General features: G+C 36.6%; 2 protein-coding genes across 2 annotated transcripts; both read right to left on the bottom strand.

The window, feature by feature from the left end:
• Nucleotides 1-39,549: 39,549 nt before the first annotated feature.
• On the bottom strand, nt 39,550-43,524 carry LOC122009811 (senescence-induced receptor-like serine/threonine-protein kinase). The gene is made up of 13 exons (XM_042566103.1): nt 43,399-43,524; nt 43,191-43,322; nt 42,105-43,130; nt 41,886-42,024; nt 41,729-41,800; nt 41,573-41,644; nt 41,417-41,497; nt 41,189-41,340; nt 40,885-41,108; nt 40,683-40,809; nt 40,538-40,603; nt 40,275-40,464; nt 39,550-40,191 (listed from the first exon to the last, which is right to left on the bottom strand). Exons 2-13 carry the CDS (start codon nt 43,267-43,269, stop codon nt 39,750-39,752), a joined length of 2,670 nt encoding a protein of 889 aa, XP_042422037.1. The 5' UTR covers nt 43,270-43,322; nt 43,399-43,524; the 3' UTR covers nt 39,550-39,749.
• Nucleotides 43,525-44,275: 751 nt separating this feature from the next.
• On the bottom strand, nt 44,276-55,705 carry LOC122011036 (putative receptor-like protein kinase At3g46340). Its single transcript, XM_042567483.1, has 5 exons — nt 55,460-55,705; nt 55,300-55,384; nt 46,535-46,841; nt 44,416-44,502; nt 44,276-44,360 (listed from the first exon to the last, which is right to left on the bottom strand). The coding sequence occupies exons 1-5, from the start codon at nt 55,703-55,705 to the stop codon at nt 44,276-44,278; spliced, it is 810 nt and encodes a 269-aa protein (XP_042423417.1).
• Between the last annotated feature and the right edge of the window lie 16,384 nt (nt 55,706-72,089).

Raw genomic sequence — 72,089 nt, 5'->3', positions numbered from 1 at the left:
CTCAGAGGAACTGCACGAGTTGGAACAACGAGCAGCGGTCTAGGCTGTTAACGCACTCCAGCAACTCAGACTCATCCACTCACTAAAACGACAAGAATGCAACAGGAGGAGAGGAAAAGACCATTGGTGAAATGACTGGTATTCTGCTATAAAGCAAAACGACGAGCAACTTTCTCAGTCAGCATATCTCCTTCAAGATTGCGTATCACGGATGAGAAACTTTAAGGTCTAACTTTGGGAAAGTTGTGGGCCCAAAACACCACTACCCACTGTGGGCATATGTTTAAAGTAGATTCACGTGTTGTAAAGTAAATATGCGTGTCTAAAGTAGGTTTGCGTGGTTATACGTCACTACTTTAAAAGATTCCTTCCTATCCGATTAGCAATGAACGTGTCGATGGGGCCCAATGAGCACCCGACATTCTGCTATAAGAAGGGAGCAATCTCCTCTTGCAAGGCATTCAAGCATCCACTTGAGCCTTACTTGAGGGATTTCTATAAGATTTCTGCTTTCAAGGAACTTTCAAGAGTGTTGTTTCTAACCTTGTTTCAAACTTCCAAAATCCTCCGCTCCTTCCAAAACCTTCCAAAACCCTCTCCGCTCCACCCTCTCTTTCAATCTGATTTCACCTTCATTGTCTTCCCTTGATTTGGGTTTCGAAGATGTTAGTGGTTGTTCAAGTTCCCCTTAGAGGTGAAAATCAGTGATTGTTTAAGTTTCTAATGTTAGTAACTACATCAGTGTGAAAATCAATGTGAAACTTACAATGATCATGACTTGAATAGTAGCTATTTAATCCATTTTACTTTAAGGTTGCAGCCTTATAAGATAGAGAATAGAGCAATGTAAGTCCACAAATTAAGATGAACGACACTTATCCATGGCCTAACATATTCAATTGCACTCTAGAGTTGAGAATATTATGAGGATTTCAAATACTTCATATGTTATTGTGATTGCTGCATTAATTAGTTGAATATATACTGTTCTTCTAGATTGGACATTGATCAAACTTGTTTCTAGAGAATGTTGTAATTTTTTTTATTTTAATCTAAGTAATGGAAATTTGATTATTAAGTTGCTATTTCATGGCATCATCAAGTTATAGTAACATCGACAATACAAGATTTCGACCTGTAACATGTAGAGACTACAGACAAAGAATAATGGTGTGTGTTTCTAGATCAACCAAGAACCCTGAAAGATAGTATTACAGATGTGGGCAACATGGATGGCAAAAGTAGGTGATGATCGATACTAGTTCATCTGACAATATTGAAAGTGAACAAAATACTTCTCATGGATATAATCCGAGAATAATCCATGTATCGAAATTCATTTAGATATCAGTGATGGTGAACTTGATTCTCTTAGCCGTAATCCTGATTGTGTTGTTAGTTCATCTTGTTAGTTAGTATTAGGTAATACTGGTGTTGTAATGTAACTGGTTAAATGTTTGTAATTATGGACGCAAACTTGATTTGTTAGTTGGTGTTGACAACGTTAAACAATGTTGGTGTTATAATTGTGGTATGATAATAGTGTTCTTCATACTTCTGCTTTCCATCTACATAACAAACTTGTAGATTATAAAGAGTCAAATTTATCTTCTGCTCAAATTTTAAATAATCTCAAGCATAAATACAATTTTTGTTTCAGTCAAAGTTTAATTTCTTTTAAATCTTTTAAATTTGAGTAGAAGATAAATTTGACTCTTTATAATGTTTGCTAATTCTCGGAAAAATTCCCAAAACAAGTTTTCCATCAGTTTCTTTTATGCATGTTTCAAATGAATTGTAAAGATGAAACTTGAGTTGTTCAATTGTGTACTAATTGATAAGTTGAGCTTATTATTTGTATCGATCAATATGACTGAGCTTCACAAATCTATTACAAGAATCTCGTATGAATTCACATTGAGTTTGTAAAATAAAAGGATGCACCATTTGCATATCGAAATAAGTTGAAGAAGACCCTTAGATGTGTACAATTCTTTTGTGTGATGTATTTTAATCAATGTAATGAGAAATAAAGGATGTATTTCTCGAAAGGATGCTGCTTCTTGATCGATCTCGTGATGTTTTGCAGGTATCGTTTGGTCCAATCAGTTACAATAAAGGATGCATTTTAATATAGATGATTGTGTATCAGATTGGCATTATTTTACATGTTTCTGTGTGAAAATATAATCAAACAATACTTATTGCGATTGACTTCAGACAGAAAGTCAATCAGGCAAAGGTTACTCCAGTGACTTCCGAAGTCAACCAGAGTCAACGTCAAAATGTACAGGATGGATTCCATTCGAGCAACATTGATCTTATTTCTAGATAAAAGAGTGAGCTGAAACTAGCCTAAGTTGACTGTACAACTTTATCGGTGTGCCGCCGTCCTACGAAGGAAATGACGACTGGAGCTCAATCCTCCTCTCTGCAGCAAAAATTTAGAAACTCATTTAGTTTTATTAAGGAGAACAAATAAGAGTGAGTTGTATGAGTCATGGACTTGTTTGAGAAGAAATTGACAAACTCACCTCCGGCGGCAACAAGCTACTCAACACGAGCAACGATATGCTTCCCGTAAGTGTATTTTTTAAGTGCATTCAAGTGGACCTTGATTCGCGAGAGGATCAGCTCCCGCTGCTGATCGTCGCACGTCTCTAACACTTTCTGTACGATGTAGTTACCAAATTGATCTTTCATCATGGCCTGCCATTGAACAAGTGGGGAAAACATTCAAACAGGTTTCAGTGGTGCGACTGTATCACTGTCCTAGCAATTCCAGAACGTCGCGGCAATGAATTTAGTTTGACGAAATTGATAAAGTTAAATTCACAACAAGACGATAGTATTTCTTGAAACACCCCTTGGGTTTCCTTACACAACGAGACGATAAACCTTAAATAGATAAACAAAGGCAGAGGGAAACACAATAGACCAAAGGCAATATATCCAATTACAATAGTTTGAAGAAATGCATAGAAACAGAACTGATAACTTCTTAACAACATAATTACCATATTGGTCTTGTGCCAACATGGAAATAGAATGTAAAATCTCACCCATGATAATTTGTTGAGTATTAGGATTGTCACAATGCTCTATCACTCTCCGAGACAATAGAAGAAAAAAATAATAGAAGTAAAATACACATTCACATATACTAGTATGACAGCGAATCAAAAATAAAAAACTGAACCTGTATAACACCACAACCATATGGATGAGTAAAGCAGAAGTATGAGGATGACGGTGGCAACATTGTCAACATGTATGAAGGATGTGCCACCAATGCTATTGGCAATGCTAGAAGAGGAGTTCAATTTTCTCATGCTAGTACCTAAATGAACATCAGGTACTACCCATCGAAATTAGATGACAATATGACATTATTGTAGTATTTTTGAGAGCATGAAACGAAAACAAAATCAATGCGATAACCATTCACAGTGATCTCCCGAAGAAATCCCAAATGAAGACGTTGATCGACGAAGACGTTGTTGCTATCAGAAACACGATCACGGGCAACCGGAAAGCGCTTCAAGGTTCACGAACCAAATCCCAGATGTTCTGCTTTTGACTCTCTGATCACCTCACAAACCCTCTATTGATCACCTTCACTTCACTTTTTTTTTCCTCATTACTTGGACACTCCTTTTATAAGAAGGTTAAGGAAGACGAAGGGGAAACGACACCCCTTCGTCTCCTTGATGTTATGCAGCAAGGAGAGAGATGAAGGGGAAATGACACCCCTTTATTTCCTCAACGTCTAACATCTCCCACTCATCCAAGTCAATCCATATGGTCACATAGATCATATCAGTCACATAGACTTTAAGGTGATCATGTCATGAAGACTAGAGCAAAATTAGTCACAAAGATCAAATAAGTCACGTAGACTTTATAAGTATCAAGTCACAAAGACCAGAGCATAAAATAGTCACAAAGAACATATAAGAACATTTATTCCATACATTAGGGAAAATGGTTCGTGCGACAGCAAGAACAGTGAGCATTCAATTGTTAAGAAGATTGTCACAACTTACTTAGCTGCTCCATTGAACGAATTAGAGACATCATTGACTTGTCTTTAACCCAGATTAAATTATTTACATCATTATGAACATCTCTAATCCCTCATATTGACTATATGTCAAGAGCATGTTCAACATCTTCAATCAAACAAATTATTCACAATTACATTTTATGTACTAAACTAAAATATAACTGGTACCAGTAAATAAATGTCATAGATGTAATTCAATCTTAATCTTCCTTTTTAGCTAAATTCTATTCATTCTAATCAGTCACTTTCCGAGTTAGGCTCCATATATCGAATCATCCATAGCCAATAGGAAACATACTAAAGTAGCAGACACTGATCAGAACTTCAAGTAGACAACTGAATAGTCACTTAGGGTAAGATTGAGATTAACTTGTAATCTCAAGAGTCTCACATAGTAGAGAAGCAGGGATCCATTCTCCTACTACCTTTCTTGTCGCCATAGCACATGTGGTATGAATCACATGCTATGATGTTATTCTCTTTACTAAAAAGAGCGCATGTTTTTTTTCAGATTTTAACATCGTACAGATTTCAATCTAGACATACCTAATGTCCAATCCTAAATTCAATATATGAATTCCAATCCGGCTTTAAGCAGATTCAGTAAATGGTGGGTGCATTTACTCCGATCATTACATAAATGATCTTATCTTGACATAATTATCAAGGCGACCTTAACTTATAGGTATGTCTCTATTCATAACTACATAAGCTATCCCATAAGCAACGGTCTTACCTCTATTCGTACTTAACAAATAGAGATGATTGTCCATGTGAGTGGACCAATTTCAATCTGCCAACATGCTTATCGAGACTTTTATTTAAATGTAACAAAGACATATACACTGAATAGATCATGGCATTATTATTTATCAAAATGTCTTTACAATAAGTTACGTTCTTCGAAATTCCAAAGACTTCACATGTCCATGAAATGACTCTTTAGTCAATGGCTTAGTAAAAGGATCAGCAAGCATATTTCGTGTAGAAATGTGCTCAAGAATTATCTTTTTCTTGTCAGTAATATCCCTTACAAAATTATACTTAATTTCAATATGCTTGCCTTTGCTATGATATTTGGGATCCTTGGAAAAAACTATCGTAGCTTGACTGTCACAGTACACTGTAACAGGACTCCCACTATCCTCAATAATCTTCAGATACTTCAGGAACCTTCTTAGCCAGACAGCCTTTTTCACAGCCGCTGCACAAGCCACATATTCAACTTCCATTGTCGATAAGGCTACACAAGTCTGCTTCTTGCTGTTCCATGAGATGACGCCGTCATTCAGTAAGAAGACATATCTAGATGTGGATTTTTTGTCATCAAGGTCCCCTGCCTAATCTGCATCTGTGTAGCCACTTAGGCTCATTTCTAATCCTTGGAAACAGAGGCAATAATCCATTGTTCCTTTGAGATATATGAATATTCTCTTCATCGCTTTCTAGTGTCTCGATCCTGGGTTTGACTAGAAACGACTAACTAAGCCAACAACATAGCTTATATCAGGATGAATACACAATATAGTGTACATCAAACTACCAATAGCACTGACATATGGTTTTTTCTTCATCTCGGCTATTTCCTCAGGAGTCTTGGGATACATACTTTTGCTCAAGACAATACCTCTCGTTATAGGTGTCTGTTCAATGTTGCAATCTGACATATTGAAGTGTTGTAGCATCTTAGTGATATAAGCTTCTTGAGACAAACCCAAAAGCCTTTTTGATTGATCTTTAACGATCTTCACTCCTAAGATGTACTCTACTTTTCCCATATCTATTATGTCAAATTGCGATGAAAGCCAACTTTTGACTTCTATCACACACTTTATGTCGCTTCCAGCTATTAGCATATCATCAACATATAATGATAAAATGACAAACTTTCTTTTTTTTCCTTTCTTAGGTAAACACAATGATCCTCATTGATCATTTCAAACCCATAAGACAAAATGACTTCATTAAACCTTATGTTCCATTGTCTTGACGCTTGCTTTAGCCCATATATAGACTTCCTAAGTCTATATACTCTTTTCTCTTGGCCTTCAGCAACATAACTTTCTGGTTGTACCATATAGATTTTCGTCAAGATTACCATTAAGGAAAGCTGTTTTTACATCCATCTGATCTAATTCCATGTCATATTGTGCTACTATAGATAGGATGACACGTATTGACACAAACTTCACAACTGGGGAGAATGTCTCTTCAAAGTCAATACCCTCCATTTGGGTATATCCTTTTACAATTAATCGAGCTTTGTATCGATTAATCGATCCATCTGTTTTCCTTTTTTTACTTTGAGAATCCACTTATTCCCAATAGCCCTTTGGCCCGGAGGAAGATCGACTAAATCCCAAACTTGATTCTTTCTCATTGAATTCATTTCTTCATCCATTACAATTTTTCATTCTTTTCTAACTGAGCTTCTCAAAGCTTCCTCGACTGTTCGAGGTTCCTCATCATCAACCGGGAGAATCATCAATGCCTCATTCTCAATATCAAATCTTCTCCGAGGAATAATCTGACGACTACTTCTTCGAAGGTTAGATTGTTGAGAAACTGACTCATTCAGTGGCAAATTACTCCCACTAGGTTGACTAGATTCAGGCATCTCCTGATTTGTTGATAAAGGAACATTATCCTCCTCCTCTATCTCATATAGAGGAATTGTCTTATCAACTTCACCTTGTGTTGGGAACTCAATTTCAAGAAAAGTAGCATCTATTGACTCTATTTCAGAGATGGTTCCATATTGTCGCTCACCAATAAAAACATAACCCTTAGAAGTCTCAGAATAGCTTATAAAGATACACTTCTTACCTCTGGGTCCTAATTTTTCATATTCGTGAGTCTTATCATGAACGTAGGTAGCTGACCCCCAAGGTCTTAGATTACTCAAATCCAGCTTTCTGCCTGTCCAATGTTCATGTGGGGTAGATGGAATTGACTTTGAAGACACTTTGTTAAGTATATAGGCCGCAACTGATAATGCATCTCCCCAATAAGAGATTGGCAAATTAGCCTGCGCCATCATAGACCTAACCATTTCAAGAAGAGTCCTATTTCTTCTTTCAGCAACCCCATTTTGCTGTGCAGTTCTAGGGATAGTTAGCTGTCTAGTAATCCCTTTCTCATTACATATTGTCTTAAACTGATCAGACAAATATTCACCTCTACAGTCAGTGCGCAAGGTTTTAACCTTACGTTCCAATTGATTCTCAACTTTGTTCAAGTAACGAATAAAGCAATCTAATGCTTCAAATTTGTGAGAAATCAAATACACATGACCAAAACGTGTGAAGCCATCAATAAATGTAATGAAATAAGAACTCTCATTTCTAGCCTTCATATTCATTGGACCATAAATATCCGAATGAATTAATTGCAATGGTGACTCAACCCTAATAGGCTTACCAAATGGTTTTCTAGTCGTCTTTCCAGCAAGACAATGCTCACATATAGACAAGTTAATCTTAGCATGAGTGTCCAAAAGGCCCTCCTTAGCTAATCTATTCATTCATTTTTGTCCTATATGTCCTAGCCTAGCAAGCCAAATTTCATCATTAATATCAACATTACTAGCAAGAGTAATGTTTGAAAAACAACCATCATTATTATTTGGTTCTACATCGAGAACTATAAAACCATTTGTTACATAACCATACCCAATTAACACAGAGTGAATTCGAAGTTCCACACTACGGCTATAAAAATTTACATTATAACCTAAATCAAGAAGACAAATGACGGAAACCAGATTCCGTCGAATCTCAGGAGCATACAAGACATCATGCAGAAACAAGGTACGCCCACCACATAGGTTGAGCTTGCAAGTATCAATTCCTTTGACTTTAATTTTTGCATTGTTTCCTACATATATTCATTTGTTGCCAGCTGGTACCCGACGATACTCCACATATGTAGCTCAATCACGTGCTACGTAGTTCGTTGCTCCTGAATCTACAATCCACAAAGGATATGAATTAGCTAACAACACTGTACTTGCAACATATTGTTCGTGGGAAGAAGATAAAAATGGATCTACCTTTTTAGGCTCAGTACAATCTCGAGCAAAATGACCCTTCTTGCCACAGTTGAAGCAAGTCAACTTGCTCATAGGTCTTTATCTATATCTCTTTCCTTTCTTCTTGATTTGATTTTTAACAGCAACAACACTAGGCTCCTTTCCTTTTCCCTTTCCTTTCTTAAATTATCTTTTCTTATTCTTGGAACCAGAACCTTCAGCTACAAAAGCTTGATCAGAAATCCTTGCAGATTCAATCCTCTCCGCCTCAAATTCAACATGGCGTGAGACATAGATGAAAGTCTTGATACTCTCACTGTGGGTCAGATTCTGTTTCATTGTTTCTCAAGAATCAGGAAGGGAACGGATAACTGCTTAAACCTGTTGTTCATCGGTCAACGCATGACTAGTAGTCTTAAGCTCTCGAATCATGTTACCCATCTCCCTGAGATGTTCGACCATGGTAGCATTTGAGTGTTTTTTACATCTATCAAACTTAATTGTTAGCTAACGGAGCTTACTGAGACTTACTCCACTGTACTTCTCTTTAAGTGCTACCCAGACAGCATGAGTCGATGGTAATGGCTCATACTCAAATACCAGGTCATCCACCATCGAACTAATCAATATACCCTTAGCAATGGAGTCTTTCCTTTTCCATGCCTTATAGGCATCAAGGTCACATCTGTGCTGTGTTGTAAAAACATCAGCTAATTCTTCTATGATTTGATTTACAGCTTCTAGAACTTCTTGTTCCTCAAGAACGTATTGTATCTTGAGGTGCCAGATTTTGTAGTTATCCCCATATAATTTCTCACCCTTATTGAGTTTAGCTATGATGTTTTTAGTTGCCATGATCTACATAAATAAATACATTATTTATTATTTCAGTGTAATTTATATATGTGCAATTAATTATTGACTCAGTGTAAATTAGAATTAGTTTACAAAATCAAATGATAACTTTGTTTCCACTCATCATTTGTACGTTCTAATCTAATCAACATTGATCAATTTTATTACACACATCCCATCCAATGAATTAATCATTATTAAAATGAACTAATCATTTTTCATATGAACTAATCATATGGATATATGAACTAATTATATTCACATGAACTAATCATGAGCAAGTTAGTTAACACATAACATAACTGTTTATTTAGCATAACTCTGTTCGTACATAACGACAGAAATTATTACATGACTCAAACACTAAATGAGCTAACACTGTTCGTACATAATGACAGTAAACAGAATACTAATAAACAAGATATGCCAACACCACTCCCACTAGGATAAATACTAGTACAGCGGCCAACATTATCCCTAATAACCTAGACTCATTTGGGATAATCTTAGATGGAGCAACTTCAGGATTCTTCATCAGATCCAATCCTAGATCTTCCTTGAACATTTCCTAGACCTCTTCAAACTCTTCAGGCTCTTCTTCACCCATATAGTGAAGTACTTCCTCACACAGTTCTGAATATGTGACGCGTCCTTGATGACGTCCCCATACATAATCTGCTATCATCCTAGGATACTCTGACAATGAATGCATCAATGCCTAGATCCTATAATTATTCAGGATTGAAAACTCTTCTTGCTCAAGTTTCCAGAATAGTCTATCAAGCCTTCTAACATGTTCGTCGACTCCATAAACATACTTATATTCTAACTCCTGAATCTCCTCTCAGAGCTGGTTACGCCGCACTTCGCGACGAGTCAATGTGGTAATAGTCTGTGCCATCTGAAAAATTGAATTTAAATAAGTCAGTACAAAACCGAATAACCAGTACAAAACCAGTTTAATTCAATTTATATAGGCATAAAACCATCATTATAAATCAAGAAAAACAAATCTTCTCGATTTTTAGGAGTTTAAGTCGATTGACCTATTAGACCGGTCGATCAGGAGTCCGGATCTTAAGCTTAGTCTATTGTCCTCATTAGAACTAATCTAATTGGACAGATATTTCTGACCTATGTTCTGTTATTGTTTAAGCCCATTTGAGTCAATCTCAGACTTATTTATCAAACTTAGGTTCATTTGATTCGTCCAATTACTCATTGGATTAAGTCTGACCCATTAGAACAAATCTAATCTTTTTTATCAAATCTGATACAACAGAATTAATCTGGTCATATTTGATCAGCCAACTTCTGTAATCAAGATCACCCCAATTAATTCAATAATAAACATAACTGGTTAAACCAACAAATAATTTGAACCAGATCTAGGTATCATTGAATCAAACTGGTATGCTTAAATCAACTAATAATTTAAATCAGACCTGGGTTTGATTGGATAAGTTGGTCTGGTTCAATTTTTAATTAATTGAATCATAAATTAATTAAATATCTATTTATTAATTAATAATACATTTCCTTATATATTTAATTAATTAATAAATATATCTAATTAAACTTTAAACATGCAAGTGATTTATATACGTGAAGTGAAGAGAATTTTTTTTTACATGCACTGTGCTTTGTTAAAAATAGTACTATTCATCCCTTTTTTTCTCTTCAATCGATTCTTGAATTGATTCAGTGTATTGTTCATGTTTTCTGAATTTCTCTTCAATCGATTCATGAATCGATTCATTCACTATGCATCTCATTCAATCGATTGATGAATCGATTAAGTCACTGTGCCGTGAACTTAATCGATTCAATTTCCTTCTCAATCGATTCAAAATGCATGAATCGATTGAGTAATCGATTAAAACAAAAAAAAGCACTGTTCATCTTCTTCGCGGCGATAGCGACAACAGAAAAACGCGAGGCTTTCTCATGCCGATTTTAACCAGTATTAAAAACACGGTCGCCGACACTCCTCTGCCGTGACTCTATGTCGCCAAGGACTACACGATTCCGGGTGGAAATCGCAGAAACAAGATTTGGCAGAGATCCCAGAAATCGCAACTTCGCGATTTCTCGACCGATTGTGATTTCTCAGCGGCATGGATTTACATGCTTTCAAAAACTTGCTCTGATACCATTGTAATATTTTTGAGAGCATGAAACGAAAACGAAATCAAAGTGATAGCCACTCACAGTGATCTCCCGAAGAAATCTCAGATGAAGACGTTGATCGACGAAGACGTTGTTGCTATCGGAAGCACGATCACGATCAACCGAAAAGCGCTTCAAGGTTCACGAAGCAAATCCCAGATGTTCTTCTTTTTGGCTCTCTGGTCACCTCACAAACCCTCTGCTGATCACCTTCGCTTCACTTTTTTTTCTCATTGCTTGGACGCTCCTTTTATATGAAGGTTAAGGAAGACGAAGGGGAAATGACACGACACCCCTTCGTCTCCTTGACGTTATGCAGCAAAGAGGGAGATGAAGGGGAAACGACACCCCTTCATTTCCTCAACGTCTAACAATTATATGACATCAAAATACAAGATCAAGACAGCATATGACATCAAAACACAAGATCAATAACCAGAATTTTTGGATTACAATATAATCAAACAAAAAAAATCAGACTAGTCTTTGGCTATTTTTAGTTAAACTAAAAATAAGAAATCAGACCCATCTTTGGCATCAAAACACAAGTTTTTGATTACAATATAATCAAACCAAAAAAAGTTTTTGATGACTAATTCTTGTTGAGTGAAAGCTTCTCTAACACTGGAGCAAAGGGAATAGACCAAATCAAAACCAAAGCCAAGGCAAATCTTCTCTAACACTGGATTCACTGAAAGAAAACACACATCAAGTTAAATACAAACAACAAGGATAGAAATGTTTAACCTTAAACATACAAACAAAGGAAATAGATGAATACCAACTAAAGATAATTACAACATCTTAGTGCATGTTATTAGAACCTACAACAATAAAGATAATTTATTAATTTCATTTTCTCAATAAACAATAAACCACTATAATTTTACAAATTAAAACTTTGATAGTACCAACTATAGATCCCAAATCAGGTTCATATGTGTCGTCAAGACTGATATGATTATTATCTTCAATTAATCTGATAATTGACACATTATCATATATAAAATATAATAAAATAAATTTGTATACAAGAAAAAATATAATAAAAATGAAAAATTGAATCAACATATACCCTTGTTGCAAATTAAGGCAATTATGCTTGTAATGTGACACTCCTCAATGCTCGCATCCACGACAAAGCTTGGAATTTGATGTTGATTTCTCCTTTGATGATTTTAATCTCTTTCCACATCCCTTCGTTCTTACTACAGAAGGATCAATAATACCAAGGCTCTCATCAATGGATTTCTTTCTTTGACTTCTATCACTGTATGTTGTACTAATGGACATCTCTTGAATTTTATTGTAGATACAATCGAATTGTTCATACAAAAAGGTTGTCCTCACATTACTCAAAGATGCATTATCAACTAACATTAAAGCATTATAGGATAACCTCGAGTATCTCGACATCAAATACCTTTCTGAATCTAGATCATCAATGACATTTTGCTCCCCTAAAGCATATATTGCTCCTACTTTTGTATCTCGTGTCCATCGTTTGAGTATATACGTATCAAGCAAATGAAACACTTTGTTGATACGAAAAAAGCTAACATATGTTTACATGGAATGCCCTCAAACTCAAATTTCGTGCAGCTACACAATATGTAGTCCCTTTATTTGTCATGTGTGAGCACTCTTGATTTTGAAGAAGAAGAACTTTGAAATTTCATCACATGGTAAATCGCTGAGGCAACTCCTGTAAGTATCTGATGCACATAATAACTATGACTCTCGGTCATTTCACTTTGAAACTCCAGCCATGTTTTTTGTACAGCTTAACCATTTGAGTTTCCATTGGTCAGGTTGTCATAATCTTGGGATACTCATTCATATCAATATGGTCTGTAACTAACTCATTATGTCTTTGGTGTCTCAATGCTCTATTAAAACGGGTGATGAAATCCATTAATGAGTTCTTATTTGAGATATATTTCTTGAAAAATGCATGTGAGCCTTCAGATCTTTGACTACTTGACATTCCTGTAGAAAATACATGACTAAAATATGTTGGCACCCATCTGTGTCGTAATTCATACATCAAGGACAACCAATCATTTTTCTCTAAGTTATCACACTTGATAATCTATTCCTATGACTTCTCAAAATCATCAGGTATTGTAGAATTTACGATGACATTTTTTATGCTGTGATAGTGGTTTCGAAAAGTCAAAGGGTCTAATTTATCTGGGAATTTGTTCAATATGTGCCACAAACAATATCGATGCACTGTTTGAGAGAAAACCTGTGCAATAGCTTTTGTCATAGCAGGATCCTGATCAGTGATGATAATATTTGGTGCACCTTTAGGCATGACTTCTAAGAACTTTGTAAGCAACCAAACAAAAGACTCAGCTTTCTCATCACTAAGAAACCCACAACCAAAAAAGAATTGTCTGATGATGATGATTAATTCCTACAAATGGTGCCAAAATCAAGTCATATATGTTGGTGTTATATGTCGTATCAAATACAACTACATCATCAAATACATTGTATGCCCTTCTTGATACATGATCAGTCTAAAAGCACCTAGTAAATTTTTTATCTGAATCAGTTTCGTAATCAAAGAAAAAAAGCTAAATTCTTCTCTTGCTCAGATATAAAAACCTCAATCAATGTTTCTGCATCAATATCCTTTTGTTCATTCCTAAGATTTCTTTTAAAGTTTCTAATATATTTTTCTGTGCAACCTACCCTCTCAGGGCCTCCATACTCTATCTCCAATAAAAGCATTTGTTGACAAGCTAGTACATTGGCCTCTGAAAATTATTTTGTCAATGTTTTCTTAGCTACCAAAATACTACGATGTGAGCGTAGCAAATGCACATTTGATGAAGTCGAGAGCAAATGATTATGGGTTTCTATAAAGTTACATACAACCCAAGTATACCCCCATCTGTTTCTTGACAAATGTAATATTTGACTTACAACCCATTCTAATTGCGCCACATGCTCTTTCCCTTGTTGGTTGATCAGGGTTTAGTTGTTTATTGTTTCGCATTAGATCTGTATGCCCTTCTTTAAAGCATGACCTAGTGAGTGAAGTTAGGTAGTTGAAAAATCTTGGTAAGTGAAACCAAGTGAAAGACCTAGTGAGTAAAGCTAGGCAGGTGAAAGTCCTGGTGAGTGAAGCCAGGCAGTGGGAAAATCCTAGTGAGTGAAGCTAGGTGAAAGTCCTGATGAGTGAAACTAGGTAGATGGAAGTCCTGGTGAGTAAAGTCAGGAAGATGGAAAGACCTGGTGAGTGAAGCCAGGCACGTGGAAATCCAGGTGGGTCAAGGATTAACCGGACACCTGGTATTTGGGAAGCCCAAGTAGGTCAAAGGATTGACCGGATACTTAGCATGAGGAAATTTAGATGGGTCAAGGTTGACCGAAATCTGGTGGAAGTCCAAGTGGATTATGGAGGACCAGACACTTGGCACAAGACGGCAAGTCCAAGTGGGTCAAGGTTGACAGGACATTTGGCACGAAAGGAAAAGTCTAAGTGGGTCATAGGATTGACCGGACACTTGATGAAAAAGTCCCGATAGGTCAAAGTTGACTAGATACTAGGCATGAAAAGTCCCAACAGGTCATGGTCGACTGAATGTTGGGTTTGGAGCACCTTAGACTTGACTCGAGCAAGCTAGGGTTAGTCAATTTAATCAAGTGATCAAATTAGACTAAGCCCAATCGATCAGCTGATCGATTGGGCACAGTGTTGTGACAAACAGCATCCCAATCGATCAACTGATCGATTGGGAAGAAATGTCACGAGCACAAAATGATCCATAATCGATCAGTCAATCGATTAGGTACCGTCAATCGATCAGCCGATCGATTGGGGGCTGAAAATCGTGTATGACGCGAGAGAACTGAATCATTCGAGCGATCGATTCATTCCATTTTCCAGAGAGCTCAAAAGAAGGCTGAATTGATCAGCCGATCGATTCAGCCTCCCCAATCGATTGGTCGATCGATTGGGAGACGACCGTTCCGTAGGATAAAGCCGTTGGTGAGTGTCTTCCTCCATAGTTCTTCCTCTCCACTTCTTGCGATCTCTCTCACAGATTCATGCCAGTTCTTGAAGCTTTCTTGGAGCAAAGTGTTGCTGCACTTCCAAGGTTAGGAGCCATTCCACAAGAAGAAGAAGCAAATTGGGGTTTCATATTGTAAATCTTGTAAGATTTCACTTATATTTTGTTTTTCTTTCTTCTGTTGTATTGAGAGGTTGTACAAGGCTTCTCCACTTTCCGTAGTTACCGAGAAAGAGTGTTTTATTAGTGGATGAGTGAGTGAGGACCGGATCCTTGGATTAGTCACCTTCTTGAGATGGATACCAAGTAAATCCTAGCGTTAGCGTTGTGAGTATGCTTTGTGTGTCTTTCCGCTGCATATCAACAACAACGAAGCAAGCAAACGAAGCGCTACGAGCTATTCCCCCCCCCCCCCCCCCTCTAGTTACAAATCGACCCTAACAATTAGCTTGTGTTGTATTCCAAATCAGCATAGGATGTTCTTCCAGTAATCCTGGCCAGGACTTTTGCTTCTACCCATTTAGAAAAGTAGTCTACTGCTATAAGCAAGAATTATTTTTGTCCTGGTGTCATTGGGAATGGTCCTACAATGTCTATGCCTCATTGATCAAAGGGGCATGAGATTATTGAGGTTTTCAGCATATCGGTCGAACGATGGGTCAAGTTCTGATGTTTTTGGCAAGATAAGCAGGTGTTCACTAATCACTGGGCGCCCTTCTGCAGAATGGGCCAAAAATACCCAGCCAGTAATACTTTTTGGGGCAACATCCTACCTCCAACGTGGTTACCGCAACACCCCTGATGTACTTCTTGCAAGGCATACTCCGCTTCATCTGCACCTAAGCATTTCAGCAGTGGTCTGGAAAATGCCCGCTTGAACAGCAGATCCCCGATCAGAGTATAGACGTGAGCTCTTCTCCTAATCAATCTAGCTTCTTCAGGATCAGTAGGCAGGATGCCCTGCTAAACATAAATGAACATTGGGGCTCTCTAGTATTAGAGTGTATACTAAAAGCCTAGCTTTTGTAAATATTTATTTTGAAATAAAGAATCACATTGGTCAAATGTCTACATTTATATGCTAAGTGTAGTTGTTCAATTAATTTATATTATAGATAACATGGTGTGTGGTGTCACACACAGAAGATCATGTTATCAATTCCTTATAAGTTATAAATAGTAGCTCACGACTAAGATGGATAGGAACAAATCATTGGAATAGTAGTAGTATAATTTGGTATTAGTTTATCTTGACTATAAAATTACACTAGTACACTCTGAGTGTATTGAGCAAGACTATTTGAGGTAGTTTCTTTTTATACTGACTGAATAAAAGAATAAGACCTCTGTTATTATGGAAGAGTGTGCTCTTAATCCCAATATAATAACAAGTACATATATTTAGTATTTATTTCTTTAATTTATCAGTAGGTGAGATTTAGTTCGATAAATCAATAGACCTGATAAGTTGTAAAATAATATTATTTATATTATGTGCTGTTAATTATAAAAGGAAACTGTGTCTTAGCAATCTAGGTTGATGATGTCCCCAAGAGGAGCTCATAAGGATTGTCATGTAAACCTTGTAGGTGGACTTAGTCTGACATGACAATAAGGTTGAGTGGTACTACTCTTGGAGTTAGATATTAATTAAGTGAGTTGTCAGTAACTCATTTAATTAGTGGACATTCGATATCTTAAATACAGGGAGAATAATACACTCATGATAAGAAGTAGTCCATATAGTAATATGGGATTGGTGCGGTAGTTCAATAATAACTCTTTAGTGGAATGAGTTATTATTGATGAACTCGAGTTGGGTGTTCGGGGCGAACACGGGAAGCTCAAGTTCATCGGGAGACCAAAACCAATTCCTCCTCTCGGTCCCTGTCGTAGCATCTTATTTATAAAGTCTTATACCCACCTAAACCTAACTTCTTACCCACCTTAAGGTGACCGGCCAAGCCTATCTTGGAGCCTAAGCTAGGGCCGGCCAAACCAAGGAGAGATGGGTTCAAGTGGTGGTCGGCCTTAGTTTGGAGCCCAAGTAGGTGGCCAGCCACAATAAAAATAAAAGAGATTTTAATTTTAAAATCTTTCCTTATGTGGAAGCCATGATTTAAAAGAGAGTTTTAAAATTAAATTTTTCCTTTTATAGTTTTTACAAAGGATTAATAGAAAGGTTTGATATCTTTCCTTATTTGTAGTTAAAAGGGAGATTTTAATTTTGGAGAAAACTTTCCTTTTTGTAATCATCCACATGTTTTAATAGAGAGATTTTAATTTATAAAAGTTTCCTTTTATAACTAACCATGAAGGAAATTTTAAAAGAGAAATTTTTATTTTAAAATTTTTCAGAAATAAATTAGGAAGTTTTAATTTGTGTTTAAAACTTTCCTTATTTGGAGGACTTGTAGGGGCCGGCCATAAGATGGATTAAGAGGAAATTTTAATTAAATTTTCCTTATTAGCCATTGGCAAGGAAAATAAGGAAGTTTTAAGTATGTTTAAAACCTTCCTTATTTGCCAAGACCAAGGAATATAAAAGAGAGGGTAGAGGTGCCTCATCTTACAACACATCTATTATTCCTCTCCTCTTTTCCTTGGTGGTGGCCGACCCTCATCCTTCCTCTCCTCCTTTTCTTCTTCTTTGGTGACCGGCGGCATCAACTCTTGGGGAAATTTTGGTGGCCGGATTTAGCTTGGAGAAGAAGTAGAAAAAGGAGGCTTTGTTTCTTAGCATCCCATGGAGCTTGGTTGGTGGCCGAAGTTCTTCATCTCAAGGAGATTGTTGGTGGCCGAAACTTGCAAGGAGAAGGAGGCTTGGGTGGATTCTCGTCTCGGTAGATCGTCACCCACACGACGTCCGAGATAAGAAGAGGAATACAACAGAAGATCGTGAGGTCTATAAGTTGCAAAAGGTATAACTAGTTATTAGTTTCCGCATCATAACTAGTTCATCCTTTTGTTTAGATCTTGAAATACCAAACACAAGAGGCTAATGATTCTAGGCTATCGAATTTATGATTCATTTTTGTGTTTCTTTTGTTTCGATCTTATGATTCGATTGTTCTTAGTGGTTAAACCTAGGGTTACTATAAGGAGATTAAATATTGAATTTCGTTGAAAGGCTTTATCTAGGAAGTGGTGGATGATCTCATACCCAAGAAGGCCTAGTGCTTCACCATGTTTAACCTGGAAGTCGATCTCTGAAATAAATATTTAATCAAATTTGTAACATGGGTGGATTTGGATCAATAATGTTAAGTATCGTTTGCGATCCAAGTCTAAACCTCTAAGAACAGATAAGTTGAATTTGGAATCAATAATATCAAGTTCTGTTTGCAATTCCAAATTTAATTTCTAAACAACACAATAGGTTGTTAGGAAAGGTTCGGGACTTGTACAAAATTTTTGTACAAGGGAACCAGTACGATATTCCGAGTAGCAACCAACATCTAGTCGATCGACTCTTCTATATTGTTCTACAGGTCTATCTGAGCTATTAGAAAGCTTTGGGCTATCAACCTATCCAGTACCCAAGTGGTCAAAGAGCTGACCATTTTAGCTAGTTCATCCGCCCTTTGGTTGTCTGCCGAGGGAATCTTAGTCACTCAGACTGTAAGGAATTAGGGCGCTAAACACATGAAAGCGTAGCGAAAAACATCTAGTTCCTTCAGGAGATCCATGTGAAAGGGAAAGAAAATAACTTATACTAAGTTGCATGATAGTGGTTATACCTTTGATGCGTGCTCAAGGACTCCAGACAGCTTGGATCTCAGCATGATCTCACGTTCGTGCCTCTACGGTATCCACACGAACAAGCCTTGTCTTTGTTTGTCTCACAAACTTACAAGATAGAGAAGCAAACCACCTAAGGTTGTGCTAGCAACCACAAGAAGGGGTTTCGACCAAGAGAGGGAAGGAGGAAGAAAAGAAGACTAAAGGTTTTTTCACCTATCAAAATATCATCCAAAATGATATATATATATATATATATATATATCCATCTTATGAATACCAAAGGGTTTTATCCTTTCATCTTCTAATCCAATGGCTCAAAATTGACCATTCAATCCAATGTTCAATTTTGACCATTCAACTTGGTGACCTCAAGTTCACCCAATGAGTCTAACTCATTGATTCTCATGCAATTTCGAATTCAATGAATCACCATTCCAATCATTCGAATTGATTCAATGAGTCTAGTTTAAATTGGACTTAATCCAATAATTAGATCCAATTGAGTCTTACTCAATAAGTCCAATTCAGATTAGACTTAATCCAATGATTTATTATATAAACCCATCTCCATATCTACTTGTTCTTTGTGTGTAACCCAATAGGTTCTCGTAACGTTGGCAATGTACCCAAATCAACATTTAGATACATAAGCAATGAGTGGCATCTAGCAAGGCATCATTGCTACCCAAGTGACGAGAAAGTCAAGATCTGACCTAACCTATCCGTGGCTATTATCTTGTATCAACCTTTATGTTTCTTGATCTCTAAGTAGACACACTCAATCAAATAAGCTCAATATCTCATATTGACTCATTTGCGCATGACCATGCTTTCTTGTGTTCTACTAATCAAGGGGCCCATAAATATTGGTTCCTTCATATGGAAGGAATAAATCTCATCTACATCGCTCACACCCCTCCGCATCATTCATTGCATACCCAATGATCAACTTTATTGTCCACCTTGTTACAGGTGACATTTGCTGAAACCAAAGTACACAACTCCTTATGTAAGGAATTATAGTGACTTCAGGTCTAAGGACTATTCATACCAATAGTTACATGAGAATGTTTATGATACTCATATAATAATCCATGAAATATTCTTGTGGTGGGTCATTCAGTATATATTCTCTAATATATACCCATGTGTCAACCTGATATCTCATATCCATGACTTGTGAGATTAAGTCATCCATTGACCTACATGCTAGTCTCAACGCATTAATATTGTCCTTGTATATTAATGCTTGACTAGGAATAGTTAAGAGTAGTGTTCCATGTATATCTATAATGTCTCACTATCAATTCAACCAATTGATATGCTGTAGATAACAACCTACTACCCAAGGACATTATTATACTTATTCAATCGGTACTGAACTGAAATAAATATAATAACCAACTTTATCTTTTATTAATAATGAAATATGATACAAAATGAGCTATTTACAATCATCTCATAATTGGTACTAGGGCTAATACTAACAGGGACTTCCTTGAAACCCTCCTTCATTTTCTCATATACTTCCTTATATAACTGCAGCTTGTCACTATTAACCTCAAAGTTGTTCGCTACTTACTAAGTTACCAGCTGAGAATTTGAATAAATGACCACCCGGGCAGCTCCGATATGTCAAGCTGCTTGCAACCCTACCAATAGAGCCTCATAGTCCACCTCATTATTAGTAGCTCTGAAATTTAGCCTAACGACCAATTGCAAGATATCTTCCTGAGGGGATATCAGAAGTATCCCTACTCTACTTCCCTGTTGGGTGGACGACTCATCTACGTAGACCTTCCAAGTTTCTTCAGAATCAGTTTGATGGACCTCTGTCAACAAATCTACCAAGGCCTACGCTTTAATCGTCATTTGGGGTTGATACTGTATGTTATATTCTCCCAGTTCAGTTGTCCATTTGATTAGACAACCAGCTATCTCCATGTTAGTAAGAGCCTTCCTCATGATACTATTGGTCAGGACTGTAATGGGGTGTGCTAGGAAATAAGGTCTTAAGTGGCAAGCCATGAGCACCAATCCATAAACCAATTTTTCTAGGGTCGTATATCAGAACTCGACCCCTTTCAATAAGTGGTTGAAGAAGTACACTGGTCGTTATACATCATTCTGATCTTTCACCAATACTGCCCCCACGAACTCAGGGGTAGCTGACAGATAGACCCAAAGCGGCTCCCCCGCAATAGGTTTAAATAGGGAAGGCAAGGTCTCCAGGTGCTTTTTCAACTCTTCAAAGGCTTGGTTGTATTCCTCATCCCATTGAAACTTGGTCACTCTCCTAAGTACCTTGAAGAAAGGTAGTGCCCGATCTACAAATTGAGATATAAACCTGAACAATGCAGTTATTTTGTCCACCAACTTCTGGGCTTCTTTCAGATTTTGAGGCGCTTTCATGTCTCGAAGTGCTTGAACCTTCTCCAGGTTCTCCATAATTCCCCGCTCAATAACGAGGTATCCTAGGAATTTCCCCCCCCAAAGCTCTAAACAAGCACTTCAATGGATTTAACTTGAGCACATATTACCGTAGGGTGCCACAACCTTCCTCTATGTCATAAATCAAATTTGTGGCTAAGGTAGATTTGATGAGGATGTCGTCTACATAGACCTCCACGTTCCGTCCTATCTGCTCTCAAAAGATCTTATCCATCATTCTCTGGTAGGTAGCTCCTGTATTTCACAATCCGAAAGGTATGATGGTGTAACAAAAAGTATCATCTGCCGTGATGAAGCTGACCTTCTTTTGATCTTCCAGCGCCAGAGGAATTTGGTTGTATCCTTGGTAAGTGTCGAGTATGTAGATCCTTTCATAGCCCGAGGTTGATCCCACCATCTGATCAATCCTGGGTAGCGGGTAATAGTCCTTAGGGCTGGCACGATTGAGGCCTCGGAAGTCAATACAGACTTTCCACTTGTTGTTGTGTTTTAACACCAGGACCACATTAGAGAGTCAGGGTGGGAATTGTACTTCTCTAATGTGCCCTACCTTTGAGAGTTGATCCACCTTAGCTCGGATGATCTTATTTTGCTCGATTGAGAAGTTTCACTTCTTCTGCTTGACCGGCCAGGAATCGGGCAGAAGATGTAGTTTGTGCTCAGCTATTTCGGGCTTGACTCTGGGTAGCTCTTCAGGGGACCAAGCGAAGACGTCCCTATTGCGTGTCAAGCATCTGACCAAATATGTCTTGATCTTGATTGGCAAGTCGCTAGATATGCATGTGAGACTTTTCTAGATGCTTGGGATAGAACTGGACCTCCTCCCAAGGTATAGGTTCCTCCGCTATAGATAGAGGTTCCTCTTGGATAACGTGGATCCTGTCATCGTGGGTTCTTTGAGCCTTGCGGGCCTCCACCTTCATCATGTCGATGTAACACCTGCGATAAACCAATTGCTTACCTTTGACTTCCCCAACCTGGTCTCCTACAGGAAATTTAATCTTCTGATGGGCGGTGGATACTGCCGCCCGAAACTCATGTAGTGTCGATTTCCCTAAGATAACGTTATACGAGGACAGCGAATCAACAACTATGAAAGTGCTTCTCCGCATCCTCACTAGGGGCTTGCTACCCAAAGATATGGCTAGCTTGATTTGGCCCATGGGTCTTACTTCATTGTCGGTGAAGCCATAATGAAGTGGCCATGGGCTGGAGCTCACTGCATCAATTTGCATGCCCTCGAATGCATTCTTGAACAGCACGTTGACAGAGCTTTCGGTATCAATGAAAACTCTGGTCATGCGACTGTTAGCTATGACGACTTTGATTATTAGGACATCATCATGAGGGAGCTCCAACCCCTCCAAGTCTTGTGGCCAAAAACTGATTGTGGACCCGGCAGCTTGCTCCCAGCTGCATCCTACAGCGTGTATCTCCAAGTGACGCTCGTGAGATTTCCGATCCCAAGTGGAATCTCTATCTGTGGGCCCCCCTAGAGATCATGTCGATTTCTCAGGTGGCTACATTTCCCCTGTTCTCCTCTTCCCGGGATTCTCCTAGCTCCTGGCCAAGGCCTGGCTGCTGGCTCCCTTGACCTACGTTGTCGAGTGGGGATTTACCTAACTAACCTACCGCGGCCTGCTGGTCAGCCAGCAACCTCTAAAGTTGAGGCGCGATCTCTAGTCGAGGTTGTTGGAATATATACTAAAAGCCTAGTTTTTTGTATAAATATTTACTTAGAAATAAGAATCATATTGGTCAAATATCTACATTTATAAGCTAAGTGTAGTTGTTCAATTAATTTATATTGTAGATAACATGGTGTGTTGTGTCACACACAAAAGATCATGTTATCAGTTCTTTATAAATTATAAACAGTTACTCACGATTAAGATAGATAGGAATAAACCATTAGAATAGTCGTAATGTAATTTGGTATTAGTTTATCTTGACTATAAAATTACACTAGTACACTTAGAGTGTATTGAACTGGACCATTTAAGGTAAGTTCTTTTTATACTGACTTAATAAAAGAACAAGACCTTTGTTATTATGGAAGTGTGTGCTCTTAATCCCGATATAATAACAAGCACATATACTTAATATTCATTTCTTTGATTTATCAAAGGGTGCGATCTAGTTCGATAAATCAATAGGTCAGATAAGTTGAAAAATGGTATTATTTATATGGTGTGTTATTGATTATAGAATGAAACTGTGTCCTAGTAATCTAGGTTGATAATGTCCCTAAGAGGAGCTCATAAGGATTGTCATGTTAAACCCTGCAGGTGGAGTTAGTCTGACATGACAATAAGGTTGAGTGGTATTACTCTTGGAATTAGATATTAATTAAATGAGTTGTCAGTAACTCATTTAATTAGTGGACATTCGATATCTTAAACATAAGGAGACTTACACAATCATGATAAGAAGGAGCCCATATAGTAATATGGGATTGGTGCGGTAGTTCAATAATAACTCTTTAGCGGAATAAGATATTATTGATGAACTCGAGTTGGGTGTTCGGGGCGAACATAAGAAGCTCAAGTTCATCGGGAGACCAAAACCAATTCCTCCTCTCGGTCCCTGTCATAGCCTCTTATTTATAAAGTATTATACCCACCTATACTCACCTTCTTACCCACCTTAAGGTGGTCGGCCAAGCCTAGCTTGGAGCCCAAGCTAGGGCCGGCCAAACCAAGGTGAGTTGGTTTCATTAGGTGGTCGACCCTAGCTTGAAGCCAAGCTTAGGTGGCCGGCCACAATAAATTAAAAGGATTTTATTTTTAAAAATCTTTCTAGGAAGTCATGGTTTTAAAAGAGAGTTTAAAATTTAAATCTTTCCTTTTATAGTTTTCTACAAAAGATTAAGAGAAAGGTTTGATATCTTTCCTTATTTGTAGTTAAATGGAAGATTTTAATTTTTGATAAAACTTTCCTTTTTGTAACCATCCTCATGGTTTTAAAAGAGAGTTTAAAATTTAAATTTTTCCTTTTATAGTTTTCTACAAAAGATTAAGAGAAAGGTTTGATATCTTTCCTTATTTGTAGTTAAAAGGAAGATTTTAATTTTTGATAAAACTTTCCTTTTTTGTAATCATCCTCATGATTTTAAAAGAGAGTTTTAAAATTTAAATCTTTCCTTTTATAGTTTCTACAAAAGATTAAGAGAAAAGATTTGATATTTTTCCTTATATGTAGATTGAAAGGAATATTTAAATTTTGAGAAAACTTTCCTTATTGTAATCATCCACATGTTTTAATAGAGATATTTTAATTTATAAAAGTTTCCTTTTATAACCAACCATGTAGGGAACTTTTAAAAGAGAAATTTTTATTTTAAAATTTTCGGAAACAAATTATGAAGTTTTAATTTTGTGATTAAAACTTTCCTTGTTTGGAGGGAATAAGGTGGCCGACCACATTAGAGGTTTAAAAGGAATTTTTAATTAAATTTTCCTTCTTAAACATTGGCAAGGAATATAAGGAAGTTTTAATTATAAAACTTTCCTTATTTGCCAAGACCAAGGAATATAAAAGAGAGGGTAGAGGTGTCACACCTTACACAATAATATCTCTTCTATTCCTTGGTTGGTGGTCGGCCCTCTCTCCCTTCTCTTCTCCTATTCTTCTTCCTTTGGTGGCCGACGGCATCTCATCTCTAGGAGCTTGGTGGTGGCCAGATCTTATTAGAGGAAGAAGGAGAGATAGGAGGCTTTGTTTCTTAGCATCCCTTGGAGCTTAGTTGGTGGTCGAAGTTCTTCATCTCAAGGAGTTTGTTGATTGACCGAAACTTGCAAAGAGAAGAAGGAAGCTTGGGTGGATTCTTGTCTCGGTAGATCATCGCCCACACGACGTCCAAGATTAGAAGAGGAATACGGCAGAAGATCGTGAGGTCTATAAGCTACGTAAGGTATAACTAGTTATTAGTTTCCACATCATAACTAGTTCATCCTTTTGTTTAGATCTTTAAATACCAAACACAAGAGACTAGAGATTCTAGGTTTTGGATTTGTGATTCGAATTTGTGTTTCTTTTGTTTTTCGATCTTGTGATTCAATTGTTCTTAATGATTAAACCTAGGGTAACTATAAGGAGATTAAATATTGAATTTCTTTGAAAGGCTTTGTCGAGGCAGTGGTGGATGATCCCATACCCAAGAAGACCTAGTGCCTCGCCATGTTTGACTTGGGAGCCGATCTCTGAAATAAATATTTAATCAAAGTTGTAACATAGATGGATTTGGATTAATAATGTCAAGCATCGTTTGAGATCCAAGTCTAAACCTCTAAGAATAGATAAGTTGAATTTGGAATCAATGATGTTAAGTTCTATTTGCGATTCCAAATTTAATTTCTAAAGAACACAATAGGTTGTTAAGAAAGGTTCAGGACTTGTACAAAATTTTTATACAAGGGAACTGTTGGGTTTTTCGGGCCCCGAATCGCCCAAGCCACGGATCTCGTGCAAGGTAAAACCGAACGAAAAATACGAGTACGAGTTTAAAACACGATCGACTCTTATATGTACGAGGGAAAAACATTTACCCTTGATGCGTGCCCTTCGCAATCCCGCAACGTCCAAAGGTAGCCGGATCTTGAGACCGTCAAGCGAACGGTCCTCTAGCGGTATCCACACGAACAAGGAGTGGTCTTCTACCACTCAAAGATGGAGAGGAGAACCCACAAGTGTGCTAGCACTTTCTAGGGCTCTCGGATTGGATCTAAAAGGTGAGAAAGGAGAGAATATAGAAGGGGAAACACATGTACACCTCTTGGTTCCCTCCTTTGTGACCTTTACCTTCCCTTAGGCTTTGGATTTAACTCACACTCCTCTTTTCCTCCATGAAACCCATGACCATCAGCAAGGTTGAGAGAGGAAGAAGCACCCAAGGAAGAAGAAGCATTTACCACAATTAAATTGCCACAAGACAAAACCCATTTTTCCTTTAGTGTGGCCGGCCACACTAGTGTAACTCCCACATTAATGTGGTCGGCCACATTAATGCATTTGGTGTGTAACCTCCATGAGGTGGCACACCATTAAATGAGGAGATGATGTGGCTAATGATGTGGCTAGATTGGTCATACCAAGTAGGATGAGTCAACCTTCATGATGATGTGGCAAGACATCAAGTCAAACTTGATGTTTCAACTTCCATTTGGTCAAGTCAAACATGACCAATTTTTCTTCCTTGTTGAGTTAAATCCAACCTTTGATTCAAGTCAATTTTAATTTAATGAATCTCAATTCATTAATATAAATTGACTCATGAATCAAATTTAAATTAGACTAATTCAACAATTGAATCTAATTGAGTCTAACTCAATAAGTCTAATTTGAATCCAATCTTTGATTCATCATATGAATCTAATCCTATTGGTTCATCATATGAACCTAATGTCCATCCACTTGTTCTTTGTGTGTGACCCAATAGGTTCTTGTAACGTTGGCAATATTTCTAAACTCCTTTAGAAACATAAGCAATGAGCGGCATCTAGCAATACATCATTGCTACCCAAGTTACAAGAAATGTTGAGATCCAACATCACCTTGTGACTACTAATTGTGACTCCTCATAATATGTGACATTGTCCTTCTATCCTAGACATCTAGATTGATCAATATGAGTCATAGACCGTGTCATCCTCTAATCAATCTAAATCTTGAACTCCAAGTAGACTCACTCGATCAAATGAGCTCAACATCTAATGTTGACTCATTTGGGCATGGCCATGCACTTAGTGGTCTCACTCTATCAAGAATAGCGATGTCGCTCCCGTCATATAGGAGGGATAGATCCCATCTACATCACTCACATCCCTCTGCATAATTCGTTATATACCCAGTAATCGCCTTTATAGTCCACCCAGTTACGGGTGACGTTTGACGAAACCAAAGTACATAACTCCTTATGTAGGGATCCATGGTGACTTCAGGTCTAAGGACTAATAGTCATACTAATAGCCACATGAGAAAGTATATGACACTCATATAACGATCCATGATACTTTCTCATGGCGGGTCATTCAGTATACATTCTATAATGCATACCCATGTGTCAGCTTGATATCTCTATATCCATGACTTGTGAGATCAAGTCATCGAGCTGGCCTACATGCTAGTCTTATTGTATTAACATTGTCCCTGAATGTTAATACTCGACTAGGAATGATTTAGAGTAGTGTTCCCTATATCATCTCACTATCGATTCAACTAATCGATTGATATAGGTATGAACGTTCTACTCAAGGACGTTACTATACTTATTTTATCTGACACTAATACAAATAAGCATAATAACCAAAAACCAATGCCTTTATTAATATACAAGAATATGATACAATGAGTCCATACAATCATCAAATGATTGGCTCTAGGGCTCTAACTAACAGGAACCGGTACGATATTCTGAGTAGCAACCAACAAAGGCAGGCCCAGTTCAACTGTGCGCTGGGAATCACAGGCGAACTGGATGCAATCCCCGATGGCATGAGTGCGGGACCTGTGGTAAGTGCAATAGCGAGGTCCCCACTAACTGAGTCTTGGGGCTTAGACAGCTTCTCCCCACTTGATGGCGTCGCTGTATTGGTGCAGCGGCACAGCGTTCCGAAACTTCTGAAGATAATCCTCCGGGTCCTTGCTACCATCATACTCTCTAATAGCTGGGGGCTTGTACCCCTTTGGTAGCTTCTCCTCAAGTACTCTTAGAGAGAAGGGCACTTGCTCCTCAGGCTCCTCCCAAGGCTCCTCCCTGAGGACTATGGCTTTCCCTTTCTTCGAACCTTTGGGAGGGGAGCTCTTCGCGATAGAGGCCTGTGGTTGCTCTTTCTTATTGTAACAGTCCAGGCCCTTGTGGTAATAGTCTGAGCCAGGCTCCCGATAAAAGGCTGGAGGGAAATCCTCGGACTGTTTTCTCTTAGACCCCCTATCCGAGATGCGAGTCGGGTCCTTGGAAATCACAGGCATCTTGTACGGCCGTGAAGTAGTGGTTTGTTTTTCGAAAGCCACTCGCCTCTTGGCCTCCTTGAATAGTTCATATTCTCTTGCTGTCATGGTGATGTTGATTCTTCCGGTATCATCCATCTTCACATTCCAGAACAGGTGAAGGAGATTCTCAGAGATGGCGCCAAATTGATCCTGTCCGGAATTTGAGTCAAACGAAGGTCGGATGAGCTATTGCTGGGGTTGACGGAGAGACGACTAGGGCACCCTTATCGCACGTGCCCAAGAGAATGGACCCTCACGCGACGCTGACGAACGGCGGTCACTAAGGCGGCAGTATTTTGGTAGTTGGAGCTCTGCGCACACTCAAACAAGCATACGGAACGTTAGAGGCCAAAAACCAGGGAAAAAGTCCTCGGAACAGGCCCTCCGACGCTCAAGTCATGTACCTTTTTCCCAGAAGAACAATATACGAATGAGAAAGAAAAGTAGAAGATAAGTGTGAATGTGCAAGAAAGTGTCCCTGCTCAAGGGAGAGAACCTCCCTTTTTATATGATAGTGCATACCTTGGAGTCTGACCAATGTCAGGGAATGTCGGGTGTCAGGACCTATCTAGTGATGGAGGACGCATTGCACCCTCTTGTGGACTGGAAGAAGGTTCCATTCACAGATATTCCCTGACATACAACGGTTATTTTCTGAGAAGCGGTTACGATTCCATGACATTGTTGTTGCGTAGCGCCTTCTGTCCCGCTCGGGTATGACTAGAGGCAACTCGGGGGTGATCTGTTAAGTATAACACCTAGCTTAAGTCTTGAGGAGCAGGAAGAGCTGTGGCGAGATTGCTCAAGAGCCGATCGGGAGTTGCACATCCTGATTCAGATCTAGGATCCTGATCTGTAAGCACCCGATTGGGCATCATGCTGCTAATGACACCAGGCGGTCCTACCTCTTCTTTCCCTAACTGCTGACTGTCACGTCTTCCTGACTGTTGACTGTCATACCCCCTTGACTTCTGATTATCACATCCCCTTGATTTCTGACTACTACTTCTCCTTGACTTCTGACTGTCTAGCCTTATCGGACCTTATCATTATGCATTGTATCAATAATCATGCAATGAATGAGCACGAAGAATTGAGAAAAATGATGATAATGATTTGAATGTAAATGACTTAATAATTTTATACATCGAAAATGAGGTATTAGAAAAACTTGATTTTGAAGACTTTATTATTGATTTTGCTTCTCAAAATGCTAAAAAATCTAGATTTTTTCAATGATTATTTCATATTTATTTTTTTATTTGGAGGTATATCAAGAGAAATTTGGGAAATATGTTTTTGTATGGTGTTACACTTTTTAAAAAATTTTGAGAAATATATTTTATATGAAATTTATTATATTTTAAATGAAATATATTGATTTTTAAATTTCTATTAAACTTTATTCAAATTATAGGTTAGTAAAAAAAAAATTTGTTATAAAAATTCTTTTTTTCTTTTTACCAAGGACCCCTAAAAATTAAGACAGGCCTTGGTGGCCACCGTGAGGAAGAGGAGCAGAAGATTAAGCAAGTGTTGGCGATTCATGCTCGGCCGGCCGGTGCCGTTGATTCCCTGAAATCGTGTTAATTAATTCTACCTCTGCATTAAAAGGTAGCAGAGAAGAATGTAAATGGATCGCCGGCAACAAAGTCAAGATAGCAGGGGAGAATGCAAATGGATTGTCGGCAAAGTCAAAATTCAACGCAGAAATCCACGTCTTCACCGTTGGCATGGTCAACTGCTGGAGAAAAAAAAAAAAAAGATCGGCAGTATGACCTGCTCGAGCGAGAAGCCTTCCGAGGCAAGAATCAAATAGAGCGAAAAAATAGACAACAAGGTCAATGGTTTGACTTGTGATATATGTTTTCAATTATCCAGGGACAAAGGATCGACATGGTGTTGACTTGGAAAACCATGGATTTTTGGCGCATTTTTATGAGAAGTAAGAGATCATGATCAGGACATTTTATTTTATTTTTTTAAGAAAACAGACTATAAATTATGTCGGTATATTTAATTTCTTGTATTTAAATTAAAGAGATATATCATTTAAATTAAAGAGACATATAATAGCGTGTTAGTATTCTCTTTATTCATGTTCGATTTTTTCCTTCTTCAAAAGTTTTTGGAAAGAGCATATTAATAGATTGCTGATTCAAAAACAGTCTAAGGGATCATGACTTTAGCAATCAAGTTCTTATTTTTAATTCTCCACTGCTTATCTGATTTGTTTTTGTAAATAAAAGAAGTTTTGAAAGTGTCATATTTATCCCTCATCGTTCAATACGATCCTATAATTGTATCACAGTAAATTACTCGGAATATGTTTAATCGCTGTTTTTGAGACTTTTAAAGTCTTTCTTTTTTTCTTTAAACAGTTTTTGTAAATCCTTTATTTATTTTGCATGCACTGCTTACCCAAGACCTTAAAAAGGTCTTGGAATCTTTAAAGTTTATTTTTTACATGGAAATGTCTCAGTAAAACGGGTTCAGTATCTCTAGTCCATCGCTCTTTGATGGTAAAAATTTCAATTTTTGGAAAAGATAGATAAAGCAATTTCTGAATATAGAAATTGATATATGGATCATCGTCAAAAAAGGATTTACCATGCCAATTGACGAATACTAAGAACTACAAGAAATGGAAAGGTTAATTCCCGACATCAAGAAGAAGACTCAAATTGATGCTCAAGCCGCATACACTCTAGTGTGGTTTGACAAATGAAGAAATTGATCGAAGATTTCACAATCGCTAAGAAACTTTAGGACAAGTTAGTTGAAATTTACAAAGGAACCAATGATTCAAAGGTAATAAAGAACAAATTCTATTTGAATAATTTATCTAACATTAAAATGCAGGACAAAGAATCATCTACAGAGGAGTTAGGTATAGAGGAATCACACCAAATAAGCTTCATGGATTTAAAGGGGAATGAAAAAGTAGCCGGACTTATTCCAAGTCTGAATCAAGCCACAAATCTATATTTGTTTTAGATGATCAAGAAGAAGAGGTAAACTCTCTCCTAATTGATAAAATGTATAGTATAATTGTTTGCTTGACTAGAAAGTTAGCGAAACGAAGGAATGGGTTAGATATCTTCAAAAGGAGGGAAAAGTCTTTAAGGAGGAAATCAACCTAAGCTCTTCGTTTAAGAAGGAACCTCAACTCAAGCCCAAAAATTTGAGGAATAGAATTCTTTCTTAAAAGGTCAAGCTGGAAAGTTTAAGTTAACATTGGAAAAGTTCATTTCGGACTTCAAGTACCTAAATATAATACTTGAAACTCAAAAAGTTATGTACAACAAATCTGGACTTAGATTCAAGTCTAACACTCAATATAAAACCTATATGTCCTTACTAAATAGAAATGTTAACAAAAAGGTTCAAGCATGGGTTCCAAAATCAAATATAATTAACAAAGTAGGAAATAAAAAAAATTTTAGATTCAAGTCTAACACTCAATATAGAACCTATATGTCCTTACTAAATAGAAATGTTAACAAAAAGGTTCAAGCATGGGTTCCAAAATCAAATATAATTAACAAAGTAGGAAATAAAAAATTTTAGATTCCTAAAGATAAAATTTGCTATGTAAACAGTATTAAAGTTGTGACCCGGGTTGAGGGAAAAAACAAACTTGTACCATTGATTTAGGGGGAGCATGTCTTTTGCTTTTATTTTTGTTTGAATTGCATGCTTTCTTTATGCTTTAAATGGCATGCTTACTTCATATTTAATTTAGAATAGATAGATAGGGCAAATATAAGGAAAAAGATAGTTTAATCTTGATCAATGTTATTGGAAAGTGTGGAGATGATAATAGGCTAAGGAAGTTATGTCAAATGTATGCCGAGGTTGAATCATATGTGTTCTACATGGTGTAATCGGCATAGTGGATCTAGCTAAAGCTACCTCAGTCTAATATGAACTAGTTAGACCAATACTTAGTACTAAGTCCCTTCGGTGAAATGTTTTGGAAAAATTTTGTCTTAGTCACGTGGTTACTTTAATGATGTCTTTTATAATTCACCAAAGTTTGGAAGTTTATTTTGAAAACACTTCTTGGCAGACCAAAGTTAGGTTTAAATCTAACATAAGATCAAACTACCTTATACAAATCATATTAATTAAAAATTGAGCATCTCTCAAAACTCCTAAGGTTACCATGTTTAAAAATCTAAAATGGGAGAGATGCAAATATAGTATAAAAGACAACTAGCAGTCATAAGAATCTCATGAAATAGTTTCACATAATTTATGTAGGAACATAAAAGTTTAAATCAATGGATGTTAGATAGTGGGTGCTCCAGACATATGACTAAAGATAGTAAAAAAATTCACCAAGTTAAAATTCAAGAACTTAGGATTGTAGCCTTCAAAAACAATGAAAAAATTAAGATAATTGAATCAGGTAACATTGAATTTAAGTTTAACTTCATTATTTACAAAAGTTTTATTTATTGATAATTTTGATTTCAATTTAATTAGTATTAGTCAATTATGTGATGTTGGTTATGCAATAGAATTTCACTCTAATGAATGCTTAATTAAGGGCTTTAATATAACCTTAAAAGGAATGAGACAAAACAACATCTACAAATTAATCTACGTAACTCCTCACTTAAGTGTCTTTTGACACAACAAGATAAAAGTTGGTTGTGCCATAGGAGACTAGCCTATACCCATCTTAGGAATGTATCAAGACTAAGTAAAAGTGAACTAGTTAAAAGATTACCTAAATTAAGAAACTTGGAAAACAAAATTTATAATTCTTGTCAACAAGAAAATAAATCAAATCTACACAAACTAACTAATCAACATTGAACAAATTCAATTCTTGAACTACTACACTTAGACTTGTTTCATACACATGGAACCAAGTTATTAAATGGTAAACAATATTATTTAGTAATAATTGATGACTTTTCTAGGTTTACATGGATAAAATTCGTAAAATATAAAGATGAAATACTTGAACAATGCATTAATCTATGTAAATTAGTAGAAAATGAAAAGGACATAAAAATTTAAAGAATTAGAAATGACCACATAGGAGAATTCGAAAATCATAAGTTTAATAAATTATATCTAGATAATGGATATCATCATGAATTTTCAAGTCCAAGAACACCTTAACAAAATGGAATTATAGAAACAAAAAAATAGAACTTTACAAGAAACGACAATAACCCTATATAATTTGCCTAATTATCTATGGGTCGAAGCAATAATTACATCTTGTTATATACAAAATAATCACAATAAATAAAATCCTAAATAAAATACCTTATAAAATTTATTACAATAAAATTCTAACTTTGAAATATTGACTAGTTTTTGGGTGTAAAATTTATATATTAAACACTAAGGATTATCAAGAAAAATTCACATCTAATTCAAATGAGGGTATCTTTATTGGATATTCAACAACTAGTACTATCTATATATAATAAAAACACATTAAAAGTTGAGGAAACAACTATTGTAATTTTTTATGAAGATATTAATATTCAAAATTTGAATTAAACCAAAATAAAGAAATCTTTTATGATAAACCAAGCGATGACTTAGGGGGTGAATTAGAAGAAATAAGAATTAACTTAGATGAAGAAATACCGAATGAATAAAATGAACAACAAGAAGAAGAAAATTAAGTTATAAGAATACTTAGGATAAACACAAGTCTTCCAACTGATCAAATTGTGGAGGACCTAAATCAAGGAATTAGGACACAATCATCTTGTAGAAACATTAGTCACCAATATGCACACTTGAACCAAAAATTATAAATGAAGCATTACTTGATTTGGCTGGGTGATAGCAATACAAGAAGAACTAACTCAATTGAAAAAAATCAAGTCTAGGACTTAGTATCTTCACCAAAAGATAAATCTATCATAGATAATATGTGGGGGTTTTTGAAACAAATTAGATGACAAAGGAAATGTTGTAAGAAATAAAACTCGCTTAGTAGCTAGAGGGTTTAATCAAGTAGAGTGCTTAGACAATGTTGAAACTTATGCACCAGTGGCTAGGCTTAAATCCATTAGAATGTTACTAGTTTATACAATATATAAAGGTTTCAAGCTATATCAAATGGATGTTAAGTTCATCTTTTTAAATGGTTTCATCAAAGAAGAAGTATATACAAGTCAACCGCTTGAATTTGAACACCTAGAATACCCATATCATGTATTTAAATTTTTAAAGGGCCTTATATGGTCCAAAATAAGCTCCTAGGACTTGGTATGAAAGACTATCAACATACGTAATATTCTAAATTTTTAAACAAGGTCAAATTGATTCCATATCATTTGTCAAAATGTTTGAAAAAGACATTTTCATAACCCAAATATATGTAGATGATATAGTATTTGGATCAACCAATATTAAATTTTTAAAGGATTTATAAGTCTATTTTGAAATGAGTTTAGTAAGAGAACTATCATTCTTTTTAGGCTTACAAATAAAATAAACTAAGAAAGGGAATTATGTACATTAAAATAAATATACTAGATAAATAATTAAAAAATTTGGAATGAAAAATGCTAAGGAAATAAAAACACCTATGACAACAAAGATTATGTTAGAAATGACCTAGAAGAAAAGGCTCTTGAACTAAATAAAGCATTATAGAAGTGCAATGGGAAATTTACTTTACCTAACTACTAGCAGACTTGACATACTATTTACAGTAGCTATACATGTTAGATACCAATCTTGCGCTAAAAAATCACATTTAATAGCTCTTAAAAGAATAATTATGTACCTTAAAGATATCTTAAATGTAGGAATGTGGTACCCTAGGACTAACTATCGTAAACTTAAAGGCTATTCTAACTCAAATTATGTCGGTTGTAAATTAGATAGAAAAAGTACAAGTGATGATTTTTGGGACCATCACTAGTACTGAGTTGGTTTTGTAAGAAGCAATACTATGTTTCATTATCAACAACTGAGGCAGAATATATAGTAATGAGTGAATGTGTAGCACAATTATTATGGATGATGTATACATTAAAAGATTTAGAATTAAACTATAAAAATATTAAAATATTTATTGATAATATAAGTTCAATAAACTTAACTAAAAATCCTTTGCATTATTCAAGAACAAAATACATAGAAATTAAATATCACTTTGTTAGAGATCATGTAGCCAAAGGAAACATTGAACTTAACTATGCTAAGTCAAAATCAAATATGACTGACATATTTAATACCTGAGGATGAATTCAACACTCTAAGAAGACAATTAGGAATGCGTTTAGTAAAATCGATCTTTTTGTTTTCATATACTATTATACATAATATCTTACTCATGTGCAAAATGGAACTAGCTAGCCTAAGATCTAACTTAGAATTCATGAACCTATAGATCTAGACAACCTTTGCATCTTAAAAACAATTGGGATTAACCTGTTTATGTATTGAGCCACGTATATAGGTGTGAGTTGTTAGGATCTACCGCTAGTTCTAGATGTAAAGAAGTGCATCTACATGAATCAAGGGGTTTAAAATCAAAATGATCACCCAAGTGACTAACTTCAAACAAAACTCAATGATAATTTAATATCACTTGAGTAAAGGAAAAAGGGGTTAGACATTTTAATTAAGAATTAGGTTGATTATTATTTTGAAATAAATTACTTTGAAAACTTTATTTTTAAAATATTTTTTTGAAAATTGAAAAAATATTTTTTTATTTGGAAAAATATTGTTTGAAAAATGTATTATTTGCCTTGAAAAACTATTTTTGGAAAATGTATTATTGTCTTGGAAAATATTTGTATTTTGACAAACTTGTTTAAAATTAAAAAAAAAAAAAAAATTTGCAATGATCCCTATTTTGATGTGTGTCAAAGAGGAAGAAAAATGAATTTAAAGTTGAGTTGAGAGAAAAATTTACTGAAATTTAAACTTGGATTGAAGTTTAAGTTAATAATTTTAAAGTCTCTAAAACTTTCAAGTATGAACTAATTACTTGTTATCTTTGCTAAAGTTACCAAGTCTTGATTTAGCTTAACTTTTGTAATCTAAGTTTAAGTTCAATTTTGATTCAAGTTTAACTGCTTAAGATTAAGTTTGTAAATTCTATAGAAGCAAGTTAAACTATATTAAAGAAAGGTTGATTTTTCTCTAACTTTAAATTGTGTTGTCAAAAATAAAAAAATGGGAGATTTTTGGTGCAATCAACACCGATAATCAAACTTGTATTTTGATGTCTGCAAAAGGGTTTAAAGTTAGATATTATGTGTTTAATATGTGTGTTAAGTGTGTAGGTCACTTAACATACAAAGCCCTAATGGGTCAGGAAGATCGAACATTTTGGCAAAGGAAGTCCTAGTGGGTCCAGAGGACCAGACACTAGGAAAGGGAGTCTTAGTGGATTAGAAGGACCATACACCGAGCAGAAGACCAAATACATAGATCTAACAGAGTACTTGATGGGTCAGTTGAACTAGGCATTAAGTAAGTAATGTCTTGGTGGGTTGCTTGTACACTGAGCAAAAGAAGAAGTCCAAACATGTTAGATGGCAGATGCTTGGCGGGTAAGTAAGGTAAGTCCTAGAGAAACCTTTCAGTTCTGGAAGGTAATGAGAGTGTGTTCTAGTTGAGACAACCTTAGGTGTTGATCCAACTAAAAAAACTAATACAGTTTTCTAAGTTGATATCAGACAATGTTAAAGTGTTAGTTTGATTCATACATAGTTATATGTTTCTAATTCTTTTTTGCATGATCATTACTACTTTTATTGTTCTAACTTTATTTTGTAGAAAATACAGGTCTCAGTTGATTGAAGGGTGCAGTCGACTAAACAAGGTGGTTCGATTGACTGATTTAGGCAGATAAGCACAGACTAGATTTGTATCCAAGCAAGGAAGGAAATAAGTGTTTAGTTGACTAATCGGGATCAGCCGACCAAACACACATGGAAAGAACAGATCATATATGATCGGATCAAAATAGTAAAGGAAATTCGGGGTGTAGTCGCATGGACAAGAGTTCAGTTAACTGAATAAGCAAATTTTGAGGGATTGATTTGATCGTATCAAAGCAAGCAAGGAAAGATCAGGGCCTAGTCACCTGATATATGGTTCAGGTGACCGAAAGGTTTAGTCGATTGATGGATTTTCAGTAGACTGGATGAAGACTATAAAAAAAGCCTCGGGATCCGAGGTTCAACACTTAACATTCAATTCTTTCCTCATTGCTAATCAGTTTGTGTAAGATCTGTGGGATTGTTATGCACGTGAGACGGGTGAATCACATGATTTTAGAAAACTTATCTTTTTATGATTTTATAAAATGAGTACGCAGCGGAAGATAGAAATAAAAACAAAAAAATAAGAACTTTATCAGTTACTTAGTTCGGAGCCTTTGACGACTCCTACTCCAAGACCCATGATCCCACAGACTATATTGATGGAAAATTCACTATAATCCTCTTTCAAAACCATCGAAAGAGGAAATGAGTACAATAGAAAAGATAGAATAAGTGTAACAAACTACACTTTCCTTTATGCAGTAATTAAGTACACAAAGAAACTTCGTTATCCAACACTTGTAGATTATCGGATCGAGCTCGGTATTGGAAGACTTCTCATTAGTAGTCGAGTGCAGTGTCGTAGCAAAGCAATAGCATGAAGATGGAGCGGTCGGAACATCGAACAATTGTGCAAAAGCTTGTAGAAGAGATCTATTGAATGCACTAGCTGAAACTCTCTTTTCTTGAGCATTGAAGGTGTCTTCCATCGCGCAGTTCAAGGCGCCTTTCATGTACAGAAGGTGCCTCAGGTACTATTCACTCGAGACTGAATTTTCTCTTTTCGTCATAAAAAATGTGTTAGTTCAAGAAAATAAAGTATACCCTGCAAAACAAAGTTAGTACAATAAAAATAAGCAGTATTAATTAGACCCTATCTTTCCAAGACTAGGATCTAGTTAATGTCTCAGTTTAAGGATCCAAAATGCATCTTAATTAGATCTGTGGCTAAAGTCTCTAATTAGAACTTGTCCTCACTGGAACTCTCTCTCCTCCGGTGCTTACCTTCACTTACCTGCCAAACATCTGGTCCTTCAGACCTGTTTGGACTTTCACTAATCTTGCTTAGTATTTGACCAAGCTGATCTACTAAGAGTTACCTCCAACACTGAGTTTATACAATATATATAAAATAAAGAAAAATAGTGTTAGAATTATTAATAATTTACTGATCTGGTCGACCATGCGCAATCGACCGAAAACCAATTGGTCATACATGCTTAGAGGTTACTCCTCCAAGGCTTTTCATTACCTAGGGTTACCTCCCCCTAGGGTTGTCTAGCTTCACTCACTAGAACTTTCATTGTCTGACTTCATTCATTAAGACTTCCATCAACTAACTTCACTCATTAGAACCCGACTTCACGCATCAGGACTTCCACCACCTAGCTTCGCTTACTAGGACCCGACTGCACTCACCAAGACTTCCACTACCTAGTTTCACTCACTAGAGTCTGACTTCACTCACCTGGACTTCCACTACCTAGCTTCACTCACTAGGGTCCGGCTTCACTCACCAGGACTTCCCCTTGTCTAACCTTCAGTTAGGACTAATCACTTAGTAGACTTCTCACCTGCTTAACCTGCGGTAGAACTTACCCTTGCTAGTTATTTAGTCCTGACTAGACTTCTCTCTTCTAAACATCAAATTCTGTTTGGATCAACCCTTGGTCAACCTAACTAAACTTAGGTGCATTATCAAACATCGAAACCCTCGAGGTCGATCGCACCAACAAGACTTCTACTGTTAAGCCGAGAGGCCCTTCAATAGCCTACGTCTATATTCTACATCATACGTTGTTGGTATATTTAGTTTATTGCATTTAAATTAAACAAATAGTATCCTATTACTAGTCTCTTCATTCCTGTATGATTTTGGAAAGGTGAATATTAGTGGATTGCCCATTCGAAAATAGTCCAAGGGATCGTGAACCTTGGAGTAGTAGTTGATGGACTATGAATCAAGTAACCGGCCGAGTTTTTTCTGTTGCTTATCTGATTTGTTTTGTAAAAGGAAAGAAATTTTTAAAGCTCAATATTTCACCCCTCCCCTCTTTCGCTCAATTCAGTCCTACAGAATAGAATTCGATTTAATGAGTTTTACTCATAAACTCACATCCAATAGTACAAACCCATAATTAACATCAATTAGATCACTTAATGAGGTTGTTCGAAAAAGCATAAAACCATCTATTATAAAACAACATGTTAGCCCACCGAATAGTGAGATAAGATCCAATATACAAAATGTCTAAGGTAACACAAGCGGAAGCTTAGAAATAGACACATGAATGGAAGCATATTCAAATTTGCATATCCAAAACTAGAAACCAATTTTGACAAATAGCCAATGTAAGTGCAACACGTCATCGAGCCGAAGGGCCTTCGGTATCAGAAATGCTTCCAACATATTGAAGTTCTAGGAGGCTCGGATCAATAGATTCTGAGTACACCTCACTGCTTCCGTGCTTCAACAACATCTTATCACCATTAGTGTGCATTGCCAAGCATTCCCTTAGCTCCATCACCACTTCAGTCATTGTTGGCCTCCTATTTGAAGTGTGTGTAGTGCTTGCCAATGCAACATTGGCCACCTTCCAAGCTGAATTCATGACTCCCTCTTCGCATAACCTTGTGTCTATCACATCCTCTATGTTTCCATTGGCAAGCCTCTTTTGAACCCATTGAACTATGTGAATGTCTTCAAGATCACAAAATATGGGAGATTTTCCAGTGACAAGTTCCAAAAGGACGACTCCAAAGCTATACACATCGCTCTTCTGGCTGAGTTGGTTCTTGACATAGTACCTAGACAAGTAGAATTCCATAAGGCTTTAGTAGTAGCCATGCAGGCATCAAATAGATGAACTAAATAAACTAATATGCGATACTCCGGATCAAGGTATCCGATAGTGCCAACAATCCTTGTGGATGAGTGAAGGGTATTGTCATCTTGGAAAGTCTTGGATAGCCCAAAATCAGTTATTTTCGCTTCTAGTCTTTCGTTCAAGAGTATGTTCGCAGTCTTCACGTCTCTATGAACAAGTGGAGGCTTGCATCCTATGTGCAGATACTCAAGTCCTGCACACATATGAAACATGATTGTTCATTACTAAGTGACACAGGAACAAGCTATTTATAAATTAGTGTCTACCTTGTGCGGCATCAATGGCGATTCGGAGACGTTGTTCCCATTTTAAAGGTGTATCGGTTCTACTAGCTGTTGAAATATATGACAAGAGCTTGTTAGCACCTTCATATCAATTTTCAGAAACTGAAGTGGTTCATGAGTTCAGAACCTCTGAGGTATTCTTTAAGGTTTCCCTTGGGCATAAACTCACATACGAGTGCCAAATGATCTTCATCCATGCAATAACCAACCAAAGAAACCAAATTCTTGTGATGAACCCTTGTCAAATGTTCAGCCTGTAAGATGAAATTGTTCAAGTGACCACTTTTCGGATTTGTATCTATTTATACAATTCAGCTAGGATCAGTTACCTCAGAAAGAAAATCTTCTTTTCCTTGCAAAGATGATTTGGTTAGCAACTTGACAGCAACTTCAGTAGCATCTTCCAAATGGCCATAGTAAACAATTCCGAACCCTCCTTTTCCGATGATCTTGCTGAAGTTATCAGTAATGAACTCCAGTTCCTTGTACGAGAATTTTCTATTTTCAAGATGATATTTGCCTCTATTTTGGAGCTCATTGACGGTGCATTTTGCTGAAGGGTTAAAGAGTACTATTCCATAATTCATGATGGTGAAATTTGGAGCAGTAACCTTGTTCTGCAACAAGACTAACCTTTTCTCTTTTTCAGTATGCAGAGAAGGATAATAGCCACCAAGCACACGCACACAACTGCAACTACACAAGCAATGACGATAACCGCTAAATTCTTCTTCTTCTTCACCGTCTTGCAAGAATCTCCACCTAGACAAATGTTGCCTTCAGTTCTGCCATTACAGAATTTTGCATTAATAATAATATTTCATGGAAGAAACTAGTATAGTATTCAAGGTGAGGATCAACCTCAAAGTAATAGAACCATTCTGAGATTTCTCAAGAAGAACAGAAGGAATGGCTCCTCTAAGTTGGTTATCTGTCAAATCTCTGATTGTAGCCAAATAACACAATTACTCATTTGTTTTCACTTAACTTTATATATACTGACTAAATAATACTTACAGAACTCTGAGAGATGGCAAATACCCCAGAGCATCAGGTATTGATCCCGTTAAGTTGTTATGAGATAAATCCCTGCAAAATGTTTGCAGAAAATCATTAGTGAAGTCGATGAAGGAGATTTTTCTCTTGAATATTTCAGTGAGAATTACCACTTACAAGTACTGCAGTGCGCTTAGGTTGGCAAAGGAAGAGGTTATTTTACCTGTCAATCCACTGTATGACAGATTGCTGCAAAAAATTGAATCTAAATTAAGAATCCTTAGCTAGTTCTCATGTAATTCATCTGCTTCTCTGCAGAGTTGAAAGAACTCACACTGCAGTGATCATTGGAACACCAGAATTATTCAGTGTACAATTCAGTCCAACCCAAGTATAAGCTTGTGGAGAGCATGGATCACCCATCCAGTTTCTTCTCACCAGGTACCACCCTTTGATTGCCAACATTGCATCCACTGAAAAATAAGATCTTGTTAGTTATAATTTTATCATCTAGATTAGTTGTTAAATTAACCTTTTGCTGTCATTGCATTACCATCTAGGCTGTTGGATGCCACATTTGCATTTCTCATTGCTGTAAAGACCTCAAAGGAATTTATGATAGGTGGAAGCATGGAGCTTCTTGTTTCAACAAGAGTTATATTGCACTCACTAAACCCTAAACTTGGATTAGAATTGAATACGACGTCGGAGAGGAGGTAGGTTGGAGCCAAAGGCCTGCCGTCGTTCAGCAGGGCTCCATTGAGGTAGATCAAGAATTGCCTCGTGGCATTTGGCTGGAGCTCGGAGAAGTAGAGGACCGTATAGAACTCTGTCAGGTCTCCTGGATCGGGTGCCAAGCTGAGATGAAGTGTGGTGGAATTGGTAGGGTATGCTGCAATCTGCATGACTTTCTGTGGCGGCCGAAACTGATCTTGCATCTGGTTTTGGACGCTGGAATTGGTGGATGTCACACTCCATGAAGGTGGGGTGTCAAAGTCGAACCAATTGCGATCATATGGATCATCAGGATACCTGATCCAACTAGAATTCCCCATGTAGATTCTATACAAGTTGACCAAAGTGGTTAAGGAGTTGACTTGAGGATACAGAGAGGTCGGAACAGGCCTCAGATCTAAGCCAGAGATGAAAGGAGTTCCGTGGCCGGTGTTGACCAGGCAAACTGAGATCACATCAGCCGTGGCTTCACTGACTGTTTCAGTGAAGATGTTTTCAGAAGGATCCGTCAGGTTTATGGTCTTCCAGAGATTGACTCCGAGGTAGAGATCGAACCGAACATAAGGACTATTCATGTAGTCGTAGTTTCCGTACAAGAAGACTGCTCTTATGATGTATTTTGAGCCCTGGCTGATTGACTTGAAGGTGTAGCAGTTGCGAGATTCCTCAGGGAAGCTCCTCACTGTCCAGTATCTCCGAGCAAGGTAAGAAGGTACGTTGGCCATCGGGACGGCGTAGTTTACGCCCGTGTCGATGAATTGGTCGTCGGAGACGTAACGTAGGCCGAGGTTTGGGTCGACGTAGGAGGAGTTTGGATCGATCCCGCAGTCGATGAAGATAAAGCCTGCAGAAGCTTGAGAGTTAAGTTGCATGGCGGGATCAAGTAGAATGGTGTGCGTAGTACCTGGCGGCTGTCCCTGAACTTGAGTGGCGGTGGCCGCCAAGAGGAAGAGGAGTAGAAGAAGCAAGAGCCGGCGATCCATTCTCGTCCTTTGCCGATCCGTATTGTCACTGAAATCGTGTTAATTCAATTCCTCTGCATTTAAAAGGTAGCAGAGGATAATGCAAATGTTGCGTAGGAGACGGAACAATCGACTTGAAACAAAACATACGTTGGCAGCAGAGAGCTACAAAGTCAAACTTCAACGCAGAATTGTTCGTCTTCATAGTTACTTTATAGCCATGATCAACTTTTGGAGAATAAAGAAATTGATCTGCGATATTACCTAACCCAGAAGCACTCCAAGGCAAGACTCGCAAAAGCTTAAAAAAAGGACAACAGGTCAATGGTGTTGACTTGGAAAACGATGGATTTTTTGTGCTTTTTTATGAGAAGAAAGAGATCATGATCAAGATGCCCTAGGCTTCTCTGAGTAGGTTTCATCCACACATTCGAATTATTGATGATATTTTATTAGACATATAATGAAAATTTGTTATCACATGAAATTGTCCCTACAGTTACGGTGTCACTATAGGATATTCAGGTTATCATCTATAGGATATTCAAGTTATCATCCAGATATTTATGATGGTTTAATCCTAGCTATAACGTATTTGTAGAAATTTTTTCTCCAAATGAAATAAGCAATCAAAGAATGCTAGACTTCTGATCTGTCCACCGTGTGTGTTTCCCGATTTATCTTGATGATTAATGAGAAATTTTCATAAGATCGGATCGATCACTCCAGAACTAGTCGATGAGTTTATTTTTTTTTTAAGTTATACTAGAAACACTTCCTCGTACCAAAAAAAAAAAACCTTCCAATAAGAAACATGATCGAACCTATTCGATGTTGTAAAATGATGAGAAATATTCACATAAATAGAAACCCAAATCAAAACTAGAAATCAATCTGGACACACAGTCACTGTAAATGGAAAACATCATTGAGCCGAAGTAGTTACGGATCAGATTAAATTTCAAGACATCATGACATCTTTAAAATATATACAGTATCCTCGTGATGTGCAAAGCATCCTTGAAATTTAATCTGATCCGTCGAATCGATAATGTGATACGAGGACAGAGGAAAATGGGGACAGGGGATCTGAACTGGAGCCGAAGGACCTTCTGTATCATAAATGTGAAATCACAGAAGACTTGAATCATTAGATCTTGAGTGTACCTCAGTGCTTCCAACATCTTATCTCCATTAGTGTACATTGCCAAGCACTCCTTTAGCTCCATCACCAAATCAGTCATCATCGGCCTCCTATTCGAAGTGCATTAAGTGCTTGCCAATGCGACATTGGCCACCTTCCGAGTTGAATTCCTGACTCCATCTCTGCATAGACTTGTGTCTATCACATCCTCTATGTTTCCATCGGCAAGCCTTTTTTGAACCCATTGAACTATGTGAATGTCTTCTGGATCTTTAAATATGGGAGATTTTCCAGTGACACGAGTTCCAAAAGAACCACTCCAAAGCTATACACATCGCTCTTCTAGCTGAGTTGGTTATTGGCACAGTACTAGATAAGTAGAATTCCATAAGGCGTTGGTGGGTATGAGCATGTAATAGCAATGCAGGCATCAAATAGATGAACTGAATAAACTGATGTCAGATACTCTGGATCAAGGTATCCGACAGTGCCAACAATCTTATGGATGTTTGACTGGTGTTGTCATCTTGGAAACGCTTGAATAGTTCGAAATCGGCTATTTTTACTTCTTGTCTTTCACTCAAGAGTATGTTCGCGGTCTTCATGTCTCTATGAACAAGTGGAGGCTTGCATCCCGTGTGCAGATACTCAAGTCCTGAACACAAATGAAACATGTATGTTCATTGCCAAGTGACAAAGGAAAAAGCTATTCTATTAGGAGTTTGTGCCAACATTGTGCGGCATCAATTGCAATTCGGAGATGTTGTTCCCATTTCAAAGGTGTATCGGTGTGACTAGCTGTTGAAATATATGACAAGAGATGGTTAGTATGAAAGTTCTTGTAAAACCTAAGCCGCATGAATTCTAAACAATCGATATAAAAATTCAAATAGGAAAAACAAGAATATATAAGCATGGATCTTTGTTTCGTCGAGAATATGACATAAGAAACTAATAATACATAAACATAATGACAAAGAACCTGATTGAAAAGTCATATCTTTGTCCTTCGGCGTCGTCCAGAAGATCCTGTGGAAGAAGAAGCAGTGAAAAGAAAGGTAGGTCTTCCAAGGGACTTAGGGGATGACGACGACGAAAAATTTTAGGTCAATGGGGAACCAAAAGCTATATCAAGATCATCCTAAGCCCTTGGGGACCAACCCTATATATAGTGGGCATCTATTATCAGCCCATCGATAATAATAGATGTGGGACTATAAGTCCATATATACTGAACATCTATTATTAGTATATAGATGATAATAGATGCGGGGACTAAAGGTTCTACACATATGAAATTCACATCCAATTACCCGAAACCCACTGGACATAAGTTAGATCACTTTAAAGGGTTCAGTTCATATTCACGTGTGTAACTTACAAATAAGTCCACCTAATAGGGATAATTATATCCAACAATCTCCCACTTGGGCTATATGTGAGTTGTACGTGAAATACAAGTAAAACTTTAGTTGATATCAAACTTTATTGGTATATAATACAACTGTAAACAATCTGGTTCATTAACTTTATTGGTATAGGACTAAAGAGGTCATAGCTACTGTATATGATTGTAACAGGTCCCAACAGTAATCACAATACCAATATCATTAATAACATGGATCAAGATGTGGATGTGTAGAGTGGAAATTACATGAAATGTGATCAATACATGTCAATTTCCAACTGATCCTAAAATGACCTCAAAAGAGGTCAGATCATATTTGCAAAATACTTTATGCTAAACTGCAATAGCAAATCATGATCCAAACTGTATGATTCCAAAAGGAATCTATATCATATTTACAAACATCAAATGCTAAATAGCAGTAGTAAATATGATATCATAGTCAGAGTGTCAAACAAACATATAAATTCCCATTAATGTTTTGAACTTTAAGTACGTACAATAATCAAAATAAAATGTTTGTCTTTATTATTAAATGTAGAGCAATAAAAATAAATACAGATTCCCACTAGATGAGTTCTTCTTCCATAAAAAGGACTCCCATATCCACAACATGCGCATGAAACACCTTAGGCACCAAGCCTTTGGTGAGTGGATCGGCCAACATGGAATCTATTCTGATGTGCTCTACCATAATCTGACAACACTGAACTCTTTCTTTAACAGCTAGAAACTTGATGTCGATATGTTTAAACTTCGACGAACTGCGGTTGTTCTTGGCATAAAATTCTGCGGCTTTATTATCATAGTAGATCCTCAGTGGTCTGTCAATGCCATTAATGATCTGAAATGCTGTGATGAAGTTCTGCAGCCAAATCCCTTGATTAGACGCGTCATAGCATGCTATCAACTCTGCCTCCATAGTAGAAGTGGTTATTAGCATCTGCTTGACGCTCTTCCAAGATATAGCCCCTCTAGCAAGCATAAAAATATAGCCTGAAGTAGATCTTCTACTATCTAAGCATCCAGCAAAATCGGAGTCTGAATATCCAATCACCTCCAGATGATCTAATCTTCAATACGTGAGCATATGTCCTTTAGTTCTTTGCAAATACCGCATCACTCTCTTTACCGCTTTCCAGTGTGATGGTCTTGGGTTACTAACATATCTGCCTAACATCCCCACTATAAATGTAATATCTGGTCGAGTACAAACTTGTGCATACATGAGACTTCCCACTGCTGACACATATGGGAATTGCTCCATCTCCCTTATTTCAAGTTCAAGTCGTGGGCACTGCTGCAAGTTGAACTTGTCACCTCTTGACATAGGTGTATCACCAGGTGTACAACTTACATATCATACCTTATAAGCACCTTTTCAATATAGGTCTGTTGTGAAAGTCCAAGAATGTCTCTTGAACGATCACGATAGATCTGTATGTCTAAAACAAAGGATGTTTCACCAAGATCTTTCATTTCAAAATTACTAGATAGAAATAACTTGGTTTATTGCAGCATACCTTTTATTATTGCTCGCAAGCAATATATCGTCCACATATAAAAAGTATAATAAACTTGCTCCCACTGACGGGGTTCTCTTTAAATCCAAATGAGGTAACCACTTGATCAAATTCGATACCACTGACGGTATGCATGTTTTAAACCATAAATGGATTTCTTTAATCTACATACTAGGTGCTTTGAGTCGTTAGACTCAAAGTTCTCTGGTTACACCATATATATAGACTCCTCTATGTCTCCATTGAGGAATGCAGTCTTTACATCCATTTGAAATAGCACCAAATCATAATAAGCTACAAGTGTCATGATTACCCTAAGGGAGTCTTTCATCGACACAGGTGAGAAAGTCTCCTTGTAATCAATGTTTTCTTTTTGAGTGAATCCCTTGGCAACAAGACGAGTCTTATTCTTTTCGACATTGCCCCTTAAATCCCGCTTGGTTTTATATATCCATTTACAGCCAACGGTGTAAAATACCGAAAATAGGCGAATATTAATAAAGGAATTTTTCGGAATTTTTAGAAATTTTTCGGGAATTTTTCAGAGCTCGTATGGAAGAGTTGACGGGGATAAAAATAGGGCCCAGGAAAAGTCTGTTTAGGCTACCCATTTAAGCGAGGAATTATTTATTTTATAAATTCCTTTTTCCTTATCTTTTTATTTATTTTTCTTTTCTCCCCATGCCTAAACTTCCTTCTCACCCAATCCTTCTCGCGCCGACGCCTCCCCCTCGTGCCCGACTGCCTGCCCGAGCCCTCGCCGCGCGCCCGATTCCTCCGTGCCCTAACCGCCGGCCACTCGGCGGTTCCTTCCTCTCCTCTCCCACGCGTGCATAAGCCCCGGACCAAGGGAGAAGCCGACACCTTCTCCTCTCTGTGCTTGTGCCCGCACGACACCGTCGGTCCCTTGCCGCTGCCCTAGCACCGAAGCCTCATCCGAGCCTCCACTTGATTGTGCCCTAGATCCGCCGCCGGTCGAGTTTTCTTCCGCACGAAGCCAGCCGATTGCCGGTCTCTTCTTCTGTGCTCAGCCCGCGACTCCCATCTCACGGCGCCACCTGTTATCTGCCCTAGCGACAATAGACGTCGCCGACGCTGATCCACCTCCGCCGGCCACTGGTCCGATAGCACGGGCCAAACTCCTCTGCCCTAGTTTGTATTCGGTGCCGCTGCCGTCTCTCTACCCGAACCAGAGTCGCTGTCGCCTGTGCCCTAGCACCGGCGACTGAGTTTCATCTGTGCCCTAGTTTTACTCTTCACGGTTGTGCTGTCTATGTTGTTACCGTGCCCTAGCTGTGATCGAAGAGGTAAGGGAAACTATGTTTTGTTGTTGGATTGTAGTGGTGGAAAGATTTCTTGGTTGATTTCTTGATCTCTTTGATCTGGATAGCGTTACTTAGGTTTCCAGCAGTTACCTTTGTTTTGACAGCAACTAGCTTAGGCTGTGAAGATAGATCCGAGCAGTAAGGTGGAATTCAGAAGGTGAGGTACTGTTCTGTGAAGTTGGAATCATCAACAGAGTTAACAAGAATGGTTAATTTGGGTACATATATTGAATTATGTGTGAATTAGGGTTCTTGTTAGATAAGTAGTTGATTTAGCTGTTTGATACAAGTTGAATAGCTAAATTATATGTGTTGAATTAGGTAGGTTTGAGGATTTGATTTAGCTAATTAATTTATATGTAATTAACTAAATCTGTATATTATGTATTACAGGACTTTGACGCGAGACGAGTATCTCGGAGTCGGAATTGGACCTTTCTTTTGTCAGAGGCGGGTACTTTGACTTATGTCTTTTGATATGCATAATAAAGTGTTTAACATATAGCAATGATTGTGTTTTCCATTTGTTTCGGTTGGTCACTACATGATCTGTTACATGTTGCTTGTTTACTTATTATGCATTGCATGTTATTATTTATTTGATCATACATGCTTTAGGTAGTGACCCAACCACATGATACATTATGTTCAGGACCTAAGGTTTATTTGATACCCTATCTGTCTGTATACCTTCTATTTGATTTATTATCTTGTGGTACACATTTTATATTTATGTATAGAGCATGCTATGCTATTTGTGATATTGCCATGTTTAGTGTCATGCATCATCTTGCATGATTGCATGCTGTGTGATTGTCTGCTCCATTATTGTGAGCACATCGCCAGTTACATATATCTGTACACACCACCACTCATGGGTTAGTGGTATATCAGACAGGTGTGTGGCAGTTCTGCTGTTTGGCTCCGTTGGTCTGGTGACTCAGCGTGGTAGCCGGCAGTCAGTTCCGCTCTGTTTAGCTCCGTTGGTTTAGTGTAGCAGCGTTGTAGCCGGCAGGCAGTTGGACTTTGTTTGGCTCCGTTGGTCCGCTCATGGGTAGTGTAACTCAGCGTGGTAGCCCGCAGAGAGTCCTCCCCGTCATCGTGTACCAGGAGATGAGAGCATTGCGCTCCCCCATTTATGATTTGGGGTAGGAGTATGTATGTACTCCGACAGCATCCCGTCCACTCGGTCACTCATAAGGGGCAGTGATGTCAGAGTGCACGGTTGTCACAGCCCTACCCACTCGGACTCACCATTGTGTGTGAGATGGTTGACTAGCGTCAGGGGTGACCATGTCATTGGCATCATATACATGATGCATTTATTGTTTGTGTTTGCTGCATTTACTTACTGCATTTATTTGGATGCATATGATTGACATGCATACAGGATTATGACACTCTCGGTCTGACGACCCAGTTACCTTTATACCTTGATCCTAGTTAGTACAGTTTTCTCCTGTTTTTGTCCCAGTTGCATTTATCCTTCTCGTATTCAGGAGACTGTACGCATGATTAGTGTTGTCTGTTATTTACTTTATTTTGCATATCAGTTGTACCTGCTGAGTGTTGGACTCACCCCGCCTCCATTGTTGTTATATTTTTCAGGTTGAGGCTGTCCGGAGCAGTTCCAGTCGCTAGTCCCCACTGCACGTAGTGCTAGTTCCCTGCAGCCACAAGACTGTTTACTTATCCTTTGATTTTATGTTTTAGATTATGTTTTGATCTTGTATTGTTTAGATACTTGGAGTTTGTATGGATTATATTTGTCGATGGATTTTGATATGATTTGGTTTTGTTCTACTACATGTCTGCCTGGAAGGCAGAAGAGGTGAGTTTGTCGGATTTGTGTTTTATGAGTGTAGTGGAGTAGGAAAAATCGGATTTGAGCTTTACGAGTGTAGTTGAGTAGGGTTGTTTTCGAGTCATCTTATTACTGCTTTGTTTGTTTCTATATAAACTGCGTGGTGATGGTTTATTTACATGTTATTATTCCAGCCGCATGTGGCTGAGGTATATAGTGACTGTAGAAAGTTTCAGATTGTCCGTTGTACAGGGGAGGTGCTGCCGAAATTTCTTCGGACAGGGACTCCTCCGGGGCGTGACAAACGGGCTTCTTTCCTTCAGGCAATTCGACAAGTTCCCAAACATCATTGTCCGCCATAGACTTTAACTCTTCTTGCATAGCGTTAATCCACCTTTCAGGGTTAGAGCATTGTTTGACTTCTTGGAAAGATGTAGGATCACTCTCCAACCCTATGTCAAAATCATGCTCTTGGATATAAACATAATCACGAGAATTTTTGGTTCTCCGTTCCCTTGTGGATCGCCTTAAAGGCACTTGTGTTTGAGGTGGTTGAGGTACTTGCTCATCAATATGGGCCAATACTTTAATTTGAGTGACAGGTTCCTCCAATTGCATTGGAGATGTCATGGGAATATCTTGGTTCACTACACTCACTAGATGTGTGATACCCATAATGTGTGGTATGGTAACCATACCGTTACTGATCGCACTAGTAGTAACCATAGAAGGATCGCCAATGCTTTCCTCAAAAGATACTTCCTTGATTTTATTACTCCCATTGTCCTCAATAAGCTTGGCATTTCCCATTTCGAAGAAGGATCTATTAGAAGGATCATAAAATTTATACCCTCTTGACTTCTCAGAATATCCTATAAAATTACAACTAACCGTTCTTGAGTCCAGTTCCTTTCATTAGGCTTGTAAGGCCTAGCTTCAGCTGGACAACCCCAGACGTGTAAGTACCTAATGCTAGGCTTCTTACCCGTCCACATCTCGAATGGGGTTTTAGTTACTGCCTTACTAGGTACTCTATTAAGTAGGTAAACTGCAGTCTTTAGTGTTTCACCCCACAAGGACTCTGGTAGAGAAGTGAAAGCTATCATACTTCTTACCATGTCTTTTAGGGTTCGATTGCAACGCTTAGCTACACCATTCTGACTAGGTGTACCAGGCATGGTATACTGAGGTATAATTCCACACTCAGCAAGATAGTTCGCAAAAGGTCCTGGACGTTGTTCACCTAATTCATCATATCGACCGTAATATTCACCTCCACGGTCAGATCGGACAGCTTTAATTTTCTTACCTAGTTGAAGTTCAACTTCGGCTTTGAAAATTTTGAACATGTCCAAAGATTGTGATTTCTCATGAATAAGGTACAGATAGCCAAATCTGGAATAGTCATCTATGAAGCTAATAAAATATGTGTGTTCATTCCAAGATGCCTTAGGGAATGACCCACAAATATCCGTATGTATTAGTTCCAAAACATCACTACAATGACTAGCCCCCTTATTCCTTTTATTAGTGATCTTCCCCTTGATACACTCTATGCAGACATCAAAGTCTAACATATCAAGGGAATCAAGAATTTCATGTGACATTAACCTTTCTAGGCATTGTTTGGACATATGTCCTAAACGCCTATGTCACAATATGGAAGAATTCTCGTTAGTCAATTTACATTTTGTACCTATATTATGCATTATCACGTTGTCAACTATAGGAGTAAAGGTGTTCAATTTATAAAGCTTATCAACCAAGGAATCATTGCCAACCAACACTGAATTAAAGAAAATACTGAAAATTCCATTTCTAAATGAACAAGAATAACCTGATTTGTCCAAGCAAAAAATTAAAATTAAATTCTGTCAAAAAGATGATACAATAAATGTATTTTCTAAATCCAGAAAGACATTGGTTCCTAAACAAAGCCTAAAAACACCAATTGACTTGACTTTAGCCTTCTTTCCATTTCCTGTATAGATGTATCTTTCACCATCAAGTGGAAGTTGACTCCTGAGACAACCCTGCATAGTGACACTTATGTGAGTAGTAGCACCGGTATCTATATACCAAGTGTCAGTGGGTACAATAGCTAAATTGACTTTCGAACTAACAAAGTTGAGAAGTTTACCTTTCTTTACATGCTAGTTAGCGTATTTGAGGCAATCTTTCTTCATATGACCTTTCTTCTTGCAAAAGAAACAAGTGGATTCCTTTCATATGACCTTTCTTGTGCTCCTTATGGCCATTGCCTCCAGAATCTACAGTTTGTTTTCCTTTTCCTTTCTTATTGATTCTCTTTCGTTTCTTGCTCGTACTTTGAGAACTAGATGCTAAGTGAGCACTCTCAGATGTCTCAATCTTTAGTCTCTCCTCCTCTTGCATGCATTGGGCAATAAACTCATTCAATGTCCACTTTTCCTTTTGAGTATTATATGATATCTTAAAAGGAGTGAACCGTGCAGGCAGAGACATCAAGACGAAATGCACTAACATACCCTCAGACATATCGAATTTTAATGCTTTCAGACTTATCGCTATATTGGACATCTCCATAATGTACTCCCTTATGTTTCCTTTATCATTATACTGCATGGTTGCCAACTTCGTAAGAAGTGTGGTAGTCTCGACCTTTCCATTTGAGGTGAATCGGTCTGTTAATTGGTCCAGGAAACTCTTAGCATCTTCTCCCTCCGTTATTGAGCCTTTTATTGGTGCCGGTATGGAAAGTTTCATGATACTTAGACACATACGATTTGATTTCTCCCACGGCTGAAATTCAGCCCTCTGCTCTATAGTACTAGCACTGGTCAAAGGTGTGGAGCGATCATTCCTTAATGCATAGTCTAAGTCCATGCAGCCTAAGACTACGGTCACATATTTTTTCCATTCAGCAAAATTCGAACTAGTTAGTGTTGGGATGTTATTAATGCTGGTAGTTATAGATTGTACTGAAATTGAAAAGAGAAATTTATTTAAGCTCACGATTTAACTAAAGTCAAGGACATATAAGTAATATAAAATTATGCAAATAAAATAAAATTTTAAATGCATATAAATGGGCTCTTTATGAGATACCAAGTACAACATAATGTGTTTTCCTTTGGGCCGACACATTATTTATTAGCAATACTCTCTAATATAACTCAAACTTTAATTGGCCACACAATGTGTCTTCCTTTGGGTCGACCCATTGTGTGCATAATATGATACTTTATATAAGTTATATTTTGGTTCATAGCTTACAACAACTTTAATTGGCCACAAAATATGTCTTCCTTTGGGCCGACATATTTTGTGCATGATCTGAACAAAATAATATTTTATTCTATAGTTGTAAGCTATCTTATGCATATATCTGGCATAAAAGTAACCTTCCTTTGGGTCGATTACTTGTAGCATATATATATGTTTACCAACACAAAATGCACTAAACCTACCTAAGGTGTCTTCCTTTGGGCCGACACATTAGTTCAACTTAGTAGCACGTTGTGTAGATAGACCCAAGAAAATACTAGGAACTTAATTCGAACAGAAATTACTTAATCAGCCTTAACAATATAAAATTAGACTTATTAATCGATTGATACCTTATAGTAATCGATTGGTATGATCCAATCGATTCGAAAGCCTACTAAATATGACTACGTGATTATACATAGAACCCTTCCTTAAGAAGCTAAAGCTTCGAGTTCTATAATTAAATAGTATTACTATTTAATACTATTTAATCACTTAATTATTTCTTTAAAAAAATATTAATTTTTTTTCTTTCTTTTACTGTTTCAATGAAACAGTAGCATTTTTTTCTCGAAGAAACATTAAATCAAACTTAATCGATTAAAATTGATGTAGTCATGAGTTTAAGGCTATTAATTATTTAAATTTTAAATATTTCTGTTCAAAATTTTAGACTTGACAATTAATTGCTCGACCAAAGCAATCGATTAAACCATCACAATTTTACCTAAAATTAGGTTAAACGGTGACAATTTTCATCGTTCTTCGTATTCTTCATAGAAATACAAAAAAACTTGAAAAATAAGTCTATCCTAATTTTCTCTTATATAATCTTCGACAATTAAAAATTTGTATTGACTAGGAAAGACTTAATCTAGCATACAAATAACAAATCAAGAAAAACCTAAACTTTATTGTCAATGAAAAACGACGAAATAGAACCTTTGCTCTAATACCAATTGAAAGTTCTCGTAAAATCTAAGCCGCATGAATTCTAAACAATCGATATAAGAATTCAAATAGGAAAAACAAGAATATATAAGCATGGATCTTGGTTTCGTCGAGAACATGACATATCTTTGTCCTTCGGCGTCATCCAGAAGATCCTGTGGAAGAAGAAGCAGCGGAAAGAAAGGTAAGTCTTCCAAGGGACTTAGGGGATGACGGCGCCGAAAAGTTTTAGGTCAAAGCCCTTAGAGATCAACCCTATATATAGTGGACATCTATTATCAGCCCATCGATAATAATAGATGTGGGACTATAAGTCCATATATACTGAACATCTATTATCAGCATATAGATGATAATAGATGCGGGACTAAAGGTTCTACACATATGAAATCCACATCCAATTACCCGAAACTCACTGGACATAAGTTAGATCACTTTAAAGGGTTCGGTTTGTATTCACGTATACAACTTACAAATAAGACCACCTAATAGGAATAATTATATCCAACATAGTACCTTCACAGGGCATCAAGAGGATGCAAATGAGAATAATTTTATGATTGATATCAATTTTCAGCAACTGTAATGATTCATGAGTTCAGAACTTTTGAGGTATTCTTTAAGGTTTCCCTTGGGCATAAACTCACATAGGAGTGCCAAATGATCTTCATCCATGCAATAACAAACCAAAGAAACCAAATTCTTGTGATGGACCCTTGACAAATGTTCAGCCTGAAAGATGAAATTGTTTAAGTGGCCACTTTTCAGATTTCTGTTTATTTATGCAATTCAGCTCGAATCAGTTACCTCAGAAAGAAAATCTTCTTTTCCTTGTGAAGATGATTTGATTAGCAACTTGACAGCAACTTTAGTAGCATCTTCCAAATGGCCATAGTAAACAGTTCCGAACCTTCCTTCTCCGATGATCTTGCTAAAGTTATCAGTAATGAACTCCAATTCCTTGTACGTGAATTTTTTATTTTCAAGATGATATTTGCCTCCATTTTGGAGCTCTTGATGGTGCCTCCATTTTGGAGCACATCGATGATGCATTTTGCTGAAGAGTTAAAACGTACTATTCCATAATTCATGCTGGTGAATTCTGAATCAGTAACCTTCTTTTTTAACAAGACTGAAGCAATGAGTATAGTTTTCAAGAAGAGGATCAACCTCAAAGTAATAGAACCATTCTGAGATTTCTCAAGAAGAACAGAAGGAATGACTCCACTAAGTTGGTTATCTGTCAAATCTCTGCATGTAGGCCGGGATGGAGCCAAATGGAGGGCGATGACGGTGGCCACCCCTCCTCAATTTTTAAATATAAAAAATGTATAAAATATATGAATAGGATTAAAAGAGAGAAGAATGAGAAGTAACAACATGGTCACCTTTCCTCAACATAAATACATACATTTCACCTCCTTGATATAAAATTTCTAACTCCATCCCTGCATCTAGTCAAATAACAAAATTACTTCTTCATTTGTTTTCACTTCATTAGCTTGCATTAGGAAAAATATAAATATATAAATACAGACTAAATAATACTTATAAGCTCTGAGCGATGGCAAATACCCCAGAGCATCAGTTATCGATCTCGTCAAGTTGTTATCGATCCTGTTAAGTTGTGATGAGACAAATCCCTGCAAAATATTATCAGAAACTCATTACTGAGGTGGATAAAGGAGATTTTTCTCTTGAAAATTTCAGTAAGAAATAACACTTCCAAGTAAGCAATGCACTTAGGTAAACCTGATCACGATTCAGAGCCGACCGTTTGAAACTGTCGGTTTGACGGTTCCTAAGAGGTTGACCCTTAATCTTAACCTTCCAAGATAGTTACGGTTAATGGTTCGGAACCGCCAGTTTATAGTTCGGTACACGGTTCATCACAGTTAAAGATTATTATATTAAAAATTTTAAATTTTAAAATTTATTTAAAAAAGGATTTGTACTTATTTAAATTGACTATGTATCCCCTTAGGGTATAAGGGATTCAAAGCTTAAGTAGTTCATTTATATTTTTATCATTTTACATTAAGAAGTAACATTGTTATTCACTTCATTTCTTGTTCCCATTGTATTGGTTCCTTCGATATCAAATTATTTAACTTCGTTATCAAAAAGTTGTATTCCTTGGATTCTTTTCTCAGCTCTAGTCCAATCATCGATTAATACTAGAGCTTCCAATGAGTCGGGAAACGAAGTCGATCATCATCCATCTAATATGTTACCGCCGGCACTGAACATCTGCTCCACAGTAACAGTTAACACTGGACAAGCTAAAATTTCTTTAGTGACCACGGAGAGGACGGGAAAGTTTTGAGCCTTCTGTGACCACGTCTTTAGGATATCTAAATTTTCGCTATCTACTTAACTAAAATCAAAAGAAATCATAAAATAATTCTCAAGTTCATGTGTGGAACTTGAGGAGCCTCGTGAATGTTTCATTTGTTCTTTTAATAAAAGTTGTATTTTTGTAAATTTTAAATTACTACTAGTGATATGTTGTGTTTCAAAAATATTAGGTTATATACCATATTTTATATAATATTGATTATAAAGATTATATAAATAAATTCTAACATTATATATAATATTAACTGGATCAGAAGAAGAAAAATCTTTAATTAGAATTAAAGCGTCATAATACAAAGTTAACATTTCTTATAAAACTTCTAATTTAAAGTTAGGATCTAAATCAAATGCAATTAAATATATTTCAGGAATAATATAAAAATATTTTTCTTATTTAGTTTTCATTGCTAATATGCAAAAAGATAAAGAATCATTATTAATATGTTCATTGAAAATTAATACTATACTATAAAAAAAATTATAAAATTAAATGAGCAGTGGTATAATAAATACCAAAAAGTTGTTCTGTTACATCACTAAATACTTTTAAAACTTCACAAATATTACTACAAATGTTTCATTATTGTGAAAATAAATATATATTAGTTTTAGTATTTTATACAAAAAATAAACATAATAATTCTTTATATTGAAATGAACCTGGTAATAATTAATATGTTGAATTCCAACGTGTTGATACATCATGAGAAAATTTTTTAGGTCTCATTCCATTAGTTTTACAAAATTTATCTCATTGTTTCATTATAAATGAATGTGACCATAAATAAAAAATTACAGTTCTAATTGGTTTAATATAATTTTCTAAAATTTTTAATCCATCTTGAACACATAAATTTAAAGCATCGCATACACAATGAATATGAAAAAATAAACCACCAATAATAGGTTAACAAACAAATTTTAGTTCTTTTATACAAGCGATATTAAAACTAGCATTATCTAATGATATTGAAAAAATTTTGTGAGTTAATCCATATTCTTCTAAAATTAAACAAAATAAGTGTGCAATGTTATGAATAGTATGTAATTCAATAAAAACTCTATAAGCTAACAATCTTTTTGAAGATTCCAAGAGTTATCGATCTAATGACAAATCATACTTATATACGAATGTGGTTGCCAATGATCACTCTAAATATCAAAACATAAAAAAAAATTATTATTTAATTTTCTAAATTCATCAATTAAATTATTTTTTCTTGTTTTACTAATTTTTTAATTATATGAGTAAGTATAGTCCTAGGAACACATTTAATACATCGATTAAGATATTCTTTATAAAAATCTTCAAATGTGCATTTAAATCCAAAACTAAATGAAAGATATTCTACAGAAATAAATTTAGCTAATGATTCTCTTAATTTATTATCAAAATATAAAAATAAATCGAAATTAGTACTACTGTAAGTTGAAAAAAAATCTAGATAATTGTGCTGTCAAGTGCTTCATTTCTATGCGTCATTTCAACCATAGTCATCCCCTGCTTGGAATTTGTAAGAAGTATTGTAGTGCTTACATTTTGCACGCAATTCTCCCAATGAAATATTGTCATTCTCAAAATGTTTAGTGAAAATAGAAGATTTTAGAGGAGGAAGTTCCTTAATCTTAAAAGTAATTGCATCGATATTTTCTTATATTTTGGGTGTCAGAATCGGAAGGTGCTCAGTCTCATTGTCGATGGATTGAATGCTGGGGTGCTCATGCAGATTCACTATTTCCTTTCCCCTCCGAAATCGAGATGATGAACCTCCACAACCTCCTTCTATTGTAGTTGAAAATTAGAAACGAAAATATGTAGAAATGGAGACTTGAAGTCAAAAACATACAGAGAATGCAAAATTAAAAATGAGAGTAGAGAAGATGTATATGAAAATGATGAAATGAGCTCCCTATTTATGGAGTTTGGATAGTAATAGATACTAAATCATAATCATTGATAAAAAAAAATGGTCAAATGATCTTAACAGTTAAAAATAATACCTAAAAAACACACCCACCCCTCCCCCTCCCCTCAATGGCTATGAACCGCTGATTCCAATGGCTAGGAATCGTCGACTCCAATGGACGTCCTTAAAAAAAATTTAAAAAAATCATGATTAATTGACGGTCGGCCAATTTGGGGGTCGACCCGAGTCAACGGGCAATCGGCCCATTAACACAGGCCGAGTCTAAGCCACACCTGGTGAACCCAGGCTGAACCTAGATCGGATTTGGGCTGGGTTCGAACCGAACCGGGCCGGTGTCACAACTACACTTAGGTTGGCAAAGGAGGTGGTTATTATACTTGTCAATTCATTGTATGACAGATTGCTGTAAGAAATTGAATCTAAAGAATAATTAGTTCTCAAGTCAACTTTCAAAGCATTCATCTACTACTCTGAAGAGTTGAAGGAACTTACACTACAGTGATCATTGGAACACTAGAGTTATTCAATGTAAAATTCAGTCCATCCAAGTATAAGCTTGTGGAGAGCATGGATCACCCATCTAGTTTCTTCTCACCTGGTACCACCCTTTGATCACCAACATTGCATCCACTGAAAAATGAAATCTTATTATTGATAACTCTATCATCTAGATTATTTTGACTATTAAACCTAATTAATCTTTTTCTATCGTTGCATTACCATCTTGGCTATTGGATGTCACATTTTCATTTCTCATTGCTGTGAAGGCCTCAAAGGCATTTGTGATAAGTGGAATCATGGAGCTTCATGTTTCAACAAGAGTTATATTGCACTCACTAAACCCTAAACTTGGATTAGAATTGAATATGACGTCGGAGAGGAGGCAGATTGGAGCCAAAGGCCTACCGTCGTTCAGCAGGGCTCCATTGAGGTAGATCAAGAACTACCTCGAGGCGTTCAGCTGGAGCTCGGATAAGTACATGATAGTACAGAACTCAGTCAACTCTCCTGGATGGGGTGTCAAGATGAGATGAAGTGTGGTGGAGCTGCTAGGGTATGCTACGATCTGCATGACATTCTATGATAGCTGGAACTGATCACGAATCTGGTTCTGGATCGTCGAATTGGTGGATGTCAAACTCCATGAAGGTGGAGTGTCAAAGGAGGACCAATAACATTCAAATCTCATACAAGATGTGAACGGGTAGGAAGTCTAGTATTAGAAATTTATATGTTTAGAGTTGTTTAGCTGAAGCTAGGCCTTATAGGCCCAATGAAAAGAAATTGGACTCTAAAATAGTGAACTACCATTTTGTCAGATATCCTGATAAGTTTAGGGAATATAAATTTTATGACCTCTCAAATTGCTCCTTTTTCGGGACGAGATATACTAACTTTATTGAGGATAGTGGGAGCACTAAAGTTAGAGACATCTTTTGAGGAAAGCATTGGTGATCCTCCAGTAGTCACTATAAGTGCAATGAATACTGGTTTGATATTCATATCCCATATTATAGATATTCCACATCTTGTGTGAGTAGTAAACTAAGATATACCTATATTATCTCCAATGCAATTGGAGGAATCTTCCACTCAGGAAGAGTTATTTACTCATATTGTGACTAAGTTTCTTAACCACCTCAACAATAAGTACCTTTAAGGTGATCCACGAGGAAACAGAGATCAATAGTTACCCGTGATTATGTTTGTCTCCAAGAACATGATTTTAATATAGAATTAGAAAGTGATCATATATCTTTCCAAGAAGTCAAATAATATTCATTATCCCAAGAGGTGGATCAATGTCATGAAAGATGAGTTGAAGTCTGTGGTAGACAATGGTGTTTGGAAACTTATCAAATTGTCTGAAGGTGTTCAACCCATTGGTTGTAAATGAATATTTAAAATCAAACAAGATTTGAAAAAAATGAAGTTTTTTTATACCTGAATTCATAAAATTTAGCAAAAAATATTTATGAAATTTACACTTTGATAAAAAAAACTTTTAAATAAATAATACAAATTTTATTTTGAATTATAAAAATTATATATATATATATATATATATATATATATATATATATATATATATATATATATATATATATATATATATATATATATATATATATATATATATATATATATATATATATATATATATATATATATATATATATATATATATATATATATATAACTTTGAGTTTGAGGGCTCAAAGCATATAGTATGTAGATTAAAGAAGTGCATTTATGGTTTGAAACAGGTGTCCCGTCAATGATATTGAAAATTTGATCAAGTCATTACTTCATTTGGTTTTAAGGAAAATCTTGTGGATCAATGCATATATGTCAAGTTCAGTGGGAGTAAGTTCATTATACTTGTCCTATATATTGATGACATATTGTTGCCAAGTAATAATATAATCAAGTTATGCTACAAAAACTAAATCATTTCTATCAAGTAATTTTGAAATGAAAGATCTTAGGGAAACATCCTTTGTTTTAGGCATACAAATATGTCATGATCATTCAAGAGGTATTTTTAGACTTTTACAACAAGCCAACATTGAAAAGGTGCTCATACGGTGTGACATTCAAAATTATGTACCTGGTGATACAAATTCAGTTTGCAGCAGTGTCCATAATATCACTTTTGCGTTAGTTATAAGAAGTCTCATATATGTATAGGTTTGTACGTGTTCGAACATTGAGCACATAGTGGAAATGTTAGGCATGTATTGAAGTAATCTAGGACCGTCGCACTGGAAATTTGTGAAGAGAGTGATGTAATATTTGTAACGGACTAAAGGACACATGCTGACGTATCAGAGATATGTTCACCTACAGGTGATTGGATATTCATACTCCGATTTTGCTAGATGCTAGGATAGCAAAATGGCCACTTCATACTATAATTTTATGCTTGGTGGCGAGGTTATATCATGGAAAAGCATCAAGTAGACGCTAGTAACCACTTCTACTATGGAGATAGAGTTGATAGCATGTTACAAAATATCTAATCATGAGATTTGGTTACGGAACTTTATCATAGCGTTGCATATCGTTGATGGCATTGACAGATTATTGAGGATCAACTGTGATAATTAAGTCCTAGAACTATATGCCAAGAACAATGGCAGTTTATCAAAGTCAAAGCGCATCAATCAAATTTTTGGTAGTTAAACAAAGAGTTTAGAGTCATTAAGTGTGAATAGTGGTAGCATCGTAGAACAATAGTAAGATGATGTCAGAGCAGCCGGATGGTCATGGATTAGCTTAGAGAAGTGATGTTCAAGCTATTGATCGAATGCTACAATGTTCGAGGTACCTCCAATAGCCTAAGGCACCTCTAACAACGCTTATCCGATCCGCAGCCCTTGGTTTCTATCCATGCAAGGGTGCCTCCAATGGCTCCAAGGCACCTTCAATGCACTCTGAGACCCCTATATTGTGCTCTAGAGTGTCTTCGCTCAATGGACTTCTATCCCCAAAGTTTATCTATCCAAGGGCACCTCTGTCATGTCTAGGCCACCTCCACTGAGCTCCAAGACACCTCCCCACAGCTCGAGGTGCCTCGAGCACTGTCCATCTGAGGTTGAGTTACGCATTTTAGCTTCTCCAAAACCCATTAGTACAAATAATAAGTATACCCTACAAAATAGAATTAGCATAATAGAAATAAGACAACATTATTAATTAAATCATATCTTACCAAAATCAGGATCTAGTCATAGTCTCATCTTAAACTTCTAAAATGAATCTAAGCTGGACTCGTCCTCACTGGATCACTCTCCTCCAATGCTTACTTCACTTACCATTATAAACTTACTTGACCTTGATCTTATTGGTTGCTACTCGGAAAACCTAATGGTTCCACTGTACAAAAATTTTGTACAAAGGTCTGAACCTTTTCCTAGCTACCATGTGTTCTTTTAAATTAAACTTGGATCACCTGCGGAACTTAACATGTTTGATCCAAAGTTTAATCTATTTGTTCTTTTAGGTTTAGACTTGGATCTCCTGCGGAACTTAACACGTTTGATCCAAATCACCTAGGTTATTAATTCCATTAAATATTAATTTCCAAAATTGGCTTCCAGGACTGCATGGCGAGACACATGGCCTTCTTGGATATGGGAACAACCACCACCGCCTAGACAAAGCCTTTTAAGGAAAGTTAATATTTAATTTCCTTAAATAACTTTAGGTCAACCGAAAAGAACAATCAAATCACAAGGAAAAGAAAAAAAATAAAAGAACACAACATTTGAAATACTAGAATCGCATGCCTCTTGTATTTGGTATTTTTACATGGAGATAAAACTAACATGATGCGAAAAACTATATTAGTTATACCTTACTTAGTAGATAATGACCTCTTGATCTTCTACCGTATTCCTCTTCTAATCCCGGACGTTGTGTGAGCAACGATCTTCCGAGACGAGAAACCACCAAAGCACCTTCTTCTCCTTTCTTCAAGTTTCGGCCAAGCACAATGCTTCCAAAAGATGAAGATCTTTTTCCACCAACCAAGCTCCAAGGGATGTAAGCTTTCTCTCCTTCTTCTCCAAGCTAGAATCCAGCCACCACTTGATCTCCAAAGAAGATGTGAGGTTCGGCCACAAAGGATGGAGAGAAGAGAAGAAGAGGAAGAGGCCGACCACACCAAGGAAGAAAAGAGGGACAAAATAATAGAGGTTGTTCACCATGAAGCCTCCTCTACCCCCTCTTTTATAATCCTTGGTCTTGGCAAATAAGGAAAATTTAATAAAAACTTCCTTAATTCTTTTGAAAAAGAAAATTTATTTAATTAAAAATAATTTTTTCTTCTCCAATTTATTTGGCCGGTCACTCTTCTCCCCAAATTAAGGAAAGTTTTAATTAAAACAAAAATTAAAACTTCCTAATTTGTTTCCGAAAATTTATAAAAATTTCTCCAATAATTTTATCCCTTCATGATTGGTTTATAAAAAGGAAATTTAATAAATTAAAATATTTCTTTTAAACATGTGGATAAAAAGAAAGTTATCTTTAAAAATTAAAATCTCTTTTAATCTACAAATAAGGAAATATATCAAATCTTTTCTTAATCTTTTGTAGAAACTTATAAAAGAGAATATTTAATTTTAAAACTCTCTTTTAAATCATGAACATGGTTAAAAGGAAAGTTTTCTTAAAATTTAAAATCCACCTTTTAATCAAAAAATAAGGAAAGATTTCAAATTTTAAACTCCCTTTTAAACATGTAGATGATTTACAAATAAGGAAAGTTTTTACCAAAAATTAAAACCATCCTTTTAATCTACAAATAAGGAAAGAGATTAATCTCTTCTCTTAATCTTTTGTAGAAAGCTATATACAAGAGGCTACGATAGGGACCGAGAGGAGGAATTGGTTTTGGTCTCCCGATAAAATTAAGCTTCCCGTGTTCGCCCCGAACACACAACTTAATTTTATCAATAATAATTCATTCCACTAAAGAACTATTATTGAACTACCGCACCAATCCCAAATTACATTTTGGGTTCCTTCTTATTATGAGTGTGTTAGTCTCCCTGTGTTTAAGATAACAAATGTCCACTAATTAAGTAAGTTATTGACAACTCACTTAATTAATATCTAGCTCCAAGAGTAGTACCACTCAACTTCATCGTCATGTCGGACTAAGTCCACCTGCAGGGTTTAACATGACAATTCTTATAAGCTCCTCTTGGGGACATTCTCAACCTAGATTACTAGGACACAGTTTCCTTCTATAATCAACAACACACACTATAAGTGATATCATTTCCCAACTTATCGGGCTTATTGATTTATCGAACTAAATCTCACCCATTGATAAATTAAAGAAATAAATATCAAATATATGTGCTTGTTATTATATTAGGATTAAGAGCACACACTTCCATAATAACTGAGGTCTTTGTTCCTTTATAAAGTCAGTATAAAAGAAACGACCTCTAATGGTCCTACTCAATACACTCTAAGTGTACTAGTGTAATTATATAGTTAAGATAAACTAATACCTAATTACACTACGACCTTCCAATGGTTTGTTCCTTTCCATCTTGGTCGTGAGCTACTGTTTATAATTTATAAGGTACTGATAACATGATCCTCTGTGTGTGACACCACACACCATGTTATCTACAATATAAATTAATTGAACTACTACATTTATCATAAATGTAGACATTTGACCAATGTGATTCTTATTTCTAGATAAATATTTATACCAAAAGCTAGGCTTTTAGTATACATCCTAACAGATCTCTTGACCCACCACTAGGGTTGTAAACAAGACGAGCTGAGCCAAGCTTTGGAGTGTTCAAGCTTGTTTGATAAGATAACCGAGCCGAGCTAAGCCAAGCTTAAAATGAACCAAGATTTTAAAATGATTGTTCAAACTTGACTTAGTTTATTTTTTATGAGCTTGAGCTTGTTTGAAGCTTGGCTTGAGTTTGATTCATTTAGATGTTATCGAGCTCTCAATTAAAACTTGGCTTGAGCTTGGTTCGAGCTTGGTTTATTTAGATGTTATCGAATTCTCAATTCAAGATTGTTTGATTATTTGAAACTTTTAGTTGTTGATTGGTTATTAAGTTTGATAATTTAAATTTATTTTTTTATTTTTTTTATTTTTATTATTTATTTAGCATATTGAAAAGAGTTTTATTAATGAATATGGTTCATGAACATTGTTCATAAACGTTGTTCACAAACATTATTCACGAACGTTGCTCACGAACGTTAACGAACTGAACACATATGCGTTCTGTTAGGACCTTGATGCCGCTAGAGGGGGGTGAATAGCGTCTCACCCAAATCGTCACTTCCTACACTTGTTAGTACGTAGCGGAAAATAAAATACAAACTAACAAAAAGAAAGCTAAACGCTATAAACAATAAGCAAAGATAATAAACCAAAATAAACCGTAACATAAGGCATTTACGTGGTTTGGAGATTAGGGCTTCTACTCCATGATTATCCGTAAGGCAGATGATCCTGATCCGTCGATGGATGACTCCTCGAAAAACCTTCAGCTAGCTCAATCTCCTTGTGGGTGGAGAAACCTTGCCACAATCTTGAAAATGTACACACGAATCACACACAAGAGCTTGGAAGACTAATAATAGGGGTTAACCACCTATATTTCATCAACTATGCCCAAGCACCCTGAGTTCTATTAAATAGAGCGCGATAGGAAAGCATCAAACTATTTTTTAGCCACCAGTTGACTGGTCCTAAATGAAATTCAACTATTACAGGCCAACGGCTCGATACTAGTCGAGTGATGAAAATACCAGTCGACTGCTCTACATGGGTTGAGCGAACAGAGGTATTCTATTCACTACCAGTCGACTGCTACAATAATTGATACAGTAACTACTATAGTAAACCCTAAACCTAGGATTTTATCCAAAGTACAATCTCTTATGCACTCGTCCTTATTCGTACAACTTAGACCTAGCCTTCTAGCCTTCTCCATCAGCCTCGCATCCCTCGGATGCTTCCCCATCCTTCACACCTTGCCTTCTAGAGCTTCCATCAGCCTTGTCATTGTTGTTGAGTCTTCCTTTGCCAAGAGAACGTGCCTCCGGGACTTCATTCATTGTCAGGTCACACTTGGACTCTCCTTATTGTACATGTATCCTGCACACTCACAATGCATGTCAAATACAATAATAAACCTAACTTAAACCTTTGTCCAAACATCAAAACCTAGGGTAACACTAGATTGCTTCAACAATCTCCCCTTTTTTGATGTTTGACAATCCGTTAAATTAGGGAAACATAAATGCAATAACAATACAAATAAAAATACATATCTACTCATGCATAAATCATGGAAACTAATCCTAGGTTTCCCTTTCACCTAAGCTCCCCCGCTTCTCACCCCCCCTCCCCCTTTTACAAATAAATGAACAATTACTCTCCCTTCACCTAAGCTCCCTCTTGAATTAGCATTTCTTACAAGGGTATTTTAAGTTTCCTACTTAAACCTAACACTTCTCCCCCTTTGCCATACATCAAAAAAATCTCCAATAATATCACAATTATTAGATTCTTTAACCTCTAATGACCACAAACATCATGTATTAATCCTCCATAAGATTATATATATGTATACCATCCTTTTGGCCAACTCCGAATGTTGGAAAATAGTTTCAGACTGTGTCAGTCGACTGTCATATGCTCCAATCGATCGACCCCCATCAAAATAAACTTACAGAAACATTTTGTACTTGAAAAATACTATTACCAGTCGATTGGTATCTGTACCAATCGACTGGTATTCTATTTCAGTAAAAATCAATCTTTCTGACCCAACTTCAGAAATACATCAGAAATTTCACAGACCTCAAAAAATTTTCAAATTTTGTAGAGAGATCTATTTTACTAATGTCTACTTGAAAAAATATACATATAAATATATTGATTATATCTCCTAAGATTGACACAAAATCTAAAATTAGCTAAATGGTTCAATTGAACCTTGACCTAAAGTCCTAGTTTTAGTTTCCTCTTGATGTATCTGGTCATATTAAATCATAATGCATCCCTATAATTAGTTCATATGGCATCTATACACCAAAAACTAATTTTTATGAATCCAATTCATATTTCTATACATCAAACTCAACCCAATTGTACCAATTTCTTGGATTTGAGACTCAAATCCATCTCTAAACCTCTTTGGCACATTTGATGGCCCATCTTGAGTCACAAGCATGGTCTTCTTGAGATCCATTTACCATATGTCCCAAAGACTATTTGAGCTCCCCCTAGAGTTCTTATTCTTAGCGACCTCCCTAAATGACTCATTCACTATGGCTGGACCACTTCGATGCACCTCATGTGACACTTGGACTATAAACTTAACTTTCTTAACCTTAGACATCTTGTCTTTAGTTAATTTCTTCGTGTCCTTAACCTTGGACACCTTATCCTTTCCATAATCATATGCAACCCTTGCATATTTCTTCTCATTGGCCTTGGATGACACTCCCTTGCCCTTGGTCACTCCTTCCTTACCAATGTTATGTACCACCCTAGCACTTGACCTCCTTTTAGTCTTGAAGGGACCCAATTTGATATTTTTAGATCTTTGACCACCTAAATACATGTCAAGTCCTCTAGGTCTAATAATGAACCTATCTAGTACTTTCTCCAACTCCTCAAACCTTGACTTCAAGGTTTGATTTTCCAACTCCAGATTCTCACCCTAGAGTCAACTTGTCCACCTTGGACATCTCTAGACCTACCCACCTTCCTAGGCATATGTATCCCTTTCTTGGGATTAATGCTTAGGTTTTCACTCACTTTCCTTTCTTTAGGTAAAGTGGTTTAGGTCATATTAGGTCTAACCTTAGTATATGATTTCTTAAGGTTATCTACCATGTTAATCATATTTCTATCATTATACTTAAATCCATAATTATGCATGGATACATAATTTTCAATATTCCTAACAAGCATAAAGGAATTTGAACTTGGATTAAACTTCAAAATAGGAATTATTTTTCCTTTTACCTTGGAAGCTCCTACTTGACTTGAGCTCCTCTTCTTTTCCCATTTTTTCAAGTGCGCTAATTTCTTGAGCTCTCCTTTCCTTGGGCACTTCGTGTGGTAGTGCCCCACTCACCACATGTAAAACACCTAATGTGCTTCTTCTCCTTAACTTCATCCCTACAACTCACGTTAGTTCTTAAAGCAACTTTATTGGGTTTAGGGATTACCTCCTTTACCTTTTTGAGCGAAGGACACCTACTCTTATAGTGCCCCATCTTACCACACTCAAAGCATTTGATGTGGTCCTTTATGCTCTTCTTGATAGTTGAGCTTCCAAGATCTCCTCTTCCTTGGATTGCTCTTCTTGCTCTTCACTTGAAGATGTGGATGGTTCCACTTCTTCCTCCCTTGAAGATGTGGATGATACCTCCTCATCTTCCTTCTCCTCTTCGGATGTTGAGCATGTGTCAACAACTGATTGGTCCTTCTCCTCTTGGATCAATGATCCCTTCTCCTTAGCTCCTCTACTCCTTGGAGTTTTGTAGGATCTTCATGAAATGCAATTACCTTTTTCCACAGGTCACTTGCATTCTCGAATTTACCTACACTTACCAAAACATTAGGGGGCAATAAATTCAATAGAATTTTCGTTACCTCTTTATCCACCTCTAATTGCTCCCTTTGCTCCTTGGTCCAATACCGAGGATGGGGGCGTTTTCCCTTCCTGTCTGTCGGAGCTTCGAATGGATCCTCCAATGCCATCCAATGGTCCCAATCAATTTGGAACCAAGTCTCCAAGTGAAAACTCTAATACCTGAAGTCTTCTCGGTCATATGGATATGGGATCCAAATATCCCATCCAAGCGGACCTTCTGACTCCATCTTCCTCTAGCGCTTTGCTCCCTTGACGATTAGTCCATAGAAGAGCGACCCGCTCTGATACCACTTGTTGGTACCTTGACGCCACTAGAGGGGGGTGAATAGCGTCTCACCCAAATTGTCACTTCCTACACTTGTTAGTATGCAATGGAAAACAAACTACAAACTAACAGGAAGAAAGCTAAACCCTATAAACAATAAGAAAAGACAATAAACCAAAATAAACCATAACACAAGACGTTTACATGGTTCAGAGATTAGGGCTCCTACTCCACGGATGTTCGTAAAGTGGACGATCCCGATCCGCCGGTGGATGACTCCCCAGAAAACCTCCGGCTAGCTCAATCTCCTTATGGGTGGAGAAACCTCCTCACAATCTTGATCACATACACACGGATCACATACAGGAGCTTGGAAGACTACTAATAGGGGTTAACCACCTCTATTTCATTAACCATACCCAAGCACCCTGAGTTGTATTAAATAGAGCTCGATAGAAAAATATCAAGTTGTTTTCCCGCCATCAATCGACTGGTAAAAACATCAGTTAACTGGTCCTAAGTGAAATTCGACCATTACAAGCCAACAGTTCGATACAAGTCGACTGTTCCACATGGGTTGAACGAACAAAAATATTCTGTTTGCTACCAGTCGACTGATGAAAGCACTAGTCGATTGTCACAGTAACTACTGCAGTAAACTCTAAACCTAGGATTTTATCCTGAGTACAATCTCTCATGCACTCATCCTTACCTGTAACCTAGACTTAGCCTTCTAGCCTCTTCCATCTGCCTTGCGTCCCTCAAATATCTCCCCATCCTTCACGTCTTGCCTTCTAGAGCTTCCATCGGTCTTGCCATTATTATTGGATCTTCCTTTGCCAAGAAGTCGCGCCTCTAGGACTTCATCCATTGCCAAGTCACACTTGGACTCTCCTTGTTGTACCTGCTTTCTACACACTCACAATGCATATCAAATACAATAATAAACCTAACTTAAACCTTTACCCAAACATCAAAACCTAGGGTCACACTAGATTGCTCCAACATGCTCAAGCTTATTTGTTTAGCTTAATGAGATGCTCAAACTTATTTGTTTAATTAGTCTTGTGCATATTAAATAATCATAAACAATCTCTTACCAAATCGAACACCAAGCTTGTTCATGAACATTTTGTTCATTTATATCCCTACCCAACAGGTCTTCTTGTCATATGCCCCATCTGGACTTCAGCCAATCGTCTAGTCCTCCCTGACCTGACTGGACTTCTTACCAACTATCTAGCCCTCGATGGCTCAGCTGGATCGTTTAGTCCTCCCTGACCCAACTGAACTTTAGCCTGGTGTCTGGTCCCTATCAAGTTTTTCAGTTCTGCACACTTGATAAAAAGGTTAAAAAATATAATATTTAACTTTAATCTATTTGTCATTTATCAAAACCTGATTTTTACAATTGGTGCTAACTGCACCAATATAAATCTCCATAACCAAGTGACTTAAATACCTCAAGTCAAAAGAAACTCGCACTTAAGTTGCAATGATATCTTCATTGATATATCCATATATGTAAAGAACCATATGAAATCTCATGAAAGATCACTCTAATGAACTAGTTATCCTTAACTAACATCCACATTTAATTTTTGACATCCCAATGTCTCCCGCTAGTGACGAGCAGCTGCTTGGATAAACTAAGGAATATAACAAGTTCTAGTCTCTCAGAATCGATAATGTCTGAACTCATCAATTCATCTACTAGGAAATATTTAATACATTCATCATTACACATATAGAGATATTCAGTAGTTGTGATCTAATCACAAGTTCTCTCATGTCTTGTTAGTTTTTATGCTTGTCATATATTTGTTTTAATGCTCTTACATTTTGTTAACTTCTGTTAATGTATTTTAATTCCTTTAATTACTCACATTCTTGTTTCATTTAAATGCTTTAAGTTTCAATCATTTATTTGGATGTCTTTAGGTTAGGTTAGATTAGGTTTCATTAATACTTTGAGTTCATTGAATACTTTGTGTTTCCTTTCAATTCTTTTGCAATTGCAGTTTAGGTTAGATTAGAGTGTTAATTCCTCACATTACTTTTCATTTAGTAGTCTTAGAACACAAAATCCAAACTCTCAATTACAACATCAAAAACCTAAGCAATAAATCAATCCTAAAACCTATCATCCTGTCATTACATTCTTTGGAAGACGGTTTGAGATCCCTATACTATATTGGTGTATAGAGATTAAGTAATTAACTGAGTTTAAAACCATGGTACAACACATGATAACCAAACCCTCAACAACATGACATCTCTTAAAGGAAAAAAAAATAGAACCATTGTAGAGATGACAACATTCAAGCTAAATGAGAAATCCTTGCCGAAGAGTTTTTGGGCAACAGTTGTACATTCAACAGTGTATATTCTCAACATAAGTCCAACCAAGACAGTTAACTATAAAACTCTTTTTGAAGCTTAGAGTGGAGTCAAGCTCTCGGTAAAACATTTAAAAATTTTCAGTTGTATATGTTATGCTCACTTTCCTTCTAGAAAAAAAAACTAAGTTCGATGAGAAAAGCATGAAATGTGTGTTTGTGAGATACATTTCCAACACAAAAGGGTGTCAATTATATATATGTGGAAGTTAAACAACTAGTTGTGAGTAGAGATATTATTTTTGATGAAAATACAGCTTGGAATTGGAACGAGAAAGAAGCTTGAACAACCACATGTACAAGATGTTATATTAT

This window comes from Zingiber officinale, chromosome 8A (genome assembly GCF_018446385.1).
Source record: "Zingiber officinale cultivar Zhangliang chromosome 8A, Zo_v1.1, whole genome shotgun sequence".
In the NCBI taxonomy this organism is placed as follows: domain Eukaryota; kingdom Viridiplantae; phylum Streptophyta; class Magnoliopsida; order Zingiberales; family Zingiberaceae; genus Zingiber; species Zingiber officinale.
This window is presented reverse-complemented; position numbering and strand designations above follow the sequence as displayed.

What these genes read in the sequence shown, in the direction of transcription:
- LOC122009811 (XM_042566103.1), bottom strand. Translation starts at nt 43,269, where the DNA reads ATGGATCGCCGGCTCTTGCTTCTTCTACTCCTCTTCCTCTTGGCGGCC. An exon ending in CTAAGCGCACTGCAGTACTT is followed by an intron (nt 41,645 to 41,728) that starts GTAAGTGGTAAT and finishes AACATTTTGCAG; the next exon opens with GGATTTATCTCATAACAACT. An exon ending in AATGGTTCTATTACTTTGAG is followed by an intron (nt 41,341 to 41,416) that starts GTTGATCCTCAC and finishes CTGTAATGGCAG; the next exon opens with AACTGAAGGCAACATTTGTC.
- LOC122011036 (XM_042567483.1), bottom strand. Translation starts at nt 55,705, where the DNA reads ATGCATCATCGATGTGCTCCAAAATGGAGGCACCATCAAGAGCTCCAA. An exon ending in AGATCATTTGGCACTCCTAT is followed by an intron (nt 46,842 to 55,299) that starts GTGAGTTTATGC and finishes TTGGATATTCAG; the next exon opens with ACTCCGATTTTGCTGGATGC. An exon ending in AAGATGTTGGAAGCACTGAG is followed by an intron (nt 44,361 to 44,415) that starts GTACACTCAAGA and finishes TTTATGATACAG; the next exon opens with AAGGTCCTTCGGCTCCAGTT.